This window comes from Haematobia irritans, chromosome 3 (genome assembly GCF_050003625.1).
Source record: "Haematobia irritans isolate KBUSLIRL chromosome 3, ASM5000362v1, whole genome shotgun sequence".
NCBI lineage: Eukaryota > Metazoa > Arthropoda > Insecta > Diptera > Muscidae > Haematobia > Haematobia irritans.
Genome location: NC_134399.1, coordinates 165,616,419 through 165,688,507, shown reverse-complemented (window position 1 = coordinate 165,688,507; position 72,089 = coordinate 165,616,419).

The window sequence follows — 72,089 nt, the reverse complement described above, 5'->3', positions numbered from 1 at the left end:
TGATTGGTATGCAAAATTTAAGAGTGGTGAAATGAGTACGGAGGACGGTGAACGCAGTGGACGCCCGAAAGAGATGCTTACCGACGAAAACATCAAAAATCCACAAAATTATTTTGAATGACCTTAAAATGAAGTTGATCGAGATAGCAGAGGCCTTAAAGATATCAAAGGACCGTTGGTCATATCATTCATCAATATTTGGATATGCGGAAGCTCTGTTCAAAATGGGTGCCGTGCGAGCTCACATTTGACCAAAAACAACATCGTGTTGATGATTCTGAGCGATGTTTGCAGCTGTTAACTCGTAATACAACCGAGTTTTTCCGTCGATATGTGACAATGGATGAAACATGGCTCCATCACTACACTCCTGAGTCCAATCGACAGTCGGCTGAGTGGACAGCGAACGGTGAACCGTCTTCGAAGCATGGAAAGACTCAAAAGTCCGCTGGCAAAGTAATGGCCTCTATTTTTTGGAATGCGCATAGAATAATTTTTATCGATTATCTTGAGAAGGGAAAAAACATCAACAGTGACTATTATATGGCGTTATTGGAGCGTTTGAAGATCGAAATCGATGCAAAACGGCCCCATATGAAGAAGAAAAAAGTGTTGTTCCGCCAAGACAACGCACCGTGCCACAAGTCATTGAGAACGATGGCAAAAATTTATGCCATTATTCTCCAGATCTGGCCTCAGCGACTTTTTCTTGTTCTCAGACCTCAAAAGGATGCTCGCAGGGAAAAAATTGGGTGCAATGAAGAGGTGATCGCCGAAACTGAGGCCTCTTTTGAGGCAAAACCGAAGGAGTACTACCAAAATGGTATCAAAAAGTTGGAAGGTCGTTATAGTCGTTGTATCGCTCTTGAAGGGAACTATGTTGAATAATAAAAACGAATTTTGACAAAAAAATGTGTTTTTCTTTGTTAGACCGGGGAATTATCAGCCAACCTGTTAAATAAGGGACTTATGGTCAAATTTGGAAAAATCGGGCGATACATATATGTATATGAGAGCTATATCTAGACCTGAACCGATTTCAATGAAATTTGGCACAATTAAAGAGATATATATTAAATTACTTTGTGGCTAATTTGACGCTAATCGGTTGGTAAATAAGCGCAATCGGGCCTTATTTAGCGAAATCGAGGGATACATATATATGGGATCTATATCTACATTTGATCAGATAGCAATCGTCCCTGTGCCAAAAAACACGTCATACACCAAATTTCATCAAAATCGGTTAATAATTCCGACCGGAATCCGGCGAACAACAAATACATGGACAGCCGGACAGATGGACCGACGGACCGACGGACGAACACCAAGGGCCAAATCGACTCAGGAGATGATTCTGGGTCGATCGGTATATATTTAAAATAAATATTTCTGGTTTGGCAGATCAAAGTTATTATACCCTGACCACTATGTGGTTTAGGATATAAAAATATGAAAACAGCAAGTTATAAAATATTCAATTAAAAGAACTTCCTGTGTAGTTAAAATGAAGAACTTGTTTGGGAGGACATTTTTGGAAGAGCTTTTAAAGTTGTGCCCTTTGAAGAATTTTCAATTTTTTTTGCTGGTGTGTTAAAACCAATTTGATTTACCTTTTCTCCAATGCGTTAGTGTCTCGTGGCTTTGAATTCCATTTATCAATTTAGCATTAAGTATTACCTGTCAATAAAATAAATTAAATATACATTATTTAAAAATAATAATGAAATACATAATCAATTTACTTGACTAATTTAATAAACATCAGAAATATTTTTGTTTTATACATTTCAGATTGGATAATCAAAACTCAATCACAATATCAAAACTCAATATTTTACATATCCCTAAATGTTGGTGTTAATTAATGGAAAAATAAACAACGTCACTTCAATTTGCAAATATTGATATTAATATGGAAAATTTAATATAAGGATTAAAAAATAGTAAAATAAAAAGAAATAATAATAATATTTAAAAATATTAAATCTATATTAAACTCTAAAAATATTTGAGGCAATTTTTATGGGAGCAGTCATCGAGAGATAATATTCAACTTAAATATATTGAGAGACTAACAACTCTTGACCCCCTCTACCCGCAAGCAGAACCACCACAAGCGTTTATTCTCTAATCAATGCCGTTAATTATATTTATGAGCCATAGAAGTTTCTTTTACACTCTACTGGGAGAGTAATTGAAATAAAAATTCAAATATCAACGACTTTTTATTGTTGGTAAGTATAGGAAAAATAGCAAATCTTATTTAGATAACCAATGGCCTAATGAAAATATCTTTCAATGATATAATATTATAATTATATTCGTAATATAAAAAATATTTCTTAAATTATGGATAGCATACAAATAAATTTTTATATAACTTATGCACAATGTAATTGTTGAATGGACTTTCTTTGCAAATGCCAAGACCCGTCTAGTATAATTATTATCTAATGACATTGAAGTCTACTTGATTAGTGTAGAAAAGCACCATAGACTATGAGTAATTAAAACTGAAAATGACAGCAATTACATTGGGAACGTAAATGATAGTCTATAATTTTCAAAGTTTAATTCGAAACAGATAAATTTAAATACGAGGTTTCTTTGCAATTTTTATTTTATTGATTTTAGGAAAATATTTAAACATTCGCCATGTAATAATAATGAATTCTTAGACAAATAATTATCACAGTAAAATTTGGGTTCTGCTCTTCTCTGTGAATCTCATATTTATCAACTTTTAATGTTGATAAAGGGATGCAGGGCCTAATACACACAAACAATTTTTTTTCGGATTCAATCACGAAATTAATTAATCCAGATAATTTTTTAATTGAAATGTATTCAATAACAGAAATGATAGTATCAATTAAAAAATTAATTGAAAGTCAATTAAAAATTAATTGATACTATTAGCTTTTATTATTGATTTTTGTTTCAATTTAAAAATTTGTTGAATCAATTAAATTTTTAATTGAATATTTTTTAAAACTAAATTAAAATTTTAATTGGAAAAATTTTCGTGATTTTTTTCTGCGTAGATTAACTCTTAATGAAGAAAAGTATTATTTTAGCAATTCTAGAACAAGAAAACTTGGTTTGGAAGCATATAAGACCTATAAAGATATGTATACGTACAAAGAACCAAACAAACGTTTGGAAAACGGATTTATGAAAAGGTAAAACTTTGGATTATGTGGTCATATGAGTTTAAATCGAGCGCACATGTATAACAGGTTGGCTGATAAGTCCCCGGTCTAACAAAGAAAAACACATTTTTTGTCAAAATTCGTTTATATTATTCAACATAGTTCCCTTCAAGAGCGATACAATGATTATAACGACCTTCCAATTTTTTGATACCATTTTGGTAGTACTCCTTCGGTTTTGCCTCAAAATAGGCCTCAGTTTCGGCGATCACCTCTTTATTGCAGCCAATTTTTTTCCCAGCGAGCAACCTTTTGAGGTCTGAGAACAAGAAAAAGTCGCTGGGGGCCAGATCTGGAGAATACGATGGGTGGGGAAGCAATTCGAAGCCCAATTCATGAATTTTTGCCATCGTTCTCAATGACTTGTGGCACGGTGCGTTGTCTTGGTGGAACAACACTTTTTTCTTCTTCATATGGGGCCGTTTTGCCGCATTTCGACCTTCGAACACTCCAATAACGCCATATAATAGTCTCTGTTAATGGTTTTTCCCTTCTCAAGATAATCGATAAAAATTATTCCATGCGCATCCCAAAAAACAGAGGCCATTACTTTGGCAGCGGACTTTTGAGTTTTTCCACGCTTCGGAAACGGTTCACCGGTCGCTGTTCATTGTCGATTGGACTCAGGAGTGTAGTGATGAAGCCATGTTTCATCCATTGTCACATATCGACGGAAAAACTCGGGTGTATTACGAGTTAACAGCTGCAAACACCGCTCAGAACCATCAACACGTTGTTGTTTTTGGCCAAATGTGAGTTCGCGTGGCACCCATTTTGCACAGAGCTTCCGCATATCCAAATATTGATGAATGATATGACCAACACGTTCCTTTGATATCTTTAAGGCCTCTGCTATCTCGATCAACTTCATTTTACGGTCATTCAAAATCATTTTGTGGATTTTTTTTGATGTTTTCGTCGGTAACCACCTCTTTCGGGCGTCCGCTGCGTTCACCGTCCTCCGTGCTCATTTCACCACGCTTGAATTTTGCATACCAATCAATTATTAAGCCAAGTTTTTGCTTCCACCGTATTTTTTCCCTTCAGAAAACAGTATTTTATCAAAACACGAAATTCCTTTTTTTCCATTTTTTTTCACAATATCAAAAGTTGCTTCACAAAAGACGCTATATCTCACCAACTAATTGATTTACAGACGTCAAATTTTGACACGAATCATTTGAAGGTTCGTACTATATAAAAATAATATGAATTTAATATTAGCGACGCCATCTAACATATATGTCAGACCGGGGACTTATCAGCCAACCTGGTATGCGGGAAATTTGGCATACATGGTATGAATGTTAATTCTATTTCCTGTGCAAAATTTCACGCAAATCGGAGTAAAATGTTGACTCCCGTCATTATATGAGTTTAAATCGGGCGAAATATACATAGGGAGCTATATCTTAATATAAACCGATTTGAAGCGATTAATTGTATTCCTTATGTAAAATTTGAAGCAAATCAGGGGCTTCGGATTGGATTTTGGTCACAAAATTGTGTTCACAGACCGACGAAAATTACTAGATTAATACAGGGACCAGCCCTGAGCATTATTTCCATATACACCATGTGTCTCGTCTTCTTCTGGATGTTGCAAACATATGCCCAAATCGTTGCAAACATATGCCCAAATTTTTTGGTTCTTCATCTGAATCCTACCTCTATGTAAAGTATGAAAACGCAGTACACACAGGGAAGGAACATGATCACCTCAAAGATTTTTCAAAAAGCAAAAGAATATTTTTAAACAGTAAACATGGAATATTTTTGTGGCAAAAATATTGCTTTTGCAGCAAACATATACATGGTCGCTGAAATCGGATACATAATGTTGTTGATATATGGTTGATGCAAACATGTTCCAACTTCACCGTCCAAAAATAACATTTTGCTCTTAAAACATGTTTGGGGTGATCGTGATATTCCTTCTCTGGCTGTGCTCTTTGTGTAAATTTTGAAGCAACTCAAGGTTAAACTCTGGCCTATGGGGGCAATTAACGGCACATCAGCCCAGCAAAAAATTTTGAAGATCTTCTTAAGGCACAACTTTGAAAGCACTTACAAAAATGTCCTCCCAAAGTTCTTTTTATTTTAACTTCCTATGAAGTTCCTTTGATTAAATTTTTTATAACTCATTTCTTTCGTATTTTTAATGGGTTATTTTAACTTTTGGTTAAAATGGGTTAAAAACAGGGTAAGGATTTATAAAGTGGTACAAATTATTGAAATTTTGTTGAAAAAATCTAAATCCGTTCTAAAAAAATTGCGAGTATTTGAAAATATTTGATGTCAAACCTTTCAGACAATCGTTAAATTTCATAAAAAATCATAATAAATTATAAAAATTATATTTTTAGCAAAATATCGCCGAAAATTTTAATTCACATCCAAAAGACTGAACTTAGATCACACCTTAAGAAGTGATGCAAATTCAGTGCAACGGCTGTCGAAATGGTGGACATTCATCCTATGACAAGCCCATGTTAAATTCATCGCTTCGACGCCAATTTTTCACCACTTTCGGATCCAAAAATAACATTTTCACTACTTTTTTGGAGACGCTTTTTTGCTGGGAGGCGAAAGATATACATATAAGAGTTGTATCTAAATCTGAAACAATTTTTATCAAATTTGGCTTAAAAGTCTAATCTACTTCCTTGTAAAAATTTTACGTAAATCCAAGTAAAACTTTGTCGAATTAGGTTAGGTTAAAGTGGCAGCCCGATTAAGATTCAGGCTTACTTAGACTATTCAGTCCATTGTGATACCTCATTGGTGAACTTCTCTCTTATCACTGAGTGCTGCCGATTCCATGTTAAGCTCAATGACAAGGGACCTCATTTTTATAGCCGAGTCCGAACGGCGTTCCACATTGCAGTGAAACCACTTAGAGAACCTTTGAAACCCTCAGAAATGTCACCAGTATTACTGAGGTGGGATAATCAACCGCTGAAAAACTTTTTGGTGTTCGGTCGACGCAGGAATCGAACCCACGACCTTGTGTATGCAAGGCGGGCATGCTAACCATTGCATCACGGTGGCAATTATATTTATGGGAATTTTTCTAAATCTTACTCGATTTCAGTCAAAGTCAGCACACTTGACAATACTATTAACCCTCTAATGCCCCAATTCTTTTGCCAGCTGATTCAATTTTCAATGTTAACGACACGAAAGCAAGAAAACTAAACATGGAAAATGTATACCGTGAAATTCAGTATATGCTGCAAAGCCACTTGAACAGTATTAACTAAGTTTTCTTCTTATTTTACCCATTTTTGTTGTCCTGAGAAGTGTTTTACTAAAAGCTTCCTTATTAAGTAAAGACCGCCTAAAGGCATTAGAGGGTTAATTGTATTCATTTTGCAAAATTTAAAGCAAGTCAGGGTAAAACTTTGGAATTTGGGGCCATGTAAGTGCATATCGGGCAAAAATATATGGGAGCTTTATCTAAATCTGAGTGGCTATATCTAAATCTTTTAAAATCAATAGGATTCTATTCTGACCCAAAACACATACTAGTGCCAAATTTGAGGTCGGTTAGACTAAATCGGCACTATACCTTGATTACAGAAATGTGTTAGTAGACAATGGGGTGGTCGTCTACACAATAGACAAAGAACGACTACTTTACTTATCGATATGTGGTCGGGGAGGGGACCTCTCCTTTGCATGACATTTTTTACAGTACAGTGAAAACAAAACTAAAATTCTCCGAATGGAATTTTACGGCAAAACTGGGTGAGGTTATGAAATTTATATCAGGTTCCTAAATTTTTAATATTTGGTCGGGGAAAAATAAAATGGCATAGGGAGACATTCGCTTGTGCTTAAGTACATACAGAGACAGAAACAATTAAACTTTTCCAATTTACTTCAAATTTACAGAAGACATGGGGAGAGTTTATGAAATTAGTATTGGATACCGGATTTTGTGATCTTTGGAAGGGAAGAGTGGCCGACCCTTGCCCTGCTTTTTGAAAATTGGGCTTATAATTTGCTTGACATTTCAAGATACGCTACATTACTTTTCGATATTTGCTCGGGGACCTCCTCTAAAATGAAAAAAAACTAAAATTCTCTAGATTTCTTGAAATTTGCAAAGGCCGTAGGGGGAGGTTATGAAATCAATATGGTGTACCTGTTGGTTGATTGGACGGGTAGGTACCTTCACGGGGGAGGTGCATAATTTTCCGGTATATGTTCGAGAAAGGCATGTTCCCCATGCCCACATTTTAACAAAGGTGTACCTGTTATTTGTTTGGACGGGGAGGTACCTTCTTCTTGCCCTACACTTGAAGGAAAGTTTCTAGATTTTCTTGGAATTTTCAGGGAAGGTTAAGGGTGCTATCCACTTCGGTGTTTGTTGATATTTTACAGGGGAAAGTAACGTCCCTTAAAATAATAAATAGAACAAAATTTAACCGAGATCTCCGATCTATTTGAAATTTACAGTGAACGTGGGAGGAGGTGACTAAATTAATACAGGGTACACGATTTTTCCATATCTGGTTGGGAATTTATAGGGACCGTTGTTTGTGAAATTAATACAGATATACTTTTTAAAAACAGGTAAACGGTTAATCACGAAGCGTGGTCCGAAAAATAAGTTTTTTTTGTCTCTAAACATTTTTTTTGCCAAATGAATAATGTTTGAGGCCCGCGAAAACATACAATATTTTTTATTTGCTCATAAAAACAGAAGGCAGTTTGCAATAATAGATGTACTTTGTGCAGAATATATAAAAGAATTTTAGAATTTACATTTTATTCACTTAATTGCTATTCCAGTATATCATTGATAGGAAAGCTGTTCACCTTCAATCTGTTTTTTCCAAATTAAAAAAATCGAAAATTTGCACATTCATGAAAATACACTGAACACAGTATTGTATTCTATGGTGAACTGAGTTTTATTCAATTAGCTTCACATGCTATCATTCCTTCTTGCCCAAAGCAATCTATTTCGATGATGTATAACATATTCGTATCAAATTCTATTGACCACAAGGATCTTACTCTATTGCTATTCAGGTCATCAGCTATTGAATAATTGAAGTTTGTTTATTTTTTATCCATAACAAAAAGAAATTGTGTATAACATGTGGAATTTGAATTTAGTTGAGTGAACTTTTTAGAGATAGACTTGCAGCTGGCAATAACAAGTATATACAGGTAATTCTTTCAGTGCATTTTATAACGGAGATCGATGCTTTGTAATTCGTTCAAATTCAATTAAATTTAATTAATATAGATTGGTCTATTGGATTATAACATAAATTCATAGAAACACAAAAAAGCATTTGAACATAAAAAGAATAAAATAGACCGAATCTTATTTACCCTTCACCATAACAGGTTGGCCGATAAGTCCCCCGTCTAGCAAAGAAAAACACATTTGTTTGTCAAAATTCGTTTTTATTATTCAACATAGTTCCCTTCAAGAGCGATACAACGAAACGACCTTGCAATTTTTTGATACTATTTTGGTAGTACCCCTTCGGTTTTGCCTCAAAATATGCCTCAGTTTCGGCGATCACCTCTTCATTGCAGCCAAATTTTTTCCCTGCAAGCATCCTTTTGAGGTCTGAGAACAAGAAAAAGTCGCTGGGGGCCAGATCTGGAGAATACGGTGGGTGGGGAAGCAATTCGAAGCCCAATTCATGAATTTTTGCCATCGTTCTCAATGACTTGTGGCACGGTGCGTTGTCTTGGTGGAACAACACTTTTTTCTTCTTCATATGGGGCTGTTTTGCCGCGATTTGGACCTTCAAACGCTCCAATAACGCCATATAATAGTCACTGTTCATGGTTTTTCCCTTCTCAAGATAATAGATAAAAATTTTTCCATGCGCATCCCAAAAATCAGAGGCCATTACTTTGCCAGCGGATTTTTGAGTCTTTCCACGCTTCGGAGACGGTTCACCGGTCGCTGTCCGGTCCATTGGACTCAGGAGTGTAGTGATGTTTCATCCATTGTCATGTTTCATCCATTGTCACATATCGACGGAAAAACTCGGGTGTATTACGAGTTAACAGCTGTAAACACCGCTCAGAATCACCATTGTCACATATCGACGGAAAAACTCGGGTGTATTACAAGTTAACAGCTGCAAACACCGCTCAGAATCATCAACACGTTGTTGTTTTTGGACAATGTGAGCTCGTGCGGCACCCATTTTGCACAGAGCTTCCGCATATCCCAATATTGATGAATGATATGACAAACACGTTCCTTTGATATCTTTAAGGCCTCTGCTATCTCGATCAACTTCATTTTACGGTCATTCAAAATCATTTTGTGGATTTTTTTTGATGTTTTCGTCATTAACCACCTCTTTCGGGCGTCCACTGCGTTCGCCGTCCTCCGTGCTCATTTCACCACGCTTGAATTTTGCATACCAATCAATTTTTGTTGATTTCCCTGGGGCAGAGTCCGGAAACTCATTATCAAGCCAAGTGTTTGCTTCCACCGTATTTTTTCCCTTCAGAAAGCAGTATTTATCAAAACACGAAATTCCTTTTTTCCATTTTTTTTTTCACAATAACAAAAGTTGCTTCACAAAAGACGCTCTACCTCACAAACTAATTAACTTACAGACGTCAAATTTTGACACGAATCATTTGAAGGTTGGTACTATATAAAAATAATATGCATTTAATACTAGCGATGCCATATATGTGTCAGATCGGGGACTTATCAGCCAACCTGTTACGTATGTTTTAATTTGCCGTAATATTTATGATAACTTTGCAACCAATGTAGAAATGCGCTTATGAAAGACATATGTATACCCAAATTAAATTCAAATACACCACATTTAAATATAAAACTTTTCAAATTAGAAATAACTCTAATGTCTCTAAAAAATATTTTTTTTTCCTTTTTAGTATTATAACTAAAAGTAATTGCGGTTGACGTAATTCTGTATCAAAAGCATTACCGAATTCTACATATTTTTGGGGAAGATACATATGCACCAGTCCAGTCCATGCTTATTCAATAAATGTTCATTATAAATCTTATTGAGACCAATATGTGGTCCGCTAATAAAATTGATGTAAACATTTGTGAAAATTGTCATATTCCGACAAGTTATTCTTTATCTAAAAGTTTTTTATACCCTCCACCATAGGATGGGGGTATATTAACTTTGTCATTCCGCTTGTAACACATCGAAATATTGCTCTAAGACCCCATATAGTATATTATATATATATATATATATATATATATATATATATATATATATATATATATATATATATATATATATATATATATATATATATATATATATATATATATATATATATATATATATATAATATATATATATATATATATATATATATATATATATATATATATATATATATATATATATATATATATATATATATATATATATATATATATTCTGGGTCGTGGTGAAATTCTGAGTCGATCTAAGCATGTCCGTCCGTCTGTTGATATTTACTTCCGAACGAAACAAGCTATCGACTTGATGTAGGTCAGATGTTATTGATGTAGGTCAGATGGTATTGCAAATGGGCCATATCGGACCACTTTTACGTATAGCCCCCATATAACCGGACCCCCAAATCCGATCCGGCTGAAATTTGGTGCATGGTGTTAGTATATGGTCTCTAACAATCATGGTCCACATCGGTCCATAATTATATATAGCCCCCATATAAACCTATCCCCCCGATTTGGATTTCGGAGCCTCTAAAGAAAGCAAATTTCATCCGATCCGGCTGAAATTTGGTACCTGGTGTTAGTATATAGTCTCACGGTATTTTTCGTGAGTCACGACGTTTTCGTGCGTGAGTGTGCGTGAGTGTGCGTGAGTAGAAATTTTCTTTTCGTGGGTGTGCGTGAGTATGATTTTTCAGTCGTGAGTGTGCGTGAGTAAACTATTACTCACGGTGTGCACGTGAGTAATAGTTTACTAGTATATACTAGATTATACTAAACAAAAAAGGTATGTATAGGTAAGTCTACAAATAATTACGAATCGATATGGACTTTTGCACGGTACGTAGGGAACCAGAATTGAAATATTGGGGTCGCTTATATGGGGGATATATACAATTATGAACTTGATTTGGACCAATTTTTGTGTGATTGGGGATCGATTTATCTGAGGGCTATATATAACTACAGACCGATATGGACCTAGTTAGGCATGGTTGTTAACGGCCATATACTAGCACAATGTACCAAATTTCAACTGACTCGGATGAAATTTGCTCCTCCAAGAGGTTCCAAAACCAAATCTCGGGATCGGTTTATATGGGGGCTATATATGATTATGGACTGATATGGACCACTTTTGGAATGGTTGTTAAATATCATATAGTAAAACCACGTACCAAATTTCAATCAGATCGGATGAATTTTGCTTCTCCAAAAGGCACCGGAGGTCAAATCTGGGGATCCGTTTATATGGGGGCTATATATAATTATCGACTGATATGAACCAATACATGCATGGTTGTTGGATACCATATACTAACATCAACCGAATCGGATGAATTTTGATCTTCCAAGGGGCTCCGGAGGTCAAATCTGGTGATCGGTTTATATGGGGCTATGTATAATTATGCACCGATGTGAACCATTTTTTGTATGGTCATTAGAGACCATATACTAACACCATGTACCAAATTTCAACCGGATCGGATGAAATTTTCTTCTCTTAGAGGCTCCGCAAGCCAAATCTGAGGATCGGTTTATATGGGGGCTATATATAATTATGGACCGATGTGGACCAATTTTTGCATGGTTGTTAGAGACTATATACTAACACCAGGTACCAAATTTCAGCCGGATCGGATGAAATTTGCTTTCTTTAGAGGCTCCGAAATCCAAATCGGGGATAGGTTTATATGGGGGCTATATATAATTATGGACCGATGTGGACCATGATTGTTAGAGACCATATACTAACACCATGCACCAAATTTCAGCCGGATCGGATTTGGGGGTCCGGTTATATGGGGGCTATACGTAAAAGTGGTCCGATATGGCCCATTTGCAATACCATCTGACCTACATCAATAACATCTGACCTACATCAAGTCGATAGCTTGTTTCGTTCGGAAGTAAATATCAACAGACGGACGGACATGCTTAGATCGACTCAGAATTTCACCACGACCCAGAATATATATATATATATATATATATATATATATATATATATATATATATATATATATATATATATATATATATATATATATATATATATATATATATATATATATATATATATATATATATATATATATATATATATAATATATATATATATATATATATATATATATATATATAATATATATATATATATATATATATATATATATATATATATATATATATATATATATATATATATATATATATATATATATATATATATATATATTATATATATATATATATATATATATATATATATATATATATATATATATATATATATATATATATATATATATATATTCTGGGTCGTGGTGAAATTCTGAGTCGATCTAAGCATGTCCGTCCGTCTGTTGATATTTACTTCCGAACGAAACAAGCTATCGACTTGATGTAGGTCAGATGTTATTGATGTAGGTCAGATGGTATTGCAAATGGGCCATATCGGACCACTTTTACGTATAGCCCCCATATAACCGGACCCAAATCCGATCCGGCTGAAATTTGGTGCATGGTGTTAGTATATGGTCTCTAACAATCATGGTCCACATCGGTCCATAATTATATATAGCCCCCATATAAACCTATCCCCGATTTGGATTTCGGAGCCTCTAAAGAAAGCAAATTTCATCCGATCCGGCTGAAATTTGGTACCTGGTGTTAGTATATAGTCTCTAACAACCATGCAAAAATTGGTCCACATCGGTCCATAATTATATATAGCCCCCATATAAACCGATCCTCAGATTTGGCTTGCGGAGCCTCTAAGAGAAGAAAATTTCATCCGATCCGGTTGAAATTTGGTACATGGTGTTAGTATATGGTCTCTAATGACCATACAAAAAATGGTTCACATCGGTGCATAATTATACATAGCCCCATATAAACCGATCACCAGATTTGACCTCCGGAGCCCCTTGGAAGATCAAAATTCATCCGATTCGGTTGATGTTAGTATATGGTATCCAACAACCATGCATGTATTGGTTCATATCAGTCGATAATTATATATAGCCCCCATATAAACGGATCCCCAGATTTGACCTCCGGTGCCTTTTGGAGAAGCAAAATTCATCCGATCTGATTGAAATTTGGTACGTGGTTTTACTATATGATATTTAACAACCATTCCAAAAGTGGTCCATATCAGTCCATAATCATATATAGCCCCCATATAAACCGATCCCGAGATTTGGTTTTGGAACCTCTTGGAGGAGCAAATTTCATCCGAGTCAGTTGAAATTTGGTACATTGTGCTAGTATATGGCCGTTAACAACCATGCCTAACTAGGTCCATATCGGTCTGTAGTTATATATAGCCCTCAGATAAATCGATCCCCAATCACACAAAAATTGGTCCAAATCAAGTTCATAATTGTATATATCCCCCATATAAGCGACCCCAATATTTCAATTCTGGTTCCCTACGTACCGTGCAAAAGTCCATATCGATTCGTAATTATTTGTAGACTTACCTATACATACCTTTTTTGTTTAGTATAATCTAGTATATACTAGTAAACTATTACTCACGTGCACACCGTGAGTAATAGTTTACTCACGCACACTCACGACTGAAAAGTCATACTCACGCACACCCACGAAAAGAAAATTTCTACTCACGCACACTCACGCACACTCACGCACGAAAACGTCGTGACTCACGAAAAATACCGTGACTCACGAGAAATATCGTGACTCACGAAAAATATCGTGACTCCCGAATAATTTTATGATTAATTTACCTTACCGAAGTGTCTGAAAACATGAGCATTATTAAAATCGGGACTGTTATTAAACTCTTAACATCCCAGGTGTCACTAGAATTGTAATTGAATTTAACTCTTAAGCGTTTTATGTTGGTGAGCAGGTATATTTTCGTGAGTGTAATTCGTTACTCACGCACACTCACGAAGATATTACTTTCGTGAATCACGCTCACGCACGACATATTGGTTTGTTAATCACGCTCACGCACACTCACGCTGTTGTCATGAGCGTGACTCACGCACGAATCACGAAAATTTTCGTGAGTCACGACAATTTCGTGTCACGTGCACACCTCTAGTATATACCACGTATGGACTAACTCACAATTTAGAAAACCATTTAAGATACCACAACCCAAGTAATTCGTAGAAGTTTCTACGCAATCCATGGTGGAGGGTACATAAGATTCGGACTGGCGGAACTTAAATTAAAATGTCATGAATTATTGCCATTAAAATATTTAAAGAATTGTTGTCTGTTGTTTTATTCAAAATACTTCTATCGTGAAATGTCTCATTTGCTTTTCATGTTTTCTCAATAGATATCCTAATTAAAAGAAAACTTGGTGCATATGTAAAATGTCCTAACCTATGCTGGAAATTCACATACACACAAAGGGTTTTCCATATACCCTCATAAAAGACTACTTTTAAATGGAGTTATTATTCTTTTGGTTATCTTTACCAAGCAATCTCGGTAAAATAGCTATTTTATGGGTCATTTTGGTTTAAACTTGGGAAAAAGTTGAGATGGTTGAAAACAACAAAGGGGTTTGTGGGAAATACGGAATGCTTATAATTAAGGGTTTCTAAAGAGTATAAAATATGTTTTCAAGTCACATAAAATATTATGAAAAATGACAAAAAGTGGTATAATGAAGACTGAAAATAACATTATATGCTACACAAGAATCTATCTATTAAAATGAAAAACAAGAAATAATAATAATCAACAAGCAGAGACGAGGTAAAGAGTGGTATTAGTTTGAATTAACCGGTATTTTTATAGCTATCACTTTTCAAATTTAATTTTTTGCTTTAAAAATAGCATTGAAATTTTTAAAATTCACTACAATAATGATGAATGAAAATCTCGCAATCACCTAAACCAATTTTAATGAGCTCCATCGCACTGAAATAAATATTGTCGTGAGGCCAAAAATGTCATGTCATTAAAATACGAGTGCGAAATTTTGCTTACCATAGAACAATCATTTCTATGAAAAAAAATTTTTTCCCTTGTCCAAAAGTCGATTAACTTTTCAATGTCGTGTTTTCCTTATAGAAATAGAAACAAAATTTTGACAACATTTTCTATGGAAATAAAAATTTGACAAAATTTTTTATAGAAATAAAATTTTGACAAAATTTTCTATAGACAAAAAATGTTGCCATAATTTCCTATAGAAATAAAATGTTGACCAAATTTTCTATAGATATAAAATTTTGACAAAATTTTCTACAGAAATATTTTCTATTGAAAATTATTTCTATAGAAAAATAACATTTTGACAAAATATTCTATAGAAATAAAATTTTGAAAACATTTTCTATAGAGATAAAATTTTTGACAAAATTTTCTATAGAGATAACATTTTGACAAAATTTTCTATAGAGATAACATTTTGACAAAATTTTCTATAGAGATAAAATTTTGACAAAATTTTCTATAGAGATACATTTTTGACAAAATTGTCTATATAAGTAAAATTTTGACAAAATTTTCTATAGAGATAAAATTTTGACTGAATTTTCTACAGAAATAAAATTTTGACAAAATTTTCTATAGAAATAAAATTTTGACAGAATTTTTTATAGAAATAAAATTTTGACAAAATTTTCTGTAGATGTAAAATTTTGACAAAATTTTCTATAGAAATAAAATTTTGACAAAATTTTCTAGAGAGATACAATTTTGACAAAATTTTCTATAGAGATAAAATTTTGACTGAATTTTCTACAGAAATAAAATTTTGACAAAATTTTCTATAGAAATAAAATTTTGACAGAATTTTTTAAAGAAATAAAATTTTGACAAAATGTTCTGTAGATGTAAAATTTTGACAAAATTTTCTATAGAAATAAAATTTTGACAAAATTTTCTATAGAGATAACATTTTGACAAAATTTTCTATAGAGATAAAATTTTGACAAAATTTTCTATAGAGATACATTTTTGACAAAATTGTCTATATAAGTAAAATTTTGACAAAATTTTCTATAGAGATAAAATTTTGACTGAATTTTCTACAGAAATAAAATTTTGACAAAATTTTCTATAGAAATAACATTTTGACAGAATTTTTTATAGAAATAAAATTTTGACAAAATTTTCTCTAGATGTAAAATTTTGACAAAATTTTCTATAGAAATAAAATGTTGACAAAATTTTCTATAGAAATAAAATTTTGACAAAATTTTCTATAAAAATAAAATTTTGAAAATATTTTCTATAGAGATAAAATTTTGACAAAATTTTCTACAGAAATACAATTTTGACAAAATTTTCTATAGAAATACAATTTTGAGAAAATTTTCTATAGAAAAACGATTTTGAAAACATTTTCTATATAGAGAAAGTGTTGATAACATTTTCTACAGAAAGAAAATTTTGACAAAATTTTCTATAGAGATAAAATTTTGTCAAAATTTTCTATAGAAATAAAATTTTGAAAATATTTTCTATAGAGATAAAATTTTGAAAAAATTTTCTATAGATATTAAATTTTGACAAAATTTTCTATAGAGATAAAATTTTGAAAACATTTTCTATAGAGATAAAATTTTGACAAAATTTTCTATAGAAATAAAATTTTGAAAACAAGTTCTATAGAGATAAAATTGTGACAACATTTTCTATAGATAGAAAATTTTGACAACATTTTCTATGGAGAGAAAATTTTGACAAAATTTTCTATAGGAATAAAATCTTGAAAATATTTTCTACAGAGATAAAATTGTGAAAAAATTTCTATAGAGAGAAAATTTTGACTACATTTTCTATAGAAATAAAATTTTGACAACATTTTCTATAGAAATAAAATTTTGAAAACGTTTTCTATAGAGATAACATTTTGACAACATTTTCTATAGAAATAAAATTTTGACAACATTTTCTACAGAAGTAAAATTTTGAGAAAATTTTCTATACAAATGAAATTTTGACAAAATTGTCTATAAAAATAAAATTTTTCGTTTTGTTTGTTATTGTTGGTTTCTCTTCAATCATTATTGTTGTTTTTGATCTCTGCTTAAAACCATGCATTGACTAAACTACAAGTGTAGCTTAACCAACAGAGGAAAAGTATGCTTGTCAAATTTATTTGGGCAAGGCCCTATAGTCTGCAAGATGGTTGGGTGTACAGCTGTTTCGGAATTACCTCATTCCTCATCAGCATCCTCTACTTGCAGCAAAACTATCAACCAATTATCAGAATAAATTCGGGTAATTCACTAAACCCAAAGTGAACTACACTTGAACCTTCCGAAAAAATGTTTGATAGTCCTTTGCCCAACTCAAATCATCGATTTGAATGTAGTTGGCTGGGTTTGTTTTTGAGCGTGCTTCCTCTATCTTCTTTCGTTTTGTTTGTTATTGTTGGTTTCTCTTCAATTAGTATTGTTGTTTTGATCTCAGCTTAAAACCATGGCTACTATCTAACTATCAAACCCTTTTTCGGAAGGTTCAAGTGTAGTTCACTTTGGGTTGAGTGAATTACCCGAATTTATTCTAATAATTGGTTGATAGTTTTGTTGCAAGTAGAGGATGCTGATGGGGAATATGGTAATTCCGAAAAAGCTATATATCCAACCATCTTGCAGTCTATAGGGCTTTGCCCAAATAAATTTGACAAGCATACTATTCCTCTGTTGGTTAAGCTACGCTTATAGTTTAGTCAATGCATGGTTTTAAGCAGAGATCAAAAACAACAATAATGATTGAAGAGAAACCAACAATAACAAAACGAAAAATTTTATTTTTATAAACAATTTTGTCATTGTTAGTCAATACATGGTTTTAAGCTGAGATCAAAACAACAATAATGATTGAAGAGAAACCAACAATAATAAACAAAACGAAACAAAATTTTGACAAAATTTTCTATACAAATAAAATGTTGAAAACATTTTCTATAGAGATAAAATTTTGACAAAATTTTCTATAGAAATAAAATTTTGACAAAATTTTCTATAGAAATAAAATTTTACCAAAATTTTCTATAGAAATAAAATTTTCTATAAAACTACAATTTTGAAAACATTTTCTATTGAGAAAATTTTCTATAGAAATAAAATTTTGAAAACATTTTCTATAGAGATAAAATTTTGAAAAAATTTTCTATAGAAATAAAATGTTGACAAAATTTTCTATAGAAATCAAATTTTGATAACATTTTCTATAGAAATAAAATTTTGACAAAATTTTCCATTAGAATAAAATTTTGACAACATTTTCTATAGAAATAAAATTTTGACAAAATTTTCTATAGAAATAAAATTTTTACAACATTTTTTATAGAAATAAAGTTTTGAAAAAATTTTCTATACAAATGACAAAATTGTCTATATAAATAAAATTTTGACAAAATAGACAAAATAATAAAATTAAAAAAAAAAAAAATAACCAAAAATATGACCAGCGTTTCTGGAAACATTTTAATAGCTGATTAAAAAGAGTTTTGGTGTTCTGTTGAAGCTGGGATTAAACTGTTGAACGCTGGCCATTAATCCATTTCCTAATGACTCAACGATTCCATTGGGGATACTTTTTTTATTTTAGATTTGAAAACAATTTTTTTTTGACAAATTAGAACTCGTGTCGTGTCTAATAATAATGAAGGTCCAAGGTCAATGCAACAAAGAAAAAAACTTAACTAAAGGTTTGAAACTAACAATAAATATAAATTACTGCAACTCAAGTGTGTATTTTCATTAATGTCAGCCATTCATACATTCTTCATAAGGTCCCGTTTTTATGTTTTTGCTATAATTCACATTTTCCACTCATGTTTTTTTGCCTCTCAGCAGCAGTCCTTTTTTTCTTCATAGTGTAATGTAATTGTGTTTGTGGGAGTGTGATAAGCAGAGGTTTGTCTATATGGAAGTGTAAGTGCAAGGACATTTGTTTCCATTTCATAAAATTTTATTATTATTATTGTTGTTGTTGGCTTTGTCATATATAAAATAGTCTTGTGCCGGCATGTGCATGCCACACGGGAAGTTCCAGTTTGGGGGTTGAGGCCGAAGTAGAACTTTTCATTTAATTGTACAAAATCTCCATACTTTTCATTATGTGACCCAACCTCAGCGGCTACACTGAATTATGTGCGAAGATGAAAAATATAATGGTTTGACCACAAAGTTTAAATTAAAAAAATATTCAAGTGACTTTTAGAAATTGCCTTCTCATGTCAACCCGTTTGTGGCATGGACATAATTTAAAGTTTTAATGGAATGATAATTGTAAAAAACAATGTCATGGTACATTGGTTTGGGATAAGGTAGTTGTAAGTAATTCACTGAAAACCGTAGAGCGAAATTTTAGTGAAAAAATGTGATAATTTGTTAAAAATATTTTATTAAGATATTTAATAAAATATTTTTTATAAATTAAAAAAAAAATCTACTCGTTCAATAGCCTCTAGCTTTTAGTGCCTCTATAAGTAATTTTATTACAATTTGTAATTATAATAAATTAAGTAATAAATAAATAAATTTGATCAGAAAAATTTTTTCTTATTAAATCAGGAAATTAATTGATCCAATTATTTTCTTAAATGAATTTTTTTAAACACGAAAATGATATCATCAATTACAAAATATATTAGAAATAAACAAGTATATTCGGCCGTAAGTTCGGCCAGGCCGAATCTTATGTACCCTCCACCATGGATTGCGTAGAATCTTATACGAAAGACTGTCATCCACAATCGAATTATTTGGGTTGTGGTAATACTTAACGATGACCTTGCCATCTTAAAACTTCTTAACATCGTCTTCTAAATTGTAAGTTAGTACATACGTAGTATATATTAGACGAAAAAGGTATGTATAGGTAAGTCTACAAATAATTACGAATCGATATGGACTTTTGCACGGTACTTAGAGAGCCAAAATTGAAATATGGGGGTCGCTTATATGGGAGCTATATAAAGGGTGATTTGTTAAGAGCTTGATAACTTTAAAAAAAAAAAAAACGCATAAAATTTGCAAAATCTCATCGGTTCTTTATTTGAAACGTTAGATTGGTCCATGACATTTACTTTTTGAAGATAATTTCATTTAAATGTTGACCGCGGCTGCGTCTTAGGTGGTCCATTCGGAAAGTCCAATTTTGGGCAACTTTTTCGAGCATTTCGGCCGGAATAGCCCGAATTTCTTCGGAAATGTTGTCTTCCAAAGCTGGAATAGTTGCTGGCTTATTTCTGTAGACTTTAGACTTGACGTAGCCCCACAAAAAATAGTCTAAAGGCGTCAAATCGCATGATCTTGGTGGCCAACTTACCGGTCCATTTCTTGAGATGAATTGTTCTCCGAAGTTTTCCCTCAAAATGGCCATAGAATCGCGAGCTGTGTGGCATGTAGCGCCATCTTGTTGAAACCACATGTCAACCAAGTTCAGTTCTTCCATTTTTGGCAACAAAAAGTTTGTTAGCATCGAACGATAGCGATCGCCATTCACCGTAACGTTGCGTCCAACAGCATCTTTGAAAAAATACGGTCCAATGATTCCACCAGCGTACAAACCACACCAAACAGTGCATTTTTCGGGATGCATGGGCAGTTCTTGAACGGCTTCTGGTTGCTCTTCACTCCAAATGCGGCAATTTTGCTTATTTACGTAGCCATTCAACCAGAAATGAGCCTCATCGCTGAACAAAATTTGTCGATAAAAAAAGCGGATTTTCTGCCAACTTTTCTAGGGCCCATTCACTGAAAATTCGACGTTGTGGCTCGTTAGTAAGTCTATTCATGATGAAATGTCAAAGCATACTGAGCATCTTTCTCTTTGACACCATGTCTGAAATCCCACGTGATCTGTCAAATACTAATGCATGAAAATCCTAACCTCAAAAGAATCACCCTTTACAATTATGAACTTGATATGGACCAATTTTTGGGTGATTGGGGATCGATTTATCTGAGGGCTATATGTAACTATAGACCGATATGGACCAATTAGACATGGTTGTTAACGGCCATATACTACCACAATGTACAAAATTTCAACTGACTCGAATGAAATTTCCTCCTCCAAGAGGCTCCAAAATCAAATCTCGGAATCGGCTTATATGGGGGCTATATATAATTATGGACCGATTTCGATAAATTTTTGCATGGTTGTTAGATACCATATACTAACACCATGTAGCAAATTTCAACCGGTATGAAATTTGCTTCTCTTAGAGGCTCCGCAAGCCAAATCTGGGGATCGGTTTATATGGGGGCTATATATAATTATGGACCGATGTGGACCAATTTTTGTATAATTGTTAGAGAGCATATAGTTACACCATGTACCAAATTTCAGCCGGATCTGACCGACCTACATCAATAACAACTACTTGTGCCAAGTTTTAAGTCGAGAGCTTGTTTCGTTCGGAAGTTAGCGTGATTTCAACAGACGGACGGACAATAACAAAAGTTGCTTCACAAAAGACGCTCTATCTCACAAACTAATTGACTTACAGACATCAAATTGTGACACGAATCATTTGAAGGTTGGTACTATATAAAAATAATATGCATTTAATAATAGCGACGCCATCTATGTGTCAGACCGGGGACTTATCAGCCAACCTGTTACCTGGAAGTGTAAGTTTCATTCGATTCGGTTGTGATTTGGTAACTGGTGTTAGTATATGGCCCTTAATAATCATGCAAAAATTGGGGCCTGGTCGTTAATTATATGTAGCCCCCATATAAACCGATAATTACGATGCGAGAAGTGGTTCATATCGGTTCATAATTATTTCTACATTCCTCTATATAAACCGATCAAGAACTGAATTGGCTTATATATGTATTTAATTCGCCTTTAATATTTGTACCATTTTACGAAAAATAAATTAATCAAAAATGTAAAAATTAATATTTAAAAAAAGGAAAAAGCGAAGAATGCAAAAATTAATTAAAAAGAACTTCCTGTGTTGTTAAAATAAACATCAATGATTTCTTATTAATAAAATACCAATGGATTAAGCAATTCAAATCTAAATTTTTAAACCCTTGTTAATATCTACGAAAAAAAGACCAATTAAATTTTAATTTTCTTTAGCTAAGCTTACACTCAAAAAAAAGTTTACTTGGATCCAAAGATTGTGACCTTTCCTTAAGGTTTTTGACATTGATTCCGAGCATCTTCTCTAAAACAAACGAAATTTTTTAGCGACCTATCTGGCTTTAAATCTAGGACCAATAAAATTAAAATTAAGATACAGATCTCATTTACCAAATTTTCATTGTCTTTTCGCGGTTTATTAATAAACGTACAAACAAATGCCAGTTGAAAAATCCAAATTATAACGGATACTTCAAAGTAAAAAATGTTTTCTTAATTCCAAAAAAAAAAACTTTAAACCAAAGACGCTAAATCCTCAAAATAAGTCTTAGCCTATATTTGAAGCGTTTTTATCTTAAATCTAAAGTTTCAATATTTCAGTTAATTTAAGGACAATTTCTTCAAATTAAAAATGTGTTTCTTTACTTTAAGGAAAATTAGCCTTTGTTTAAAGACATGCGACTTTAACGGAGGGTCGCAAATTTACGAAATTTGTGTCCTAAATTTAATGGGAAAAATTTTTGAAGCAAAGATTATAAACTTTATTTTAATTCAAATTTCATTATTTTAAAGAAATTTGTCCTTGTTAGTTTGTAAATTTGGCATACTAAAATTTTGGTACCGTAATTTTTAGTATCATGTAAATATTTTTTTCGGTGTATGAGAGTCGCTAACTCGTAATCACGCTACAGTCTTCAATAATGTAGCAATCGAGCTGAAATTTTGCACTCGTCTTTTGTCTGCAGGCAGGTCCAGTTCGAAGATGGGCTATATCGGTCGAGGTTTTTATATAGTCCCCATATAAACCGATCTCCCGATTAGGTGTTTTGAGCTTATAGAAACAGTAGTTTTGCTGAAATTGGAAATCTAGAGGTTTTTTAGGACCTTAAAGAGGTGTGCCAAAAATGGTGAGTATCGTTTCATGTTTTGGTACATGGGGGCTAGACCGATCTTACTTCTTCGGCTTTTAGAATCCTTAGTTTTTATTCAATTTGCCTGAAATTGGAAATCTAGAGGTATTTTAGGACAATAAAACGGTATGCCGAAAATGGTGAGTATAGGTCCATGTTTTGATATAGCCCCAAATATAGACCGATCTCCAGATTTTACTTCTTGGGCTTATAGAAACCGTAGTTTTTATCCAATTTAGCTAAAATTGGAAATCTAGAGGTATTGTAGGAACACAAATACGTGTACCGTGTATTAGACAGTGTATTGGTCCATGTTTTGGTATATCCCCATATATACCGATCTCCCGAGTTTACTTCTTAGGCTTATAGAAACTGTAGTTCTTATCCAATTTCCAAGAAATTTGAAATCTAGAGTTATTTTAGGACAATAAAGAGGTGCACCAAAAATGGTGAGTATCGGTCAATGTTTTAGTATAGCCTCCATATAGACCGATCTCCCGATTTTACTTTTTGGGCTTGTAGAAACTGTAGTTGTTGCCCAATTTTCCTGAAATTGAAAATCTTGAGATTTTTTAGGACTATAAATAGTTGTGCATGAAATGATTTTATTGTTTGGGATTCTAGAAGCTGTAGTTTTTATCCAATTTTCCTGAAATTTGAAATCAAGAAGTATTTTAGGATCATAAAGAGGTGTGCCGAAAACGGCGAATATCGGTTCATGTTTTAGTATAGCTCCCATAAGACCGATCTCTCGATTTAACTCCTTGAGTTTCTAGAAATCGTAGATTTTATCTGATTTGCCTGAAATTGTAAATATACTGGTACCTTAGATTCACAAAAACGTCTATTTGGTAAGGCCTGAATGTAAAATTTCCAGATTTTACTTCTCGTAATCATTTAAATAATGGGGGTGAAAATCTACAGATTGTATCAATTTCAAATCAAGGTGTTATTTCATCATTGTCTTGACACTTACAAGAGATGATAGTGATTCCTCTAAAACTCAAACAAAAATTGTTTTTATAAATCCAGAATCTGATATAGTATTCATACACTGAAAAAAATATTTACGTGATGTTAAAGATTACGCAACTTAAATTTTAGGATGCAAAATTTACAAAATATTAAGGACAAATTTCTTTAAAATAATGAAAATATAATTAAATTAAAGTTTATAATCTTTGCTTTAAAAATTTTTTGTCATTAAATTTAAGATACAAATTTTGTAAATTTGCGTCCCTCCGTTAAAGTCGCATGTCTTTGAACTAAGGCTAATTTTCCTTAAATTAAAGAAACACATTTTTGATTTAAAGAAATTGTCCTTAAATTAAATGAAATATTGAAACTGTGGATTTAAGACAAAAACGCTTCAAATATAGGCTAAGACTTATTTTCAGGATTTAGCGTCTTTGATTTAAAGTTTTTTTTTTTGGAATTTAGAAAACATCTTTTACTTTGAAGTATCCGTTATAATTTGGATTTTTAAACTGGCATTTGTTTGTACGTGAGTACCTTTATTAATAAACCGCGAAAAGAGAATGAAAATTTGATAAATGAGATCTGTGTCTTAATTTTAATTTTATTGGTCCTAGATTTAAAGCCAGATAGGTCGCTAAAACTTTCTTTATTTTAAAGAAGCCGCATCTTGGGTCGGTATCAATACCAAAATCTTTAAGGGAAGGTCAACATCATTTTTTTTTAGTGTAGGTAAAATCTTTAAATTTATCTTCGGGAAGTGTACTGGTTGAACTGCTCTGTTCAACCAGTACACTTGAACAGAGCAATATAATCGTATTATAATTTCCTGAAATTTCAAAGGAAATTATAATACGATTCATGGTGGTGGGTATTTAAGATTTGGCCCGGCCGAACTTACTTCGGTATATACTTGTTTTTATTTGAATATATCCATTTTAAATTCGAATCTTATAATTCTAAAGTCAAAATAACTTCAATGTGAGAATATGAAATCTTTGTGCTCACAATACATTTTTGTAGTACCATGTTCCATAGAGTGATGCAAGCTATAAAAAAATGTCGTAACATTCAAAACATGATTGAAATTTAATTTTGAAAAGTACGCTTAAATAAAACCTATAAACAACAAAAAGACAAACTCACTGAATCTACCTTTCTTTCTCTCATATAATTCTTTATAAATATATTTATCTATTGTATATTTAAACTTCACATACCAGGATCTATGGTATTTAAAGTTGTTGCCATGTTATTAAGCTTCCAAGGAAAATTATTTAACCAAAACCGAAATGGTTTCATATGACACCTGTCTATAAAGGAAGAAATTTAAATTTTACATGCGGTTGATTTTACCAGCAGCAAATACGCCAAGAGCATAACAAAAGCAAAAGTACCAGCAGCAGCAGGAAAAACGACAATGGTGATAATAATAAAACCAACACACAAAGCCGAAACACAGCTATACACTTACGTTGTAGCACATTAACACGACCAATGTCGATATTAAATAAATACACATACATACCGAGTATACGGAAATACAAACACAATGAAAACCAACGAATGCGTTGTCACACACATACACACAAACAGAGAGTACAATGAACATGGGTTGGTATATCCGTACTCAGCTTCAAGTTTATAATCTTCATCATAGATTTTCTTTACTTCTCTCGTGTCTCTTAAAAGATGCCTCCTTTTATGAGTGATAGTCATGAATTATTGCAAATATCTTCATACTATATATGTTATGTATATAAAGTGCTACAGCATGACTTGGTGTTATGTTCATTCATATATATTATGAATCTTTCTTTTGTGTATACATTTTTTCAGTTCTTTTTCTACTTTCCATTAACTTTACAAAGATAGAGCCTTAAATTAAAGCAATAATTATTTTCAAGGAAATGGCATGGAATACGATGAAACATTAAATTTGGTTGATGCAGCGTTATTAAATTGATATCCTCAATAAACCATAGTAATATGAAATCAATCAAATTCTGTCGATTTGGTCAAAGCTTATCTCCAATCGTTCAAAGATTTCTACTTTAAATCAGAGGAAAGTGCTATTAATTGATACAGGCTCAACCAAATCGGTTCATACCCCACCCGATTTTCTTGGTAAAGAATTCCCGTCAAATCTCTTCATATTAGAAATTGTCTTCTTTTCAGAACTTCTTCCTTTACAAGCTTTTTTCTTTACATATTCCAATTGGGGTTCCTTCGACCTATCGACCCTATCATTTCCTTCCCCACTAGTGCCCGATAAAAGCAATATTTAGAAGTAACCTTTGGCAGGAAACCGAGGACTTCGAAAGCCTACTGTGCAGAAGAGCTGTCTGCTCTAAATGGGACCTGAATCCAAAGGTGATGCACTAGATATATTAGGGTGTAATAAGGTCAACCTTGAAGATGTTGGGACAATGGACAGAAACCCGAATCTTGACGAATCATCAAAGGATAATGGAGACGGGGGAAATAGTGGATGCCGGTACAGCCAATGGTCGTATGCATGAGGTGGACATATGTTAGCTTTCGAATGTGATATTCTGATGCCAGTGAGATGGTCCTGGGAGAATGGGGTTTCAAATGGGTCAGATACAAAGGCGAAATAACTGCTATACTGATGGATCGAAGATGGGTGAACGGACGGGACTTGGCTTGTATGTGGATGACATAGACACCCAGATCCTTTTCGGATCACCGAACCACAGCAGGTAGAAGGGCGTGTCGTAACGGAATGTATTAAATGGCCCGTAAGTAACACGAGGCCGCAAAACTTGAACATTTTCAAAGATTATCAGAGGACAATGAAGGCAACAGCAAACATTGGGGTTCGATTGCGAACGGTATTGAAATGAAAAAACATGATTAACCCTTAAATGCGCACGGTATCTTTTAAGATACAACCAGAAAAAAATTCATACGTCTTAAAATATTGACCGATTTCTATGGTATTAAGTTTGTTGTATTTAATACATCATAGCACTATTTTAAAAAGTATGTTTTTCCGGAATCTTTTTTGTACTTCTGAGTAATCTACAGTCAAAATTGAAAATCAAATTTTGACCAAAAATCAAAAAATTACAAATTTGAAGTTAAATAATATTTACGTGATTTGAAAGTAATGTTGGTAAAACAACTGTGTAGTGTAAAAATATATGTATTCCCCATTCTCTACATAAATCAAATTGTTTATTTGTAAATAAAAATTTAGTTTAATGAGCACTGTACTTTTTAGGATACAAACACAATTTAAACAAGTATATACGGCCGTAAGTTCGGCCAGGCCGATAAAATTTTGATAAAATTTTCTACAGAAATAAAATTTTGACAAAATTTTCTATAGAAATAAAATTTTGACAATAATTTTCTATAGAAATAAAATCCTGACAAAATTTTGTATAGTAATAAAATTTCGATAACATTTTCTATAGAAATAAAATTTTGACAAAATTTTCTATAAAAATAAAATCTTGACAAAATTTTCTATAAAAATAAAATCTTGACAAAATTTTCTATAGTTATAAAATATTGACAACATTTTCTATAGTAATAAAATTTTGACAAAATTTTCTATAGAAATGCAAATTTGGTAGATTAATTTTGGGGATCGGTTATATATAACTATAGACCGATATGGACCAATTTTGGCATGGTTCTTAGCGCCGATATGCTAGCGCAATGTACCAAATTTCACCACGTACCAAATTTCAACCGGATCGGATGAAATTCGCTCCTCCAAGAGCTCCGCAGGTCAAATCTGGCGATCGGCTTAAATGGGGGTTATATATAATGAAGACCGGTATGGATCAATTTTTGAATGGTTTTAGAGACCATATACTAACACCACGTACCAAATTTCAACCGTATCGAGTGAAGTTTGCTCTTCCAAGGGGCTCCGGAGTACATATCTAGGGATCGGTTTATATGGGGCTACATATAATTATGGACCGATATGGACAAATTACTGCATGGTTGTTAGAGGCCATATACTAAAACCACGTAACAAATTTCAACCGAATCGGATAAATTTTGCTTATTCACGAAGCTCCGGAAGTCAAATCTGGGGATCGGTTTATATGGGGACTAGATATATTTATGGACCGATGTGGACCAATTTTTCCATGGTTGTTAGATACCATATACTAACACCATGTACCAAATTTCAGCCGGATCATTCTATTTTGCTCCTCCAAGAGGCTCCGCAAGCCAAATCTGAGCGTCGGTTTATATGGGGGCTATACGTAAAAGTGGTCCGATATGGCCCATTTGCAATACCATTCGACCTACATCAATAACAACCACTTGTGCCAAGTTTCAAGTCGATAGCTTGTTTCGTTCGGAAGTTAGCATGATTTCAACAGACGGACATGCTTAGATAGACTTAGAATTTCACCAAGACCCAGAATATATACACTTTATGGGGTCTTAGAGCTATATTTCGATGTGTTACAAACGGAATGACAAAGTTAATATACCCCTATCTTATGGTGGAGGGTATAAAAAACACATATTTTTATTTATTTATTTATTTTTTTTTTAATATCGTATGCAGATGCTCCTTTTTTAACAATTTGCATATTTATATGTATTTTTTCGGAGGAATCGGTGATCTTGTGCATTTAAGGGTTAACGAATACGATAGTATCGGCATCATATGGGTGCCTTGCATTCCGGAAGGCAAATGATCTTGCAGAAAGAGCTAGGACACACAGGGAAGTGAACTTAGAGAATGCAAATTCAATAGAGGCAACGCGGGCAAAGTTGAATGAATGGGCACGAGAGGCTTATAAAGCGATATGGACCAGGGCAACGATCGAAAGTCCGACGAAATACTATCGGGTGATCCAGATAAGGAACAGTTTGGAGATCTACTCATGGAGATTAGGACGACAGTCAAGAGGACCGTGGAAATAATGACGATGAACTTAAAATTGAGAGTACATCTGTGCCGAATATCAGCAGCAGAGAATGCTGAATGTAGGTTGTTTTTGAGGATGATGAGATCTTAGGTTAGGTTAGGTGACAGCCGATATATCGGCTCACTTAGGCTATTCAGTCCATTGTGATACCACATTGGTGAACTTCTCTCTTATCACTGAGTGCTGCCCAATTCCATGTTAAGCTCAATGACAAGGGACCTCCTTTTTATAGCCGAGTCCGAACGGCGTTCCACGTTACAGTGAAACCACTTAGAGAAGCTTTGAAACTCTCAGAAATGTCACCGGCATTACTGAGATGAGATAAACCACCGCTGAAAACATTTTGGTGTTCCGTCGAAGCAGGAATCGAACCCACGACCTTGTGTATGCAAGGCGGGCATTTTAACCATTGCACCACGGTGGCTCCCAAATGATGAGACTTTGGGACACTAACTTTGTGACTGCCCAGCCTTTATTAGGCAAAGAGTTAACCATATCGTAGGTGAGGAGATTCGGGACCTGGTCTATTTGGGAAACAGGGAGTGGAAATAAATTAGAGAATTCGTTGGAGACACAGAGTTTATGTAATAGATGTGTGCCAGCCGACATGAGACAGGGCAACCTGATTCCTCTTTTCAACCAAAACCAACGTAATCTTTGCTTAGTTTCTCTGTATATAGTATTGCTAGTAACATATTGAGGATTTCTCCCCAATTTTGGGATATTTTTGTCGATGGGGCCGAATTTTTTGAGTTGGAGGAATTGGGGTTTTTGTGGGATTTTTTGAAATCGGTTTAGTATAATAGAAGCGGGACCCAAGCGTAAGGGCTCGGGCCTAACTGTTGCCCCTCCTTATTGATTTGGACAATATATCCCATAAATGTAGAGGTGATGAAGATGGTTCACCTCCATATTGATCAACAAACTACATTTATTATTTGAGAATTTAGAACTAAAATATCGTTCAATAGATACTGGCAACAATGACAGCAGAATACATAAATACTGGCAACACTGACGGTATACAACAACATCATTATATTCACAAAATACAACAACATCCTTAAAAAAAGTAAAAAAGAACAAGACGAATAAATTTAGAAAATAAACATAAAGCACATTTCCCTTAACCTCGATTTATGTTCTGCTCTTTTCATTTTTTCTGATGTACTTTGACTTTAAACATTATCCATGGATGAATGAAAAACATCATAGTTCACAGAACAGTTGTGGTACTACTGTGGGGGTATATTGTGGGCTATGTGCTATGTATTGGATTGACGATATTATGCGGCTCCCATGTAGTAAGAGAAGGTGTATGAAATGGTAACTAGTCGAGGAGTAAAAAACAAAGGACTGTTGCTGACATTTAACCTCTACCAGCATGTTTTTTTTATGAGCAGTAAGAGAAAAAGATGCTTGATAGTACGAACACATAAAACATGGCTGAGTTATAATGAATTAAAGCCATGCTTTTTTTATCGCATATACATATTCACTATACGTTTTAAGGTTTTTTATTTAGCTTGTCCAAAAAACACACAAACATAAATTTTTTAAATGAAATATTTTGTGTCATCTGCAAAATATTTTTAACGAAACTGTCCTTTGTAAAATTGCCAATAAAAACCAAATGGACAATTTATTTATTAAATTTATAAGAACGGCGATTGTGGCAATTCCTGTGATTTAAATCCTGAAATTAATTAATCCAATTTATTTTAACCCTATGTTAGGCTGCTATACCGATGGTTTAAAGATGGGCGGGAACTTGGGGTATATGTGGAGGACCCAAACACGCGGATCTTATGCCAATTACCGAACCACAGAAAAATTCTACAGGCAGAAATGCGTGTCATAACAGAATGTGTTAAATGACTCTGAAATAACACGAGGCCACAAAACGTGACCATTTTCACAGATTGCCATCATTGTGACAGCACAAGTGAGGTACGTCTCTCCTATCAAAGTGTACTGTCCGATTCAATGACAAGGGAACTCCTTTTTATACCCAGGGCCGAACTGCGTTTCACATTTTGATGAAACGACTTAGAGAAACAATGAAACACAGAGAAATATCACACGCATTACTGAGAGGGGTAAACTACCGCTGAAGAACGTTTTGACGTTTGGTCGAAACTGGGGTTGAACCCATGACCTATTGTATGCATGACGATCATGCTAACTATTGGATGAAGATTTGTTCTTTATGGTGTGACTGATATATATTGCAACCAACTTCATATTGCTATAATTTGTAAACCGCTTGTCTGACAGCTGACATATTTATTTCAGTGACAATTCATTTTATTGTTCACAATCTTACAAAAGCATTTTAATCTATTGCTTTCAGAAATAAAGTTATTCGTGATGGAATTCAAGCGTAATAGTGTGATATTTGGTATATTTGGTTGGAAAATCGCCATTATATTTGGTTGGAAAACGACCGCTGTCTGTCCTTAGAGCCATTCAACATTTAAATGTCAAAAAAACCTTTTGTTTCTTGTACCATTGCTCATTACGTGATACTGGCAGTGTTGGATCATGTGCAAAAAGTGGGCGAAAAAACGGTAACAAAACCAGAAATGATCCGAAATGTGAATACTAAATTTGATGGAAATCCATGTCACAGTGGTTGAAAGGTTCCTATGTTTAGCTCAACAGGAAAATGTGCCATTGAAGTTCCAAAAAGTGCGAGAGCTCACCAATGCACAAAAAAGTAGACTGGAAAGAGCCAAGGAGTTGCTTCGCTTGTACGATAGTGGCCAGTAACCGAATTTGGGCTTCACCGATGAGAAGACATGCAAAATTAAGCAGTTTGTGACAACACAAATAGGGTTTACTTGCAGAAGGGTTCAGCTAAAAACGGCTATGTTAGGTTTGATGGCAGCCTGATGTATCAGGCTCACTTAGACTATTCAGTCCATTGTGATACAACAGTCGTGGTATATGAGTGCTGCTCGAATTCATGTTAAGCTCAAAGACAAGAGACCTTCTTTTTATAGCCGAGTCCGAACAGCGTTCCACATTGCAGTGAAACCACTTTGAAACACTGAGAAATGTCACCAGCATTACTGAGGTGGGATAATCCACCGCTGAAAAACTTTTTGGTGTTCGGTCGAAGCAGGAATAGAACCCACGACCTTGTGTATGTAAGGCGGGCATGCTAACCATTGCACCACGGTGGCTCATCGCAGATGGTAATGGTGTGGACCGCCCTAACTAGGCGATGGTCGTTCCCCTCTCGTATTCATCGACAGTGGGGTTAAAATAAATGTTCGAGAGGCAGGCAAATATTTCGACTGCTGACCATGGAGAGTAAAATCTTATTAACATTACACTTCCAAAATCCACTTTAACTAGATTTCAACTGGCTTTCAAATCCACTTTTAGCACTTTCGACTTTAATATGAATGGGCTATAAGGTTTGCACAAAAAAGACCAGCGTCTTTTTTGCATCAGATGACACCCAAATAAATATCAACCAAATATAAAAGATAATTAATTGGAAATTTCTAATTTGGACAAAAACAATTTGTTGGTGGAGAGTAAAAAAGAGCACAAACAATCCGTCGTATTAAAAGTTGCGGAACGGAGGAACAATAGCAAATATATAAGGCAAATGACAGAATGCCAACCACTCGAAATAGGACTAAAGTGCAGGCACATCTCTCTTGCCGTCAAAGTGATGGATGTAACGGAAGGACGTCAAATCTCCATTCGCAAAGAAAGAAGAAAAGCACTCAGTGCCGGAGTGAAAAGAAGAGGGACGATAATGCGTTTGCGCCGGAAAAAGAAGATCCCGAAGGAGCGCGACTGTGACGTACTGGCATACTTTGGAGCTTGCAGCAGGATGACAGCGCAAATCCTATGCGCCAAACATTTGAGGACCAGTGTGTGTACATCGGATCTTAATGTAACAAAGTAGATAAGAGATAATTGTGTGCTACGATCAGTTGGTCTGATGTACAGGCAGTTTAGTTTCTAAGTGTATATAAGGAAGAATATTTTAGTAAATGAATTAGTATCAAAAGAATACTCCCCTAGTTTGATTAATTATCCAAACACTATCATGCAGCATGTGATGGGCTTATGTGCCATTTGAAAGCCATAGTTCATGGCCAAAGTAAACTGATTGGAAAATTTGATGTTATTTCCGCCATTTTGCTTTTGAACAATATAAAAAAAGAAAGAAAATCACTTTACCTTGTGGCATTCATATCAGCCACCCCTTCATCTATTATTTTTTTATTACAAAATTACATAAAATTAATAACAATAAAAATTGTTCAATGCGTTAGTCGAACCTGGGTTATCACAGTCCGTGATTGCTATTAATAATTTGATTGTAAATAGCTGGCTATAAGTTCATACTATTATGAGTTCAGATCATGAACTCCGGTCGTAAAATTATATAAAATTATTTAAATAAATGTCAGAATCTTTAAGTCTATGTCTAAATTTCCTTCTGCTTAATATCGTATCTCTATCTTGTAAAAATTCCTCTACCACGAATCGCCAGCTGAATCCTCTTTATACATCATTGCGTCTATTATTTGTTCTCCTCCGAACAAATACTCGTATATATTTCGCAATTATTTTGTTCCCTGACACCTGTCCTACCCACCGTGGATTCTTCATATACGAAATTCCCTTACATAATTCCCCCATAAGTGTTTAAAAAATGTTGATAAATCTTTTCCAAGGAACTTTTTGTTTTTCCTGTCGTATGTAATCAATTCAATACCATCCAGGGTTTGTTTTTTTGTTTTTTGGAAATATGCAATAAATTTTAAATGTTTGCTCGAAGATTTAATCGCTTTTGCGGTATTTTCACTCGGGATTCAACATTTTGGCTTGGGATAAGAAAGAAACGAAATGTAATACCTGATAATGCCAAGTAAAGACTGGCACAATGTGCCAATAACTGAGAATAGAATGAAAAGAATAAATTTACAATAATTACTAACATAGACAATCCTCTATTTACTGAATGGGATCACTACACCGATGAAAAAAGAGTGTTTTCATATGTTTCGGTGTAAAAGTTCAGATCATTTGGGACTAAATTTGTAAACATATAATTCCATGTTCACTAGAATACAATGCTTGAGACATATTTGTTAGAATACCAAATTTTCTCAAATTGGAAATTTCGTATATACAAATATATGTTTAGAAATTTCAGAAAGATAGATAAAGAGAGAGGGATGAAGAATATAAGAAGAAGTGCAGAGAGAGAGCGAGAGAGAGAGAGAGAGTTTATAAAAAACATCAATATAACACAGTGGAAAATCCAATGGGAGTAAATGGTTGTTGCTCTACTTGAGTAACAAATTTTCTTGTGGGTAAATGTGTTTTCATACACAATTATGAGGGTTTGCGAATTAGAAGACGAAAACAAATATTGATAATCGAAAATAACTTTATGGTTTTTCAAAATATTCTCCATTAAGACCTATACACTTTTGTTTGCTTTTGAACCAATTTTCAAAGCACTTTTGCCAAATCACTGGTTGAGGTATGTCCAAAACATTCATTCTGAACTCATCAGCCGCTTTTTCTGGTGTCGAAAAACGTTGACCTCTCATTTTATATATTAGGCACGGGATTAAAAAGAAGTCATTCTGTACCAAGTCAGGACTAGACGGCCGATGACCCATCAAATCCATGTTTTGGGTCACGATTTCACATAAAGAAATTCCAACGTTCACCAAAGTGAACATAAATATGAATTTATGTAAAATTTTGCACAAGCATTTAAGTGTGTTTAAAGTTTTTCAGAAAAAAGCATATAAAGTTCCATTTACACAATTCGTTAAAATAATACATGAATTATTTGTCCATCCACCCTTTAATAACAATTGAGTTAAAAGTTCATTTCATTGTAGAACAGAAAAATATCAATGCACCTGAACAAGAAGATAATCCACTGGTGAATGAATCATTTTCCATTAGTCAAAGTGATGTAGTTAGAACCATTTTGTCCTCAATAAAAGAACAAAAAATATAAGGAAAACAAAAACTTCTCGTATAAACTATTGTTGTAGAATTGAAGGACCATTACGTTATTAAAAAATATATTCTACTAATTGGTAAAAGTATAAATACTAAAGAGGATTAAAAGATTGGCTTGAAAAAACAACAACAATCTCTAGGAAATTAAAAAAAATTTCATAGAAATTTTAAATGAAATTTTCGACAACAAATTTATTACCATAACAAATTTAATAAAAACTTTATTTCTATAAAAAATGTTGTCAAAATTTTATTGCTATAAAAAATTTTGTCAAAATTTTATTTCAATAGAAAATTTTGTCAACATTTCAAATCTATAGGAAATTTAAGCACAATTTATTTTTTTAATAAGAAATTTTGTAAAAAGTTGATTAGTAAAATAAATTTTGTTCCAATTGGATTTCTATAGAAAAATTTTATTTTTATAGAACATTTTTTCAAAATTTTATTTCTATAGAAAATTTTTATCAAAGTTTCATTTCCAAAAAAAATTTTGTCAACATTTAATTTCTATAGAAAATTTTGTCAAAATATTATTTCAATAGAAAATTTTGTCAAAATTTTTTTTCATTAAAAAACTTTGCCAACATTTCAAATCCATAGGAAATTTAAGCACAATTAATTTCTTTTATAAGAAATTTTGTGAAAATTTGATTTCTAAAATAAATTTTGTCCAAATTGGATTTCTATAGAAAAATTTTTTTTTTATTTTATTTTTTTCAAAATTTTATTTCTTTTAAAAATTTGTCAAAATTTTATTTCTATAGAAATTTTTGTCAAAGTTTTATTTCTATAGAAAATTTTGTCAAAATTTTATTTCAATAGAAAATTTTTTCAAACTTTTTTTATACCCTCCACCATAGGATGGGGGTATATTAACTTTGTCATTCCGTTTGTAACACATCGAAATATTGCTCGAAGACCCCATAAAGTATATATATTCTGGGTCGTCGTGAAATTCTGAGTCGATGTGAGCATGTCCGTCCGTCCGTCCATCTGTCGAAATCACGCTAACTTCCGAACGAAACAAGCTATCGACTTGAAACTTGGTACAAGTAGTTGTTATTGATGTAGGTCGGATGGTATTGCAAATGGGCCATATCGGGCCACTTTTACGTATAGCACCCATATAAACGGACCCGCAAATTTGGCTTGCGATTGCTCTAAGAGAAGCACCTTTCATCAGATCCGGCTGAAATTTGGTACATGGTGTTAGTATATGGTCTCTAACAACCATGCACAAATTGGTCCATATCGGTCCACTTTTACGTATAGCCCCCTTATAAACGGACCCCCAAATTTGGCTTGCGATCACTCTAAGAGAAGCAAATTTCATCCGATCCGGCTGAAATTTGGTACATGTTGTTAGTATATGGTCCTTAACAACCATGCGTAAATTGGCCCATATCGGTCCACTTTTACGTATAGCCCCCATATAAACGGACACCCAAATTTGGCTTGCGATTGCTCTAAGAGAACCAAATTTCATCCGATCGGGCTGAAATTTGGTACATGGTGTTAGTATATTGTCTCTAACAACCATGCAAAAATTGGTCCATATCGGTTCATAATTACATATAGCCCCCATATAAACCGATCCCCCGATTTGGCTTGCGGAGCCTCTAAGAGAACCAAATTTCATCCGATCCAGCTGAAATTTGGTACATGGTGTTAGAATATGGTCTCTAACAACCATGCAAAAATTGGTCCACATCGGTCCATAATTATATATAGCCCCCATATAAACCGATCCCCCGATTTGGCTTGCGGAGCCTCTAAGAAACGAAAGTTTCATCCGATCAGGCTGAAACTTGTTACATGGTGTTGGTATATGTTCTCTAACAACCATGCAAAAATTGGTCCATATCGGTTCATAATTATATATAGCCCCCATATAAACCGATTCCCAGATTTGTCCTCCGGAGCCTCTTGGAGGAGCAAAATTCATCCGATCCGGTTGAAATTTTGAACATGGTGTTAGAATGTCGTCTCTAACAAACACGCCAGAAATGGTCCATATCGGTCCATAATTATATATAGTCCGCATATAAACCGTTCCCCAGATTTGATCTCCGGAGCCTCTTGGAGGAGCAAAATTCATCCGATCCGGTTGAAATTTGCAACGTGGTGTTAGTATAAGGCCGCTAATATCCATGCCAAAATTGGTCCATATCGGTCTATAGTTTTATATAGTCGATCCCCAATCACACAAAAATTGGTCCATATCGGTTCATATTCATGGTTGCCACACGAGTCAAAAATAATCTACCAAAATTTTATTTTTATGGAAAACAAATTCAAAATGGTATTTCTATAGAAATTTTTGTCAAAATTTTATTTCTATAGAAAATTTTGTCAAAATTTTATTTCTATAGAAAATTTTGTAAAAATTTTATTTCTATAGAAAATTTTGTCAAAATTTTAGTTCTATAGAAAATTTGGTCAAAATTTTATTTCTATAGAAAATTTGGTCAAAATTTTATTTCTATAGAAATTTTTTTTCCAAATTTTATTTCTATAGAAATTTTTTTCGAAATTTTACTTCTATAGAAAATGTTGTCAAAATTTTATTTTCTATAGAAACTTTAAACTTAATTATATACGTATTTAATCGGCCTTTTTTAGATTAATATATACTACGTATGGACTACCTTGTAATTTAGAAGACGATGTTAGGAAGTTTTAAGATACCTTGCCATCGGCAAGTGTTACCGCAACCCAAGTAATTCGATTGTGGATGACAGTCTTCAGTAGAAGTTTCTACGCAATCCATGGTGGAGGGTACATAAGCTTCGGCCTGGCCGAACTTACGGCCGTATATACTTGTTTTTCATTAAAAAATTTTGCCAACATTTCAAATCCATAGGAAATTTAAGCACAATTTATTTTTTATTAGAAATTTTGTGAAAATTTAATTTCTAAAATAAATTTTGTCCAAATTGGATTTCTATAGAAAATTGTATCGAAATTGTATTTCTATAGAAAATTTTGTCAAAATTTTATTTTTATAGAACATTTTGTCAACATTTTATTTCTTTAGAAAATTTTGTCAAAGTTTTATTTCTATAGAAAATTTTGTCAACATTCTATTTCTATAGAAAATGTTGTCAAAGTTTCATTTCTATAGAACATTTTGCCAAAATTTTATTTTTATTGAAAATTTTGTCAAAATTTTATTTCTATAGGAAATTTTCGCAAAATTTAATTGCTATAGAAAATTTGGTCAAAATTTTATTTCTATAGAATATTTTTTCAACATTTTATTTCTGTAGAAAATGCCGTCAAAATTTTATTTCTATACAAAATGCTATCAAAATTTTATTTCCATAGAAAATTTTGTGAAAATATTATTGCTATAGACAATTTTGGCAAAATTTTGTTGCCATATAAAATTTTGTCCAAATTTTATTTCTATAGGAAATTTTTCAATAAAAAAAATTTGCCAACAGTCTATTTCAATATAAAAATTTTGGCAATATTTCAAATCCGTAGGAAATTTAAGCACAATTTAATTTTTATAAAAATTTTGTGAAAATTTAATTTTTAAAATAAATTTTGTCCAAATGGGATTTCTATACAAAATTTTGTCAAAATTGTATTTCTATGGAAAAGTTTAATTCTATAGAAAATTTTGTCAACATTTTATTTCTATCCCAGCAAAAAAATTTGGAAGTTCTTCAAAAGGCACAACTTTGAAAGCACTTCCAGAAGATGCACTGCCAATGATGTTCTTTATTTTTACGACCCAGGAAGTTCTTTTAATTCAATTTTTTATATGTTGGTTTTTTCATACTTTTAATGGGTAATTTTTACTTTTTCTTTGTTTGAAATAGGTTAAAAACAGAGTAAGAATTAATAAAATGGTACAATTCACTTAAATTTTGTCGAAAAAAATGCTAAAAACAATCTGAAAAAATTGTGAATTTTTGAAAATATCTGAGGTCAAACGTTTCCGACAAGCGTTAGAATCCATTAAAAATTAAATAAGAAATTATAAAAATTATTTATTTGACAAAAGATCACAGAATTTTTTAATTTATATCCAACATATTGAATTCGGATCACACCTAAACAAGTGATGCAAATTCAGTGCAACGGCTGTTGAAATGGAGGACTTCCGTCCTATGACAAGCCCATGTTAAATTCATCGCTTCTGCGTCAATTTTGCACCACTTCCGGATCCAAAAAGAACATTTTCATTACTTTTTTGGCGGATTTCTATAGAAAATTTTGTCAAAATTTTATTTCTATAGAACATTTTGTCAAAATTTTATTTCTTTAGAAAATTTTGTCAAAGTTTTATTTCTATAGAAAATTTTAATTTCTATAGAAAATTTTGCCAAAATTTTATTTCTATAGAATATATTGCCAAAATTTTATTTTTATTCGTTTTGTTCCTTATTGTTGGTTTCTCTTCAATCGTTATTGTTATTTTTGATCTCAGCTTAAAACCATGCATTGACTAAACTTCAAGTGTAGCTTAACCAACAGAGGAAAAGTATGCTTGTCAAATTTATTTGGACAAAGCCCTATAGACTGCAAGATGGTTGGATGTACAGTTGTTACGGAATTACCACATTCCTCATCAGCATCCTCTACTTGCAGCAAAACTATCCAACCTTTTTTCGGAAGGTTCAAGTGTAGTTCACTTTGGGTTGAGTGAATTACCCGAATTTATTCTGATAATTGGTTGATAGATTTGTTGCAAGTAGAGGATGCTGATGAGGAATGTGGTAATTCCGAAACAGCTGTACATCCAACCATTTTGCAGTCTATAAGGCTTTGCCCAAATAAATTTGACAAGCATACTGTTCCTCTGTTGGTTAAGCTACATTTGTAGTTTAGTCAATGAATGGTTTTAAGCTGAGATCAAAAACAACAATAATTTTATTTTTATGGAAAATTTTGTCAAAATTTCATTTCTGTACGATATTTTGTTAAAATGTTATTTCTATAGAAAATTGTGTCAAATTTTATTTCTATAGGAAATTTTGTCAAAATATAATTTCTATATATAATTTTGATAAACTTTAATTTTATAGGGTATTTTGTCAACATTTTATTTCTATAGAAAATTTAGTCAAAATTTCATTTCTATGGAAAATTTTGTCAAAATTTCATTTCTATGGAAAATTTTGCCAATATTTTATTTTTATAGAAAATTTTGAACAAATTTCATTTCTGTTGGAAATTTTGTTAAAATTTTATTTCTATAGAAAATTGTGTCAAAATTTTATTTCTATAGGAAGTTTTGCCAAAATTTCATTTCGATAGGATATTTTCTTAAAATGTCATTTCTATATATATAGGAAATTTTGTCAAAATTTCATTTCTATAGAAAATTGTGTCAAAATTTAATTTGTATAGAAAGTTGTGTCAAAATTTCATTTCTATAGGAAATTTTGTTAACATTTTATTTCTATAGAAAATTGTGTCAACATTTTATTTTTATAAAAATTTTATTTTTATAGAAAATTTCGTCAATAATGTATTTCTATAGAAAATTTTGTCAAAATTTCATTTTTATAGGGAATTTCGTCAAGATTGTATTTCTACAGCAAAAATCGTGAAATTTTAAATTTATAAATTTCATATTTACCTCATAGTGCAAATTGATTCGCCTTAAAATATTAAAGAGAAAAGATGGCAAAACAATAGAAACGAAACCTTGCATGAATAAGAAATTACTTTTGTTTGTGGGAAAAAAAGGGTTTTGTGCACTGCTCTTTTTTTAAGCTAGAAATAAAGCGATGGGTTTTATGGTTTTATTCTGGTCTAGCTTACCATCCCAATGCTTTTGTTCTCGTCAAGTGGCTAGATGGTGGGAGTTACATCAGACCGGGTGACACAATGTAGAATCGTTGATTCCATGCTTGAGTCGTCATTTGATGCCAGTTTATTCCGTGACTGTTTTTTTTTTTGAAATTTTGTTGATTTTGGTGTTGACATTGCATGTCGAGTGGCGCTTTGTTAACGTTTTTTTTCTCTTTGGCATTTTTCGGTTGACAAAGAGCAAGGAACAAATGAAAGCCTTGAAATAGACCAACATTGGAAAAACCATTGAAAACATCTGTTCAGCTTTATTTTTTGTTTTGTTTTTGTTTTTTTTTTTTTTTAAGTATCAGCACTTTAGAAAAACGAAACGCAATGCAATAAGGAAATTTCAATGTTGTGTTGTTGGTAAAATTTAATTTATTCAGAAGAGATTTAAAACACCTTAAAATGGAAGGAAGAGCCATTTAAAATATTTTGGGGTATGTGGTGAGATAGTCTTATGGCATCATTTTCTAAAGGCTTCAGCTCATAACGGAGATTTATATGAACTTTTGTTTCTATGTAGAAGACGTAAAATAGTAGGCAGTCAGTGTAAGGTATCTTGCCGGAATTTAGTTAATTTTATTTTTTCAAATTTAACAGCATTCATGCCCGTTGCTTTGTCGTAATAGTCCGATACTATGTTATCTCGAAACACGGAAACGGATTGAGATCCGTCCATTTTGTGGTAAAAATGCCTCATACTGAGTGCAATGGTGCAGAAGCGATGAATTTAACATGGTCTTGTCATAGGACGGATGTTCACCATTTCAACAACCGTTGCACTGAATTTCTATCACTTCTTAAGGTGCGATCCGAATTCAGTGTTTTGGATGTGAAATAAAACACGTTGTGATATTTTGACAAATGAATTATTTAAATAATTTTTTAGGATTTGTTGTGCACTTTAACGCCTGTCTGAAACGTTTGACCTTAAATATTTTAAAAAAATTCGCATTTTTTCGACAAAATTTAAATAATTTTTGTTTTGGAAGCGTCTTTAGGAAAACTTCAAATTTTTTTTTGCTATGGAGTAATTGTACGAGAAACAAAAGATTTGTCCAGATTTATATGCTGGAGAGCTCTAACGATAACTGCTTTCGTTGAATTTCATTACTAATAACTTTAGTTCTCAATACAATAGATCAAAATGCTTTTGTAATCTGGTAAAAAATAAATTTAACTTCCACTGGAATAAATCTATCAGCTGTCAGGCAAGCGGATTAGATATACAACCTAAATTTGGTTGCACTACATATCCACCATACTGTGTATTAGTCAGATTTTATAGAATCTTATAACGAAATAAGGATAATTCTTGGGTCTCTCCATTTATTATTTGCATTTTTGCCCAAATAATTGATCGGGTCGGGGAGCCTTAAAAGGTAAATTATGCTAGAGGTGGTTAAAGAACGGTGTCGCCTCAGCAAACGCAAATAATGATTGAACAAGGAAGCTATGTCACCGTGGTGCAATGGTTAGCATGCCCGCCTTGCATACACAAGGTCGTGGGTTCGATTCCTGCTTCGACCGAACACCAAAAAGATTATCCCACCTCAGTAATGCTGGTGACAATTTCTGAGGGTTTCAAAGATTCTCTAAGTGGTTTCACTGCAATGTGGAACGCCGTTCGGACTCGGCTATAAAAAGGAGGTCCCTTGTCATTGATGGAATCGGGCAGCACTCAGTGATAAGAGAGAAGTTCACCAATGTGGTTCACAATGGATTGAATAGTCTAAATGAGCCTGATACATCGGGCTGCCACCTAACCTAACCTAACCTAAGGAAGCTATGCCACCTGAAATACTACAGTTCGCATAGTTTTTGTAGTTTTTACCCAATCCGGGGTTGAGGGCAAGATTTTGCTTTCCAGATGCGTGTGCTAATAATTGTTCCACTGTGACACGCTTATTTTGATGATCACATTTATTTTTATTTATAGCTATTAAATCAGATCTATTAGATAATATTTTATTCGAAAGTAGCACGTTCTGTACGAGTATAGATATGCTTCCTTGGGGAAATCCTGCTGAATTTAATTTCAGACATATATGAACACACACATATGGCGTTTTCGTTGCTTCCATAATCTATGGACAATTAAATCCTACGAAAAAAGTGTAAATTCCAAATGTATGAATAACAACAGTCTGCAACAGTGTGAATGTGTGTGTGACTGAACGCCTTTGTAGAGAAATTTTGCCAGCGAAGGAAATGAATGACTTGTCAAGTGCTAAATTAGAGCGATGAAATACAAATTGCAATATTTGCCTTTTTTTCTTTTTGGCTCTCTATCTTCCTGCGTAACACTACCCCATTAGGAAGTTTCTTTACCGTTTTAACAAGCTTTAGTTTTGCAAATATGTCCTTCCTCAAGGATATTATCCAGCAAACGGAATTCACAAACTTTTTTTGAAAATTGCCTGAAATAAAATCCATTACTCAAAGTGTGAAAGTACTGAAAAATTTGTGAATTTTTTTTTGTCATTATGTTTGTGAATAAAGGAAAGAACCAGAGGATGTCATTATCTCTTATAAAGGGAACTGCAAAAACAGTGAATACGTTTTGAAAATAATTTTTTTCTTGCACCAAAAGAAGAAATATGTTCATAAGCTAGAAGTGCTTATAATTTTAATTGCATCGAGTTTGAAATTTAATAGCAATAGATTCTTAGGAGAGTTTGTACGTACCCAGCAAAAACTGGATAATCAATAGTGATTCCTCCAGCATTAAAGGTAATCACCTTTCTACTTGCATTGTTACCGGAGATTTAAAAAGTAATAACTTTCCTGTGAGGACCAAAAGTGATTTCTTTTATTAATACCAGTAATCAAAATTTCCGAGACTCCCCATTTTTAGAATAATTTTGTTTTTTTTATTCTTATTAAATATTTTGGAATCCTTCAGGAATTATCTAGCAGAAGCCTGTGCAAAAATCATAAAATTATGCACCGAGTTTTCATTTACGGACAACCCTATACTTTCAATTTAAGAAAAAAAAACGGACAAAAGGGAACCCTCTCCCCACCTTCGCTCCACTCCGACTTGACATCGGACTATCACGTACCCTATATTAATTTCACAACTACTCAATGGTCCCTATAAATTCTATCGAAGTAAATCGACAAAGTTTATTTCAATTTTCCCCTTCCCCAACCAGATATCGAAAAATTATATACTAATTTAAAAATCATGTATAAATTCAATCACCTCCTCCCACGTTCCCTGTAAATTTCAAGTAGATCGGTGATGTTTAAATTTTGCTCTATTGTTTTAAAGGGACGTCACTTTCCCCGATGCAATATCGACAAACACCGTAGTGAATAGCATCCCTAACCTTCCATGAAAATTCTTGAAACTTTCCTTCAAGTAAATCGACAAAGTTTGTTTCAATTTTCCCCTTCACCAACCAGATATCGAAAAATCATATACTAATTTAAAAATCATGTATAAATTTAATCACCTCCTCCCACGTCCCCTGTAAATTTCAAGTAGATCGGAGATGTTAAATTTTGCTCTATTGTTTTAAATGGACGTCACTTTCCCCGATGCAATATCGACAAACACCGTAGTGAACAGCACCCCTAACCTTCCCTGAAAATTCTTGAAACTTTCCTTCAATTTTGCCTTTTCGTTCATAACCTTCTCCCACTGCCTTTGTAAATTTCAAGAAAACTTAAGAATTTTTTTTTGTCCGTCCGTCCGTCCGTCTGTTGAAATCACGCTAACTTCCGAACGAAAAAAGCTCTAGACTTGAAACTTGGCACAAGTAGTTGTTATTGATGTAGGTCGGATGGCATTGCAAATGGGCTATATCGGTCCACTTTTACGTATAGCCCCATATAAAGGGACCCTCAGATTTGGCTTGTGGAGCCTCTAAAAGAAGCATATTTCATCAGATCCGGCTGAAATTTGGTACGTGGTGTTGGTATATGTCTCTAACAACCATGCAAAAATTGGTCCACATCGCTCCATAATTATATATAGCCCCCATATAAACCGATCCCCAGATTTGACTTGCGGAGCCCCAAAGAGAAGCAAATTTCATCCGATCCGGCTGAAATTTGGTACATGGTGTTGTTATATGTTCTCTAATGACCATGCAAAAATTGGTCCACATCGGTCCATAATTATATATAGCCCCCATATAAACCGATCCGCAGATTTGGCTTGCGGAGCCTCAAAGAGAAGCAAATTTCACCCGATCTTGCTGAAATTTGGTACATGGTGTTGGAATATGGTCTCTAACAACCATGCAAAAATTGGTCCACATCGGTCCATAATTATATATAGCCCCCATATAAACCGTTCTCCAGATTTGACCTCCGGAGCGTCTTGGAGGAGCAAAATTAATCCGATCCGGTTCAAATGTGGAACATGGTGTTAGTATATGGCCGCTAACAACCATACCAAAATTGGTCCTTATCGGTCTATAGTTATATATAGCCGATCCCCAATCACACAAAAATTGGTCCATATCGGTTCATAATCATGGTTGCCACTCGAGCCAAAAATTATCTACCAACATTTTATTTCTATATAAAATTTTGTCAAAATTTTATTACTATAGAAAATTTTGTTAAAATTTAATTTCTATAGAAAATTATTGTTAAAATTTAATTTCTATTGAAAATTTTTGTTAAAAATTTTTTTCTATAGAAAATTTTGTAAAAATTTTATTTCTATAGAAAAGTTTCTAAAAATTTTATTTCTATAGAAAATTTTGTCAGTTGGCTATACAACAACAAACCATTTTGTCAAAATTTTATTTCTAAAGAAAATTTTGTCAAAAATTTTATTTCGTTGTTGTTGTTTTTTATTGCAGCTTAAAACCATACATTGACTAAACTACAAGTGTAGCTTAACCAACAGAGGAAAATAATGTTTGTCAAATTTATTTGGGCAAAGCCCTATAGACTGCATGATGGTTGGATGGACGCACGTTTCGGAATTACCACATTCCTCATCAGCATCCTCTACTTGCAGCAAAACTATCAACCAATTATCAGAATAAATTCAGGCAGTTCATTAAACCCAACAATAAACCACACTTGAACCCTCCAAAAAAAGGCTTTACATTGATAGCCGGCTAATGCCGAAATAAATTCAAAACAAACATATCTCTTTTCCTATGCCACTGTCAAATCATCGATTTGAATTCCGTTGGCTGGGTTTATTTTGAGCGTGCTTCCTCTTCTTTTTCCATTCTAGCATAAAGAACCGGTCTCTCTTCCGTTCAAATATCGCAAAATCAGGTATCAACTATTAATATCGTAACCTCTCCCCAGTCCTCTGTAATTTTCAAGTAACAATGTAAAGTTTAATTGTTTCTATGTATGTACGTATGAAGCGGATGTCTCCCATGCCCTTTTATTTTTATTAAAAAATCAGGAACCTGATATAAATTTCATAACCTCGCCCATCTTTTCCGTAAAATTTCAGTCGGGGGAGTTTAGTTTTGTTTTAACTGTACTCCGACCAAATATCGAAAAAAAAAAATGTAGCGGATTTTTGTCTACATGCCAATACCAAAATTCAATGAAAATTTCAAGCAAATCGCATAATTTTGTTCCAAGTTTCAAAAAGTAGAGCAATGGGGAGGTCCCCCTCCCCGTCCACATATGAAATCATCAGGTACCCCATATTAATTCCATAACCTCACCGCATGTTCTCTGTAAATCTCAGATAATTTAGAGAATTTTAGTTTTTTCACTGTACTTTAAAAAAAGTCGAACAATGGGGAGGTCCTCCTCCGCCACCAAATATCGAAATATAAAGTAGCGGATCTTTGTCTAGATGCCAACCCCAACCTTCAATGAAAATTCCAAACAAATCGGTCACCTTTGGTCTAATTTTCAAAAAGTCCGACAAAGGGGAGGTCCCCCTCCGCGACCAGGTGTCAAAAATGAGGTACCCTCTGAAAGTTTCAAGTAAATCGGTTTAGCCGTTTCGGAGCCAACTCGGAACACACAAACAAACATAGATTGAATTTTATACATATAGAAGGTAGAAGATAAGTTAATTTTTTCTTGAAAATAATTTTTATCTTGATTATTTTTTTTGTTTTTTTTTTTTTTTTTGTTTGAATAGAATAAGCTCAGCGATTGTGGGCATAGTTCATCGTAGTGAAAAGTTTGACTTTTATATCTCTAGAACGATGAACGAGGAGGCGCTCATCCATTGCAGTCAGTCTTTTCTCCTAAATGATTTATATAGCCGCTGAAGCGAAAATTTTCAATCTAAGCTACGTGGGAAACATTTTTCAATCTGATCAACAACAGTACCATAATCTATGTCCCAACTGAATTACTTTGTTGATTTCAAATATCTGAATCTACGAGGACTTATCTACTACCCAGACTCATCAATTTGTCTTTGGAATCATTGGAAATTCGCAAGGTCTGGAAAAGCAATGATTACAGTAAAGGTTCATCATGCAGGCCGATCTCTCTTCTTTTAGCAGTAGCTGAGACCCTGCATCTTTCGATACTAATCGAGAGTTTTTCATAAGCTAGCCATTAATATATATTTCGCATAATCAGAACCCAGTTTGTGACCATCTATGATCTGGTACAATAAGCCGTCTTAACTACTTCATACCACCAGAACAATTAATTCATATTAAATTCCAGCGTACCAACAAAAAAAAGCGAAGAAGTTTAGTCACCCATCCGTTGAGGAAGAGGAGGAATATCACCAAGTACAAAATTTTCTTTTATTCCCTTATTTAATTTTTGTCATAAAAGTCACTGTGCGCCAATGTTGCCTTCCAGTTGAGCAACCCAAAATGGTTTCTCTTTACATTAATAAAGGGGAAAATGTTATTTCGATGCATGTAAAGGCAACAACAAAATGGGTAATAATGAGGATGAAATGGAGACACAGCCAGTACTTGGAACTCAAAATGAAAGATGAAACATTTGTGCATAATTTAAGTGTGAATTCAAAATGACAAATTTGGCACAATGGCAAAATACTTGTATCATCACCTAATTACCCTGCAAGCATTTGCGAGTTCAAAAATGTCACTACTTCGCTCACTGCGGATCGCTAAGTGTTTTTTTTTTGGCAGTAATATCAATTACAATAACATTAAAGACCATTATCCGTAAATTGACATTTTTATACCCAGCACCATAGAATGGTGATGGGGGTATAATAAGTTTGTCATTCCGTGTGTAACACATCGAAATATCGATTTCCGACTATATAAAGTATATATATTCTTGATCAGGGAGAAATTCTAAGACGATATAAGCATGTCCGTCTAACTGTCTGTTGTAATCACGCTACATCCTTCAATAATGGCGATATCGTCCTGAAATTTGGCACAGATTCGTTTTTTGTTTGCAGACAGGTCAAGTTCGAAGATGGGCTATATCGGTAAAAGTTTTAATATAGTCCCCATATAAACCGGCATCCATATTAGGGGCCTTGTCCTTATAAAAACCGTAGTTTTTATCCAATCTAGAGGTATTTAGGACCATCAAAATGTGTGCTGAAAATGGTGCCTATCGGTCCATGTTTTGGTATAGCCCCCACATAGACCGATTTCCCGATTTTGCTTCTTGGGCGTCTAGAAACTGTATGTACTATCCAATTTGTCAGAAATTAGAAATCTAGAGGTATTTTAGGACCATAAAGAGGTTTTTCGAAAATGGTCCTTATCCGTCCATGTTTTGGTATAGCCCCCATATAGACCGATCTCCCGAATTTACTTCTTTGGCATCTAGAAACTGTACTTCCTATCCGACTTGCTTGAAATTGGAAATCTGGAGGTATTTTGGGACCATAAAGAGGTGTTTCGAAAATGGTCCTTATCGGTCCATGTTTTGGTATAGCCCATACCATAAAAACCATAAATATGTATGTCGAAAATAGGGTGTATCGGTTCTTGGTTTGGTGTAGCCCCCATTTAGACCGATCTCCTAAATTGATTTCTTGGGATTCTACAATCCGTAGTTTTTATCTAATTTGTCAGAAATTCGAAATCTATAGGTATTTAAGGACCATAGAGAGGTGTTTCGAAAATGGTCAGTATCGGTCCATGTTTTGGTATAGGCCCCACATAAAACTACTTCCCGAATTGGGCTTCTAGAATTCGTAGTTTTTACCTAATTTGTCTGAAAGGTATTTGATTATTTGAAGTGTGTCGAGGGGTGAGTATTGGTCCATGTTTTGGTATAGCCCCCATATAGACCTACCTCCCGAATTTACTTCTTGGGCTGCAAGAATCTGTAATTTTTATCCACTTTGCCTAAAATTGGAAACCTGGAGGTATTTTAGGACCAGAAATATGTCAGCCGAATATGGTGTGTATCGAGCCATGTTTTGGTCTAGCCCCATATAGACCCATCTCCCGATTTACCTCATTGGGCTTCTATAAGCCGAAGTAATGTAAATATACTGGTATTTTAGACCCTCAAAAATCCGTATCGCATTTATATTTACCGGTTCATTTGGTAAAGCATCGATATAGTCCGATTTAACTTCTTGAGGGTATAGCAGGCGCACTGATCATAAAAATTGTTTGAAACTGAAAGTAACATTTCCAGACTTTACCCCTCGTAATTATTTAAATAATGGAGGTAAAAATCTACAGATTTAAGATTTCGAATCAAGGCTTTATTTCATCAATTATACGATATGTTTATGATTTCTCTAAAACTCAAACAAAATTGTCCATATAAATACTTATAAATCCAGAATCTGATCTGGTCTTCATAGATAGAATCTTGAAATTTATCTTCGGGAAACGTATTAGTTGAACTGATCAGCTTGGGAGAATATCTGTCATCAAATCTTCTGTACAAAAGCAAAAGACTGTCGGAAACAACAACACAGTTTAGCATCAGTTTAGATTTTCTACCTTTGGCAAAACTGTCACAACCTGTTCGAAAGTCGCTCTGCGGTACTTTTGTCCATTCTCGGAGAAACGCCGTTTTGAGATAATCGACACTTGAGAATTTTTTTAGTGCCCACCTTACTCTCCAAAAGTCCAAGGCGTAAAAGTTCAACGGATTGAGACTTTGATGGTCATTGTGCGGTGGAAATAAAGCAAGGACCCTAATTTGTAAGCCATTCTTGGTTGACGCGAGCGGATGCGATGGTGATGAGTCCTGTTGGAATGTCCATTGTCTGCGGTCGAAATGTCTGCCCAGGACTACAACAATGCCTTTAAAACATTTTCCTGAGAATATTCGTAATTTATTTTAACACCACGGGGAGCGATCATTAAGGATTACGGAGGCCCGTACCATTGCACTGCGGCTTGGAGTTTGATCGAATATGGCCATCACTACATACATTGAAGAAAATATGAAAGATTATGCAACCTAATTTTAAGAATACACCATTTACACAATATTAAGGTCATATTTCTTTAATATAAAGAATTTTTAATTAAAAGAACGATAATCTATGCTTTAAGAATTGCTTTCCTAAAATTTAGAATGCGAATCTTTGGAATTTTCGTTCCTCCGTTAAAGTCGTATGTCTTTGAGGTGATGCTAATTTTCCTTAATATTGATTTAAAGAAATCTTTGGATTAAGGATAAAAAAACTTATAAAATAGGCTAATACTTATTTTGAGGATTTTGCATCTTTGGTTTAAAATGTTTGGTATTATTTTTCATGGTTCTATCGATAAAATTTCTTGATCTACTTTGTCCACAAAGCTCGAAAAATAATTAATTGTAAAATTAAGTTTTTTGGTATTAAAAAAATATTTTTTGCTTTGAAAGATCTGTTATAATTTGGATTTTTAAATTGACATTTATTTGTACATGAATAGTTTTGTTGATAGATCGAAAAAAGAATACGAAAATTCGATAACTGAGATCTGTATACTAATTTTAAATTTATGGAGCCTAGATTTAGGTCTAGAGAGATCCTTAAAAAGTGTCTTTATCTTAAAGAAGCAGCATCTTTGGCTCGGAATCAATGTCAAAATCCTTTAAAGAAGGTAAAAATCGTTGAATTCAAGATTTTTTTTAGTGTAGACTTTTCTTAGGCATTGATTTGAATTCCCAAGGACCTTCGCATGGTAGGACTTTTGCTCCCGAACGGATACACTTACTCGATCACGTATGATAGTTTTATCTTCCATGGGGAAATTATTAAAATAAAGTTTCGATAAAAATGTGTGCAGGGATCGGACTCATACAATCCCAACTGTATGTGGACAAAATATATTTACTGGTAACTTTCTTTGAGATTATTCACTCACAAACGAGAGAATAATCCTTGTGTATAACTTTAGGTCGATTTTGCACCTCACGCATAAATTTGTATGTATTCCACAAAGCCATAGAACCCGGTACAATTGTAGAAAACATTTTAAGTGAAATGATGGTAAAATAGAAAAAGGAAACAGTGATTTAACGTGCATTACGCCATATTCACACTTACATACACTTGCACACGCTGTTTTGTTGTGTTCATCATCGTCGTTGTTATCGTCATAACCATCATTGTGGTACTGTACTGCTCAAACTTTTGCATTTGTTTCGCATGTCAATGCCATACAGCAGTAGCGAAAACTTGCTACCTGTGGATATTAGGGTGTAACCTAACAAAGCCAATAAAATTATAAAAAAGTTTGTATAAATGAAGGAGGGTGCGGTGTGTGATTGGAATAAAAGATGCAACATTCTTCAAATTGATTGCAAAATATGAAGGACACTGTCCTAGATTTTGGATCCTGTATCCCTCACATTATTATCAATTAACAATCATTTTGGAATGACACTCATCATCATTTGCGAAAAGTAGGCTATATTTTTTGCGAAACGATATCGCTATTAAACAAACTTAAAATTCGATCACGCCGAATCATATGTACCCTTCACCACACTGAAAAAATTGTCGTGAGGTCAAAGATTTCATTTCTTTAAAATACGAATGCAAATTTTGTTTAGTATAGAAAATGCACTTCTCTAATAAAAGTTATTTTCCTTGTCCAAAAGTCGATAAACTTTTCAATGAAATCATATTGTCCTTATGATTAAGCGATTTCACTTAAAAATGGGTATCATAACATGAAAGAAAAAATGTTTGGGCTAAAGTCAATTTGACTTTAATAATTCAGAAAAATTCTTTAAATTTAATGAAATTGTCTTTAAATTTGTTGTCTTTTTGCATCTTGACTACAAAACAAAAATTCGTTCAAATATAGGAAATGTTTTTTAACACTTTATTTTAAAGACGTTTTTAATTGAATCATATCCTAATTTCTACTGGAAGTCGTGTCTTAATGTGCAAAATAAAGTTGTCGTTAACTCGTTTTTAAAGGACTTTCATAGCGAAAAAGCGAAAAATTAAACTTTGCTCCCTAGAAGCAAGTACACAAAACCCAATTTTAAAAGATAATTGTGTCTTAAAAGTATCCTCACATGTATTCTCCGCTTCTTTGGCTCGGAATTAATACCAAAATTTAAAAAAAAAGACAAAATCTTTGGAACCGGGCATGCTTTTTGTCAGTGCATGGATTGGGTAGAAAATACAGTTATCCACAATCGCATTAGCTGGGTTGTGGTAATAGTTGCCGATGGAAAGGTATTTTAAACCTTCTTGTCTTCTAAATTGTAAGTTAGTCCAGATGGAGTCTATGTTAGATATAAAACGCACATTAAAACTTATTCAGTTCTGGATCGGTTTATAGTGGAGTCCACACTAATAGAAAAAATTACGTTTCACAATCGTGAACGGACGTTGTCAAAACGAAACGGAAACGTTCACAAAAAATCAAAACGGAATGTTCACGATTTCGTCCACGGGCGTTCACGATTTCATGAACGGCAGTCGTTTTTCTTTGACCATGAAAAGTTTTAAAATAATCCTTAGACGTTGTTATGGCAACTCCGCCGTTGGTGCAATGTGCTAAGGCGACTGTTAACGTGTATCGTGCAGGCAACACAGGTTCGAGTCACGGTAGCGGAAATATTTTTTAATTTTGTTTATAAATTCGTATCCATTACGTTCTCTGATCATGAACGCTGGTTGTTATCTTGACAACGCATGGTGTCATTTTTTCGTTGTCAGATTGACCCCATTGATTGATTGAGAACAGTCTCAGTTTTACAACATTTTCATGAACGGATCGTTTCGAATCGACCACGCCGTTCATGATTTTTTCTATGGGTGTATAAGTAATTATGAATCGGCATGAATCGATTTTCGCATGACACAATTAGAGGGTATTCCAAGAGGTTCTGGAAGTCAAATCTGAAGATCGGTTTATATGAGGGCTATATACTATTATGGACCTATTTCGACCAATTTTTCAACCAATTGGCTACGGAAGTCTAAGCTGATAATCGTTTTATTTGGGGGCTAAAAATAACTACGGACCAAAATCATTTGGAATTGTATATAAGGGCATACACTAACATCGCGTACTAAATTTCTATATAATTATGGACTAATATTGACCAGATTTTTTATGAAGGCATATACTAACATTGTGTGCCAAATTTCGTTATATATAGGGGCTATATATAATTATGAATTTATATTGACCAAATTTTGTGGGAAATTTCAAATGGATTGGGTAAAATTCAATCCTCCATGAGTCTTCGGAAATCAAACCTGGCAATCGGTTTATTTGTGGGCTCTACACGGACGAAAAATACTGTTTTTCATATGTTTGGGTGTAAAAATTTTATGTTTTGAAATCAAATTTCTTAACACAATATTTTTAAGTGCAAGCATATAACGTTCATAAACTAACATAACATGTTTGGGGCATATATGTTAATATGTTAGAACATATTATGTTTGTTATATAAAATGTTTGTAAATATAATATGCTTAGATGAAAACATATATTAATTTAGAAATAGCCTAATTTAGAAATAGCCTATAGCATATATGTGTTTAGAAAGAAAGACCTAGATAATATGCTGCAAGTAAAATAATGGAAGTAACCAATTGGCGCCTTAAAAATATATCAACGCAAAGAAAATTTCATTAAAATTTTTTTCTACCAGTGAATGCTCTAAGGTGAAACATAATATGCTTGAATAATACAAACAATATTTTGTTTGCACCAATTCTGAAAATACATATGGTTGAAGCAAAATGTGTTTGGGGTATATGTTGCAGAAGCGATTTTTTTTTTGAGGGCATATACTAATATCGCGTACCAAATTTCTGCCGGTGAAACTTGCTCTTCCAAGAGGCTCCGGAAGTCTATATGGGTTCTTTATATAATTATGGACCGATATCGACCAATTTTTGCATGAGGGCGGTTTATATGGAGGCTATACCTTGTTTATGTTAGATTAGGTACAGTGGCAGCCCGATATCTCAGGCTTAGACTATTCAGTCCATTGTGATACCACATTGGTGAACTTCTCTCTCAGTGCTGCCCGATTCCATGTTAAGCTCAATGACAAGGGACCTCCTTTTTATAGCCGAGTCCGAACGGCGTTCCACATTGCAGTGAAAACACTAAGAAAAGCTTTGAAACACTCAGAAATATCACCAGTATAACTGAGAGGGGATAATCCACCGCTGAAAAACTTTTTGGTGTTCGGTCGAAACAGGGGTTTATGCTATGTGTGCAAGGCAGGCATGCTAACCAATACACCACGGTGGCTTCAATACCTAAAAGTTATTACTTGTGCCAAGTTTCAAGATGATAACTTGTTCCGTTCAGAAGTTAGCATGATTTCAATCGACGGTCAGTCGGACGGACGTATATCGCAAGATCAGCTCAGAATTCTACCATGTCCCATAATATATGGGGTCTGAGATCAATACTTCCATGTGCTACAAATGCAATGACAAAGGTCGTATATCCCCCCCATCCAATAGTGGAGGGTATAATTAAGGTCAAATTATACTGGATGCGGAAATTAGTAATGTGTGATTGACAAGATATGGTGTAGTTCAGGATATACGCATCAGACAAAACTAAAACTGCATTCAAAAATATTGTATTTCGGAACGAAATTTTAGACAAACGAAATTCCACTTTTTTATAAAGTATTTTTTTTTTAAGAGGACATTACTAAGATTTATGGCAAGCAATGCAATTATTGTATCTAATCATTTATTTTTATTTTTTTAAGAAAATTTTGATTGTATAAAACTTCGATCCTCAGAAAAGAAATCTTCTTTCAATGTAGCTTTCATTTAGAGCATGTGTCATTTGCCCGAAGTGTAAATACCATAGTTTTTTGTTGGCTTTCAATATGCCAAAATTCGTGTCCCTAAAAGAGTATTTTCGAAGCCAAATATCAATAGAAATAAGCAAAGTAGCCAGGTTGAGAGTGTCCCACCAAATTTAAAGGTGTTTTCTAGTCCATCACTACCGTATTTGTTTTTAACAAATTCGGAAACCCATATTGTACCTATTTACATTCCTGAAAATTATTGGTGGTTATGAAAAAGATTTTGAACAATTTGGGGTGAAGGTTAAAAAATCATCTGGAAATACTGGAAAGAAATAAACTTTTGCTGTGTTTTTGGTAGGACCAGCTGGATGTAGTGTACTATGAGCTGCTGCAACCGAGTGAAACGATCATAGGATATTTTTATACCCTCCATCATAAGATGGGGGTATATTAACTTTGTCATTCCGTTTGTAACACATCGAAATATTGCTCTAAGACCCCATAAAGTATATATATTCTGGGTCGTGGTGAAATTCTGAGTCGATCTAAGCATGTCCGTCCGTCCGTCCGTCCGTCTGTTGAAATCACGCTAACTTCCGAACGAAACAAGCTATCGACTTGAAACTTGGCACAAGTAGTTGTAATCGATGTAGGTCGGATGGTATTGAAAATGGGCCATATCGGTCCACTTTTACGTATAGCCCCCATATAAAGGGACCCTCAGATTTGGCTTGTGGAGCCTCTAAAAGAAGCATATTTCATCCGATCCGGCTGAAATTTGGTATATGGTGTTGGTATATGGTCTCTAACAACCACGCAAAAATTGGTTTACATCGGTCCATAATTATATATAGCCCCCATATAAACCGATCCCCAGATTTGGCTTGCGGAGCCTCAAAGATAAGCAAATTTCATCCGATCCGGCTGAAATTTGGTACATGGTGTTGGTATATGGCCTCTAACAACCATGCAAAAATTGGTCCGATCCGCCTGAAATTTGGTACATGATATTGGTATATGGTCTCTAACAACCATGCAAAAATTGGTCCACATCGGATCATAATTATATATAGCCCCCATATAAACCGATCCACAGATTTGGCTTGCGAAGTCTCCAAGAGAAGCAAATTTCATCCAATCCGGTTGTTATTTGGAACATGGTGTTAGTATATGACCTTTAACAACCGTGCCAGAATTGGTCCATATCGGTTCATAATTATATATATCCCCCATATAAAACATTTTCCAGATTTGATCTCCGGAGACTTTTGGAGGAGCAAAATTCATCCGATCCGGTTCAAATTAGGAACGTGGTGTTAGTATATGGTCGCTAACAACCATACCAAAATTGGTCCAATCACACAAAAATTGGTCCATATCGGTTCATAATAATAGTTGCCACTAGAGCCAAAAATAATCTACCAAGATTTTATTTCTATAGAAAATTTTGTCAAAAGTTTATTCCTATAGAAAATTTTGTTAAAACTTTATTTCTGTAGAAATTTTTGTCAAAATTTTCTTTCTATAGAAAATTTTGTCAAAATTTTTATTTCTATAGAAAATTTTGTGAACATTTTATTTTTATAGAAAATTTTGTTAAAATTTTATTTCTATAGAAAATTTTGTTAAAATTTTATTTCTGTAAAAAATTGTGTCAAAATTTTATGCCTACTTTGTCAAACTGAATTATATACGTATTGGATCGATCTTTTTTGATTTAATATATACCACGTATGGACTTACATACAATTTAGAAGATGGTGTTAGGAGGTTTTAAGATACCTTGCCATCGGCAAGCGTTTCCGCATTTTAAGTAATTCGATTGTGGATGGCAGTGTTTAGAAGAAGTTTCTACGCAATCCATGATGGAGGGTACATAAGCTTCGGCCTGGCCGAACTTACGGCCGTATATACTTGTTTTGAACTCAATTGATGTACAATTGAGCCAAGCATTGAGTTATAAACAGTTCCAATATTTGGAAAGATACGACACGATCATGGTTTTAAAGCATGATAACGCTCGGCCACATGTAGCAAAACCCGGAAAAAACCTATTTGGAAACACTCAAATGGGAAGTCCTCCCCCACCCGCCGTATAACCCAGGTTAGGTTAGGTGTTTCGATATTTCAGGCTCACTTAGACTATTCAGTCCATTGTGATACCACAGTGGTGAAATCTAACCCAGACATTGCACCTTCTGATTACCGTTTATTCCGATCGATGACGCATGACCAGGCTGATCATCCTTTTCAATACGATTCACGTATTGAATCAAAAGGTGAGTAATTTTTTCATAGCGGTATCCGTATGTTACCAGAAAGATGGGAAGAAGTAGTGGCTAGTGATGGGAAAATACTTCGAGTGATTAGTCTGTTACAATTTATTCCGGAATAAGTTCCCAAATATTTAAAAACTTCCGCATTTCTAATTTGCGCTCCCAATACTAGAATTATATTGTATTTAAATTTCAATTAAATACTAAACTAAAATTAAAATTGGAAACAAAATTAGATTTCATGCATATAAATAAAATTAATATTATATAAAACAAGTGAGTAAAGTAGAAAGTCGGGCGGGGCCGACTATATCATACCCTAAACCACCCCTACTGAATTAGTATGTTAAACATAAGCATTTGTGGGGTATCATTGGTATAGGTTTTGGTGAACATAAAGGGGGGTACATGTTTATGGGTGTCCTGTCACAATCTGAGCAGAAATGTCTAATATTAGGGGCTATAGTTTATTTTGCACCAAAAGAGTTAGTATGCCAGTAATATTGAGTCCATTATTAAAAAAACGGAAATCGGTCAATTAGTTGTGGGTAATAAATCCAAATTTCTGCAAATAGGGCAATAGATTTATTTAAGAGCTACATGTAAGTCTAAATACGATCAGCTAGTACATCAAAATTTAAAATTTGAATAACATAGATTAATAAATAAGAGTATTGTGGCCAAATATGACAAAATCGAGCGATGCATATATATTGGACCTATATCTAAATCTCAACCAATTTGTATAATATTTTGCAGGTATGATTGATCCCACAGAAGATCACTTTGTGTAAAATTTGAGTACCATCAGTTAATAAATGAGGCCCCTATGGTCAAAAATAAGGTTATTAGGGGAACATTTTTCAAAATTTGACCAAATCGGGCGATACATATATATGGGAGCTATATCTAAATCTGAACCGATTTCGATGAAATTGCGCACATACCGTTAGAGGTATAGAAGATTATATTTGGCCAACTTTGAGTACTATCGGTTGATAAATAAGGATTTTACGGTCAAATTTGGCAAAATCGGGCGATACATATATATGGGAGCTATATCTAAATCTGAACCGATTTCGATTATTTTTGGCACATATTGTCAGTATCGTAAAAGATTAGAGTAAGCCAAGTTTGAGTAAGATCGTGTAATAACTAAGGTTTTTATGGCCAAATTTGTGAAAATCGGGCGATACATATATATGGGAGCTATATCTAAATCTGAACCGATTTCGATGAAATTTTGCAGACTTAAAGGGTGATGAAAAAGTTTACTATGTGCAAAATTTGATGACGATCGGTTTGTAAAAATGCGCATCGTGACTCCATTTGTGAAAATCGGGCGATACATATATATGGGAGCTATATCTAAATTTGATCCGATTTCTTCCAAATTCAATAGCGTTCGTCCTTGTGTCCAAAAACCACCCTGTACCAAATTTCATCCAAATCGGTTAATAATTGCGACCGGAATCCTGTGAACAACAAATACATGGACAGACGGACGGACGGACACCAAGGGCTAGATCGACTCAGGAGGTGATTCTGAGTCGATCGGTATATATTTTATGGGGTCTAAAATCAATATTTCTGGTAGGCACATTTTTTGGCCGATCAAACTTATTATACCCTGACCACTATGTGGTTTAGGGTATAAAAATTATGCATTAATTTTCATTTACCCTAATATACTTTGTAGTCGTTTTCGTTTGCTCTATGATTGTATGACATTGTCGAAATCAAGTAAAAGTAAAAGGGAGATATTCGACAGCAGTATTTCGCTAGAAGTTTTATCAGAAATATTCTTTTTTTGTGATTTTATTTTTGCTCAATTTCCTATTTTTCATCCAACAAATATATAGCAATTTTTATGGGGTTTTTGTGAAAGCAGTAAATTTGTTGTCATCGCTTCTTATTCTCTACCCAATTGTAAGCAATATAAATGGCTCCAATATGAGGGAGAAACATGCAAAGTGTTATAACACCTGAGCCATGGTTAACGGATGTTGGCGTATTTATTTTTAAACCCCCAAAAGAAATATAAATAAAAGTTTTGAAAATACTATATGACAGTTTGTGTGATAAGTAAAAGTGCCAGGAAAAAAGGAATTTCGCAATATTAATGCAATTGAAATGTATTGTTATTATTAATTGAGACAACACTCTCAAAAAAATCGCCTCTGATTGAACGAGTTCATTCCTCGTCACGCGTTGACATCATACAAAAATATCGCCTCGCCTCGCCTTGCCTACTGTCCCCTGCTTTTCTTTCGCTTCAGGACATATCCCTTTTATGCGCATGGATAATCATTGTTGAACATTTGCATGAATGTTTTAAATTGTTTATGCATTGACTTGTTATGTTTGTGACTGAACATGAGACTTCTTCCTGTTTTGCATGGAGAGTCATTGAAGCGTTATATTGCAGTTTTATTTTTTATTTTTTTATTTACTGTGCCCTATATGGTCAATCAAGGACTGAGTTTGCTTACCTTGCTGCTTGCTGCTTCATTTACATTTCCAATAAAATGAAACATGTCACAGGCATATTGAAGTTTACATAGGCTTCGATACTATAACGACGACGAAGGGTAAATGGCTTTAAGGACAACTGTGGAATTTTATCACTTTGAAATATGGCAATTAAAGAGTGTGGCTACATAAAAAATGGACTTGGTGAGGACAAAGGAAATAATTATAAATTTCTTATGCTGCTTTTTTATATTATCTTACCGCATGTAGAGAGATACAATTAAAAATAAATTAAATTTAAATTAAAAGAAAGTCGGGCGGGGCCGACTATATTATACACTAAACCGCCCCCTACTGACTTAGTAAACATAAGAATTTGTGGGGTATCATTGGTGTAGGTTTTGGGGATAACCCACATTTCCATATTTATGTATATTAAGGGGTAAATGTTTATGGGTGTTTTTATCGCAATCTGAACAGAAATGTCTGATATTAGGAGCTATAGTTGATTTTGCACCTACAGATTTAGTATACCAAAAATATTAAGTCAATTAAAAGAGGACATCGCTCAATTAGTGTGGGTAATAAATCAAAATTTGTAAAAATATATGTGAATATATTATTATGTGAAAGCTACATGTTGGTCTAAATACACCCAGAAAAAAGTGACCCCTTCTTTAAGTTAAAATGATCTCATTGTGAAGAAAGTTGAACTTCGTATAGCGCCAACGACATTTTTATTTGTTTGAACGATGTGATTTTCGTAGAAATTAGGTAGAATGTATTCCATATATTAGTTAACTTTTTCCTATATTTATGTACCACTATACTACAGAATGAAAAAATTTAACTGATTTGAATATATGGAATGATTTTATTGAACTTTTTTCATTCATTTGGACAAATCTAAAAGACATGCTTTATTAATATATTGAATATATTTATTAAGAATCAACAGCATCGACTGGCCTTAAAATATTAGTTTATTATTCCACTATTTCCAATTTCCATGTATTTTTCTTCTTCTTGTACGTTCCACTTTTAATAAGTTGCTGCCAAACTATTTTGTCCTCCTTTGACAATTTCGATACCTACAAATATAAAAAATCATGAACCAATTTTTTCACAAAAGTTTAGCCTACCGGAATGTTACCTGATAATTGAAGATTCCAAAATGAATACGAATGAAGGGATTGTAATTCTTCTGGTGTTTTCTTTATAATATATAAAAAAAAAGTGTGTTTCTTTAAGTTTTGAAAGGATTGAATACTTCTTAGTACGAATGAACTAAAATATTTTTCTATGCCAAGTGTTATTCGTATGTATGATAAGCTTTCCATAATAATGGAAGTCAGAATTATCATTTTATAGGAAATTTTACTAAATTTGAGGTTTAGTTCGTTTTTTGTTTATTTTTACGAATGCTTTGTTATCAGCGAATAAAAGTTTCTTTTTCAGTAGTAAATTCTTATATCCTGCGAAGAACACAGTATTAGTAAAATTCCATGCCTTATTCTAGTTAAAGAACTATTGCTAACTGCTTTCAGTTTAGGATGTTTTTTTTACTGATACAAGCAAATTTTATTATTTCACACAAAAATTTACCTTAATGGAAATGGCTAAACTAAATTGATGAACATTTTTTCCTTTAGTTTAGAAGGCACTTTTTTCTGGGTGTACAATCAAGTAAAACTTGTTAATACATAAGTGTATTATGGCCAAACTTGGGACGAGCGATTCATATATATGGGAGCTATATCTAAATCTGAACCAATGTAGATAATATTTTTCAGGCTTTATTGATACCACAGAAGGTTACATTGTGCAAAATTTGAGTAATATCAGTTAACAAATGAGGCCTCTATGGTCAAAAATAAGGTTATTAGGAGAAATTTTTCAAAATCGGGCGACACATAGATGTGGAAGCTATATCTAAATCTGAATCGATTTCCATTATTTTTATACGCTCCTCCATAGGATGGGAGGTATATTAACTTTGTCATTCCGTTTGTAACACATCGTGGTGAAATTCTGAGTCGATCTGAACATGTCCGTCCGACCGTCTATTGAAATCACGCTAACTTCCGAACGAAACAAGCTATCGACTTGAAACTTGGCACAAATAGTTGTTAATGATGTAGGTCGGATGGTATTGCAAATGGGCCATATCGGTCCACTTTTACGTATAGCCCCCATATAAACGGACCCCCAAATTTGGCTTGCGAGGCCTCTTAGAGAAGCAAATTTCATCCGATCCGGCTGAAATTTGGTACATGGTGTTAGTATAGGGTCCCTAACAACCACGCAAAAATTGGTCCACATCGGTCCATAATTATATATAGCCCCCATATAAACCGATCCCCAGAGCCTCTAAGAGAAACAATTTTTATCCGATCCGGCTGAAATTTGGTACATGGTCTTAGTATATCGTCTCTAACAACCATGCAAAAATTGGTCCATACCGGTCCATAATTATATATAGCCCCCATATAAACCGATCCCTCGATTTGGCTTGCGTAGCCTCTAAGAGAAGCAAATTTCATCCGATCCGGCTGAAATTTGGTACATAGTGTTAGTATATGGTCTCTAACAACCATGCAAAAATTGGTTCACATCGGTCCATAATTATATATAGTCCCCATATAAACCGATCCCCCGATTTGTCTTGCGGAGCCTTTAAGAGAAGCAAATATCATCCGATCAGCTTGAAATTTGGTACACGGTGTTAGTATATGGTCTTTAAAAACTATGCAAAAATTGGTCCACATCAGTCCATAATTATATATAGCCCCCATATAAACCGATCCCCAGATTTGACCTCCGGAGCCTCTTGGAAGACCAAAATTCATCTGATTCAGTTGAAATTTGTACGTGGTATTAATATATGGCCTCAAACACCCATGCAGAAATTGGTCGAAATAATTATATATAGCCTCCATATAAACCAATCCCTAGATTTGACCTCCGGAGCCCCGTGGAAGAGCAAAATTCATCCGACTCGGTTGAAATTTGGTACATGATGTTAGTATATGGTATCCAACAACCATGTAGGCATTGGTTCATATCAGTCCATAATTATATATAGCCCCAATATAAACCCATCCCCAATATAAACTTATCCCCGGTGGATAAGCAAAATTCATCCGATTTGATTGAAATTTAGTACGTGGTGTTAGTATATTGTCTCTAATAACCATGCAGGTATTGGTCCATATCAGTCCATAATTATATATAGCCCCCATATAAACCAATTCCGAGATTTGGTTTTGGAGCCTCTTCAAGGAGCAAATTTCATCCGAGTCAGTTGAAATTTGGTACATTGTGCTAGTATATGACCGTTAATAACCTTGCCTAATTAGGTCCATATCGGTCTATAGTTATATATAGCCCTCAGATAAATCGATCCCAATCACACAAAATTTGGTCCATATCAAGTTCATAATTATAGCCCCCATATTTCAATTCTGGCTCTACACGTACCGCGCAAAAGTCCATTACGATTCGTAATTATTTGTAGAGTTACCTATACATAACTTTTTTGTCCAATAAATGTTATACCACGTATGGACTAACACACAATTTAGAAAACGATGTTAAGAAATGTTAAGATACCTTGCCATCGGTAAGTATTACCACAAGAACCATGGCAAAAGTGGTCCATATCAGTCCATAATCATATGGACTCACAATTTAGAAAACGATGTTAAGAAGTTTTTAGATACCACAACCCAAGTAATTCGATTGTGGATGACAGTCTTTCGCAGAAGTTTCTACGCAATCCATGGTGGAGGGTGCCTAAGATTCGGCCTGGCTGAACATACGGCCGTATATACTTGGTAATTCGAATCACTTCATTAGAAAATTTACCGACTTTTCGACGGGGAAAACAACTTTATATCAGAGATATGTTTCGCCTATTCTAAGCAAAATTAGCATACGTATTTTAAGGACACAAAATCTTTGGCCTTACGACAATGTTTTTTTTTTTCAGATTACGATTTTTTATCCTACTAGTGTTGTTGCGTTTCTCCATTAATGTAAACTTTTTGTACTTCTTATAGCCTAAAAAACTATTAAACTAAAGCTATTGGAATAGTCCACTTTTATTCGCACCCATTTGGGATTACAATAAACGTAAAAACTTAGAAATCTTTTGTAACTATATTCCTTTGCTTTCCCCTTTTTAGAAGCAATTCTACGAAAGAATCAAATCACAAAAAAAAGGTACTCTACTAAGTGTAACCCTATATTTCCCATACCATTGGTGGTCAATTTAAAGGTATTTCATTTTATTCTGAATGGATAGTATTGCTGCAATAGGATTAAATGGCCATATCAAGTTTTTACCATGTTATCCAGAAGGAATTTTTTTATGTCTCTATTGATTGTGGTTGAAATTTCCAATACAATTGTGAGGGAATCAATCACAGGACAACATTTCTAAAGCCAAATTATATTGCATAGAAATGAACAATTTGGTTATATGAAATGGGAAGATAAATATGTAAAAATTCATATTTTCCATAGATGACATATCAGATTATTTATATTATATTTATTTGATATTTTTGCTACAATGAAACCTCTCAATATGTCCATATTGAAAATAATTTATTAACAGTTTATTACTCGTAAAGGGAAAATCAGGTTTACAATGTAATTCAACATTTTTGAATGTGGGGGTTATTCTTCACATCACGAACTTTTTTCTCCAAAAATGGACTCTTAACTTTTACAAACTGTGGCTGCAAGATTTTCACCATTTTTATAATGAATTCGATTAATTTCGAGGTGTTTTTAAAGCATGCAATATCCCATTCATATTAGGCTCGAAAGTAGATTTAAAATTACTTTTTTTTACAAATGACAGTCGAAATCTACTTAACCTCATAATCAAATGTCATAAATAAAAGCTTCATTCAAATTAACACCTCTTATTGGAAAGGTACTCTATTACATTTAAGCTATCATAGGATGTATGGGCAACCCAAAGGTACCCAAATCAATGATTTTGTATTGTAATGATTTTTTCAGCTTTTGTACGGTCATAGTATAAAGGGTGATACGGTCAAAATTTGGTCAATATAAACTTGACGTATTTCTTTCAATTTTGCATTTAAAAAACCTGAACACCCCTCATTTTTAAGGTGTGTGTGTGTAGAATGTTGCTCCTATTTTGATTTTGGAATTCACTCTTCAGTTGTCAAAATGCCGTCCAAGCAAGAAGAGCGTATCAAAATTTTGCTCGCGCATCGCGAAAATCCGTGCTACTCGCACGCAAAGCTGGCAAAATCGCTAAAAGTTGCCAAATCAATCGTTACAAATGTAATTAAAGTGTTTGGGGAACGTTTGTCGACAACCAGAAAGTCTGGATCGGTAAATCGATAACCGGAAGCCGCTGAGACGACAAAGAGAGTTGCCGGTAGTTTCAAGCGAAACCCTAACCTCTCTCTCTCTCCGAGATGCCGCAAATAAGCTGGGTGTATCGTCTACAACCGTGCATCGAGACAAAAACGAGCGGGACTATCGACTTATAAGAAGGTAGTGACTACAAATCGCGATGATAAACAAAATACGACGGCCAAAGCGCGATCCCGGAGGCTGTACACGACGATGCTGATGAAGTTTGACTGTGCGATAATGGACGACGAAACTTACGTCAAAGCCGACTACTAGCAGCTTCCGGGACAGGAGTTTTATACGGCAAAAGGAAGAGGAAACGTAGCAGATATTTTCAAGCACATAAAACTGTCAAAGTTCGCAAAGAAATATATGGTTTGACAAGGCATCTGTACCTGTGGCTTGAAAAGCAGCATTTTCATAGCTTCCGGGACTGTCAACCAAGAAATTTACGTGAAAGAGTGTTTGAATAAACGTCTGCTGCCTTTCCTGAAGAAACACGGTTGTTCCGTACTGTTTTGGCCGGATTTGGCATCTTGCCATTACGGTAAAAAGGCCATGGAGTTGTACGCCGCCAACAACGTGCAGGTGGTTCCCAAGGACAAGAACCCTTCCAACACGCCAGAGCTCCGCCCAATTGAGAAATACTGGGCTATTGTCAAGCGGAACCTAAAGAAGACCAAAAAAACTGCTAAGGGCGAGCAGCAGTTCAAGGCAAACTGGCTTTCTGCGGCGAAGAAAGTGGACAAGGTGGATGTACAAAATCTGATGGCAGGTGTCAAGCGTGAGGCCCGGCAATTCGGATTTGGAAAAGCGAAAGCCTAACTGAATATTTTTCCTGAATTTTATACTAATTGAACTTGAAAAAGAAATTTAATTTGATTTTTAAATAAACGATTTCACCGATTTACACGCGTTTTCCCTTGACCAAATTTTGACCGTATCACGTTTTAGTACAGCCACCATCTCCATTACAATATTTAGACATTAAAAACTTAAAATTAAAAATTATTTTAGATTAACGTAGACAATTTTATTTCTTAAGCAGTCTTTCATTCTTACACAGAAAAAAATTTCACGACAATTTTTCCAATTAAAATTTTAATTGAGTTTTAAAAAATATCTAATTATACAATTATTATTCGAGCTTTATGGACAGATATAGATTAAGGAACATGGTTAATAGAGCCATTGAAAAGAAAACGCCAGATACAAATCTATACACGCCTGGACTGTACATGTTTCGGTTCGGGCGAATGAACCTTTCCACAGCCTTTAGTATAGATCTGGCTGGGAGAGATAACTCAATTTTGGGCCCTTTATGCTAACTCCTTATGGAGAAAACATTTGGGAAATTTCCTCTTACAAATTGAATCATCTTTTCTCCCACTGTACATCATCTTTTCATATAACTTACAAGTCCCTTAATCTTATTTTTATTTCGTTTTGTTACATAGTAATGCAACAACACGAAATTTATTTTTAGAAAGCTTATTTGTTAGAATTCACCTAAGTGGTGAACAGTCGAACAATGCTTATTGTTTCTACAGTCAACTACAACATATGACAATTAACAGAAACTGGTTTCCAGGAAACAACAACAATTCTAACACGTACATTAGTCGTGTTTTTCCTAGTTTTTACGACGGGCTCATCGTTGCTTATTATATTACATGTTAGCCTGATACCGAAACAGGCAATTGACGTCCAAATGCATTATATCTAATTATACAATTATTATTCGAGCTTTATGGACAGATATAGATTAAGGAACATGGTTAATAGAGCCATTGAAAAGAAAACGCCAGATACAAATCTATACACGCCTGGACTGTACATGTTTCGGTTCGGGCGAATGAACCTTTCCACAGCCTTTAGTATAGATCTGGCTGGGAGAGATAACTCAATTTTGGGCCCTTTATGCTAACTCCTTATGGAGAAAACATTTGGGAAATTTCCTCTTACAAATTGAATCATCTTTTCTCCCACTGTACATCATCTTTTCATATAATCTCTCCCAGCCAGATCTATACTAAAGGCTGTGGAAAGGTTCATTCGCCCGAACCGAAACATGTACAGTCCAGGCGTGTATAGATTTGTATCTGGCGTTTTCTTTTCAATGGCTCTATTAACCATGTTCCTTAATCTATATCTGTCCATAAAGCTCGAATAATAATTGTATAATTAGATATAATGCATTTGGACGTCAATTGCCTGTTTCGGTATCAGGCTAACATGTAATATAATAAGCAACGATGAGCCCGTCGTAAAAACTAGGAAAAACACGACTAATGTACGTGTTAGAATTGTTGTTGTTTCCTGGAAACCAGTTTCTGTTAATTGTCATATGTTGTAGTTGACTGTAGAAACAATAAGCATTGTTCGACTGTTCACCACTTAGGTGAATTCTAACAAATAAGCTTTCTAAAAATAAATTTCGTGTTGTTGCATTACTATGTAACAAAACGAAATAAAAATAAGATTAAGGGACTTGTAAGTTATATGAAAAGATGATGTACAGTGGGAGAAAAGATGATTCAATTTGTAAGAGGAAATTTCCCAAATGTTTTCTCCATAAGGAGTTAGCATAAAGGGCCCAAAATTGAGTTATCTCTCCCAGCCAGATCTATACTAAAGGCTGTGGAAAGGTTCATTCGCCCGAACCGAAACATGTACAGTCCAGGCGTGTATAGATTTGTATCTGGCGTTTTCTTTTCAATGGCTCTATTAACCATGTTCCTTAATCTATATCTGTCCATAAAGCTCGAATAATAATTGTATAATTAGATATAATGCATTTGGACGTCAATTGCCTGTTTCGGTATCAGGCTAACATGTAATATAAGTTTTAAAAAATATTCAATTAAAAATTTAATTAATCAAATTAATAGTATCTATTAAATATTTAATTGGATCAATTAATTTTTTAATTGACTGTCAATTAATTTTTTAATTGATACTATCATTTCCGTGATTGAAGACATTTCAATTAAAAAATTAATTGGATCAATTAATTTCGTGATTGAATCAGAAATTTTTTTTGTGTGTATTTAATAACGAAATAATAATCATGATTTACAACTTCATAATTTTTTTTATGCAGGTAAGCATTTGGAAAATGTATGGAAATCAAGTTGTAAGTCAATAAATCCTGGCAATAATTAAAAATTATTATCGATTAATCGTTGTGTTTCATTCCTATAAATTCTACAGTTAAGTATAAATAACACTAGTTTACACTGAAGATTTACATTTGATGAGAGATGACTTCTCTTATGTATTTTGATCTGCTGAATTCGAAAAAAAATGTAAATTTTTTTATGGAACAGTTTTTGAGATATCCCGTTATGTTTTTCGCTCTTTTTTCAATAAACAATGTATATCTCGAGTTAGAAATGTCTGATTATCTCGTTGTTGGAACATAAATGAAAGGCATTGAGATGACGAATGGTGGATCCATGTTTCATCAACAGTTATGAAACGACGCTTAAAATCCATTTCATTTCGTTTAAAACGATCCAAACAAGCTTGAGAAATGTTCATTCTTATGCGTTTTTGATCGACTGTTAACAAATGCGGCACCCATCTTGCAGAAAGCTTTTTCATCTGTAGTTCTTCATGCAAAATTAAATGGACTCGGTCATTTGAGATGCAATTAGCAATTTCACGTACTTTTATTCGTCGATCATTTAATACCATATCATGCACTTTGGCTACAATTTCTGTTGTTGTTTCTTTTTTTGGACGTCCACTACGTGGTTCATCTTCAATGCTTGTACGACCACGTTTAAATTTAGCAACCCAATATTTTACTGTTGCATATGAAGGAGCACTTTCACCATATCATTATGAATTTCTTGTCCCGATAAACCTTTTTTATGTAAATATTGAATGAGAGCACGCATTTCTAATTTTTCCATTGTAAAAAAATTGCGGATGCGTCTTTTTTGAACACCTGTTTCTATATGAAGGAGTTGCCAGATCGAAACAAAATTTAACATGTGTTCATATCAGAGATGGAACTTTCCACAACACTTAACTTTTTTCTGTCTATATCGCGCTTTTTGTGATAGGCTAAGAAGTCTCCGAACTGCTCTCGTAGTTTCAAGCAATTTTCATGATTAGTACCCTCAAGAAGTAAAATCGGCCTTTCCAAAAACCACGGTTTATATAAGCCCAAGGACTTAAATCAGTAGATCAGACTATATGGGTGCTATGCCAAAAACATGCACCGATAAACACCAAATTCAGCACACCTATAAGGGGAATATTCAAAATCTGTATCGATACACAATATATACGGAACACTTTTTTATGGTCCTAAAAATTCGTTAGATTTCAATCTTCAGACAAATTGGATAAAAACTACTGTTTCTACAAGCCCAAGAAATAAACTTGGGAGATCGGTCTATATGGGGGCTATAACAAAACATGGACCGATGCACACCATTTTCTAAAAACCGATTTATGGTTCTAAGAAAACTCCAGATTTGAAATTTCACATACAAATTGGAAAAAAAAAACTACGGGTTCTAGAAGTTTTAACATTTTACTTCTCAAGAAGTAAAATATGAGAAATCAGTTTATATGGGGGTTATAGCAAATCATAAACCGATATATACCATATTCCACACACCTATTTGTGGTCCTAAAATATCTCTAGATTTCATATTTCAGGAAAATCGGATTGAAAATTCTAGAAGCCAAAAAAGTAAAATCAGGAGGTCGGCCTATATGGGGTCTATACCAAAACACGAACAGATACACCTCATTTTCGACAAAACAAAAAAAAAAATGCTTCCCTCAAATTCTACCAATTCAATATAGAATTGATGGATTAACAGAAAATAAAAGTGTGCTTTAAAACTCAAATCATATTTTCCAAGTTCGTGGAATACGAATTTCTAGTTCATTTCTTCACAAATAAATATTTCTTGGAATTTTTCTAACAACCATGATGTACATCATCAACAACCTTTGAACAAATTTCCGCTAGTTCTGTCATGAAAAATTACATATAAAAAACCGAACAGCGTTCACGAAAAATATAGTTGAAGTTTTTTTCAAATTCAAAAAATATAAAACTTAAATATAGAATTGTTGGATTAATAGAAAACAAAAATGAAAGTGTGCTTCAAAAGTCAAATCAAATTTCATCTTTGCCATTTTCACTGACATAAAACTGCATCGACAAATAATAGAATTGATGTACATGTAGTAGATTGTTACACCTGGGAGTAGGTACACATAGATTTGTTTGACCTTTAGTTTGTGTCGCTTCCTAAAATCTCTGGAAACGATGTAATATCCTATTTCATGTTTCCATGCTGATGTCATAAAATTTCATCATTCTCGTTTACCAAAATGCTATTCTGAATTTGAAGTGCTCTCGTGCAGATGACCAAAAGTAATTAAATTCTAATTACGCTATGAACAGAGAAAGAACAGCACGACATCTAATATTTTCAATGAAAATATTTATAACCAAATGTTATATACCAGGAATTTTATTATGAATGAATACCACACACACACACACACACTTCACCGAGAGAGGACTAAAAATAAAATTAAAAAAAAAAAAAAAACGATAGAATATAAGTTTTACCTGGACTGAATGGAAATGACATTCCCAAGAGTTTGGCAGGCATTCTATAGATGGTTCTGAGAATTAATAAAAACTGACATTAATCTATGGTCTTCGGCGTTTTTCTAAAATGTTGGTCTTCATTTGGAATCATATGATTTCTATTTAAGCAATGTGGTCAATTTAAAAATTCACTACTATAGCAAAAGATCTCTTACGGGACCGGTCACGTTAACATGGATTTGCCATTGACGGGGTAAATGTATACTTTAGGATACCACTTGGACTCAAGGACACGTCTTGGAACAACTTAGAAGGACTACAGACAGGTCTTCGTAAATCAGTCCATCGGTCCAGGGACAAACTCTTAAGAACATTTTATGATTTTGAACATCCGCGAGTAAAGAGAAAGTGTCTTAGGCGTATCCATTTCACAAAGCTCTGGGCGAAGTATAAATATGATGATTTTGACTTTGCAGACACGCCTCGCAGTGAATAACTTATAGAATTAGACGAAGACCATCTGAGGGCACTACTGAGCGAAGATGGTCGCCAGAGAAGAATAATTTAAAATCAGTGCAATGACAATCTCTCATCACCTTCACATACTCGAAGCTTGGCTACCTCACGAGCTCAACGAAAAAAAAAACACAATGGAAAAGAAAACGCCTTCAAATTGCTGCTCAATGTTCCTATGCTTAGTTCAATGATAATGGAACTCTTTTTAATGAACGAGTCTCAACGGCGTTTCACATTACGATGAAAAGAAAGAAGCTTTGAAATACCCAGAAATGTCATAACCACTGAAATATTTTTTGGTAAACTGGGATTGAACCCCAATGCGGGTATGCCAACCATTCGCAGGTATGCTAACCATTCGACCAATTTGTCTTCCCTGCTATGTTTGTTAGGTGAATATTGAACTGCTCAGCCATCTCCTTAAGAGATTTGCGTCTGTCTATGTCTGCTTTCGAGTTGAGGAACATTGAGTCCTCAAATTTTAATGCCAGTTAAAGGATTTCCTCTCAATTTCTCTTAGGCGATGGTAAGTATCTAATACAAAGGTTCTGCGGGATTGAAACCCTGAACCTTTTCA